The sequence below is a fragment of the Nicotiana sylvestris genome, chromosome 10 (genome assembly GCF_000393655.2).
Source record: "Nicotiana sylvestris chromosome 10, ASM39365v2, whole genome shotgun sequence".
NCBI lineage: Eukaryota > Viridiplantae > Streptophyta > Magnoliopsida > Solanales > Solanaceae > Nicotiana > Nicotiana sylvestris.
In genome coordinates this window covers 4599624-4666445 of record NC_091066.1, presented here as the reverse complement: position 1 = coordinate 4666445, position 66822 = coordinate 4599624, and the positions used below count along the sequence as shown (strand labels likewise).

At 36.9% G+C, this 66822-nt stretch overlaps 4 protein-coding genes across 11 annotated transcripts; 2 read left to right on the top strand and 2 right to left on the bottom strand.

Moving 5' to 3' along the window:
• Positions 1-22717: 22717 nt before the first annotated feature.
• Positions 22718-29380, bottom strand: LOC104222671 (serine/threonine-protein kinase BSK7-like). 8 transcript variants are annotated; one of them, XM_070160151.1, is made up of 14 exons: positions 29294-29380; positions 28729-28803; positions 28389-28482; positions 27899-28079; positions 27585-27802; positions 27195-27330; positions 25723-25886; positions 25515-25614; positions 25079-25164; positions 24542-24727; positions 24123-24275; positions 23566-23679; positions 23199-23462; positions 22718-23114 (listed from the first exon to the last, which is right to left on the bottom strand). In XM_070160151.1, exons 4-13 carry the CDS (start codon positions 27975-27977, stop codon positions 23217-23219), a joined length of 1482 nt encoding a protein of 493 aa, XP_070016252.1. In that variant the 5' UTR covers positions 27978-28079; positions 28389-28482; positions 28729-28803; positions 29294-29380; the 3' UTR covers positions 22718-23114; positions 23199-23216. The 8 variants fall into 8 exon arrangements, with proteins under 8 accessions (XP_070016252.1, XP_009772223.1, XP_009772224.1 ...); XM_009773921.2 differs by having other exon boundaries at positions 28729-28832; positions 29294-29357; XM_009773922.2 differs by lacking the exon at positions 29294-29380 and adding an exon at positions 29075-29253.
• A 4685-nt stretch (positions 29381-34065) lies between these two features.
• LOC104220880 (pentatricopeptide repeat-containing protein At5g12100, mitochondrial-like) lies at positions 34066-36779 on the bottom strand. Its single transcript, XM_009771847.2, has one exon. The coding sequence runs from the start codon at positions 36746-36748 to the stop codon at positions 34277-34279; it is 2472 nt and encodes an 823-aa protein (XP_009770149.2). The 5' UTR covers positions 36749-36779; the 3' UTR covers positions 34066-34276.
• A 5362-nt stretch (positions 36780-42141) lies between these two features.
• LOC138880341 (uncharacterized) lies at positions 42142-45385 on the top strand. Its single transcript, XM_070160274.1, has 2 exons — positions 42142-42245; positions 43338-45385. Exon 2 carries the CDS (start codon positions 44329-44331, stop codon positions 45070-45072), a length of 744 nt encoding a protein of 247 aa, XP_070016375.1. The 5' UTR covers positions 42142-42245; positions 43338-44328; the 3' UTR covers positions 45073-45385.
• On the top strand, positions 43455-44117 carry LOC104220879 (protein kri1-like). Its single transcript, XM_009771846.2, has 2 exons — positions 43455-43677; positions 43744-44117. The coding sequence occupies exons 1-2, from the start codon at positions 43455-43457 to the stop codon at positions 44115-44117; spliced, it is 597 nt and encodes a 198-aa protein (XP_009770148.2).
• Positions 45386-66822: the final 21437 nt, after the last annotated feature.

Below are 66822 nucleotides of genomic sequence, written 5' to 3'. Positions count from 1 at the left end.
CACACGAACTGATTGGGCAAAGAAGCTTGATGACGCACTTTGGGCCTATAGAATTGCGTTCAAAACACCAATAGGTATGTCACCATACAAGTTGGTATTTGGGAATGCCTGTCACCTGCCTGTGGATCTAGAACATCGAGCTTGGTGGGCACTGAAACAATTGAACATGGATCCCAAAGCAGCTGGACAAAATCGACTGACAGAGTTGCATGAGTTGGAAGAATTTAGATATCAAGCCTTTGAGAGCATGAGGCTTTACAAGGAAAGAATGAATAAGATGCATGATACGCACATTGTGGACAGAAATTTCAAACCCGGTGATAAGGTATTATTGTATAATTCAAGGCTGAGATTGTTTTCGGGTAAGTTAAAGTCCCGATGGTCAGGACCATTTAGAGTGGTGCAAATGTTCGCAAGTGGAGCTGTCGAGATTGAGTCAGAAGATGGGACAAACAAGTTCTCAGTAAATGGGCAAAGGTTGAAACATTACCTTGGAATAGCTGAAGAAAAAGGGAATACAGTGGTGATCAATTTGAAAGAACCTCAGTACGCGAATGAGGAGTGAAGGCTCAACCACTTGCGTCGTGCCGCGGCATTAAATCAGGCGCTGCGTGGGAGGCAACTCACGAATGTGTGTAAGTGTAGTATGTAACTTCGTGTAAAAAAAACAAAAAAAAATTGCCAGCCGCGACCGCGGCATCGACCGCGGAAATCACTGGACAATTCAATTTTTCACCGCGGCGACGTCCGCTGAATTATAATTTTTTTTTTATTTTCACACTTTTCTTTTTAATTTTAAAACCCTTCCCTATATCAAAATAAACAATTCCCCCCCCCCTAAAATCCCCACTTCTCTCTCTCTCGCTCTAACCCTCCCCTCAAAACCCTCCCCTCCATACTCTTTTCTTCTTCCTCCTTCACAACACCCCTCATCTTCTTCCCCCTAAGGTATGTTTCTGACCCCCTTCTCCTTTTCTTCTATTGTTTTTGTTGTTTTATGCTAGTTCATGTTGTTCTAATGTAGTATTACTAATATGATTTTGTTTTGTTTAGTTCTTCTTCTTTTTAGTGTAATTTCATTTTTAGCATATATCTGGTGAAAGGGCTGTGTTTTGAATGTTTGGAATGGTGTTGTTGGTGGGTGATGGTTAACAAAGAGTGTGGAATGTGTGGGTGTAGTAGATAGTTGAATTGGGAAAGTTTTCTTGATTCCCTTGGGGCCATGAATATGAAGATAATGCCTTGCCCACAATGTGTTTGAGAAATTGCCTCAATGGTGATATAAGGAGATGTTGTGACATGGTTGTGGTGAAGTCTGAGTAACCACCCATAGTCACACATTTTAGGCTCATCCTAATACGTGTTTCTCTGTTTTGACAGGTATTATGAGTTCAGCCCGTAAGAGACGAAACACCGGGTTCTCTGCTAGTGGCCCAGAAGGCTCTTCACGAGCTAGGGGCCAAACCAGTGCACCGCGGTTTGATAGCACTCGGTTCGTCTCTATAGAAGCAGAGGCAAGGTACAATCAGAAACTTGCCAGGAAGTTACTCCATGAGGTCCATATCGACAGGAAGGCTTTGGTGAGGGAATGCCCCAATATGTTTGATGAGCTACGGAGGTGTTAGCTGGACATCTTCTTTGAGGCGCCCGAGGAAGAAAATATTCAGCTAGTGAGGGAATTCTATGCAAACCTTCCATAACACGAGGACAAGGTTGTGACTGTGTACAACACCCCGGTTAATGCTGCTATAGAGGTCATCCGCAGAGTGTATCGCCTCCCCACATTCACGGGTGATGATCATTACATCATGGCTAGTCGCCCGATGGTTGACTGGGGCAGAATTCTGGAGGTCATTTGTATACCGGGCAGACAACCCAAATGGGTAGCACAACCGACGACTCTGCATTCCAAGTTTCTTACTTGGGAGGCCAAATGTTGGCTCACTGTCATCACCACTCGGTTACTACCATCCAGCAATACCACCGATGTAAATGGGCCACGGGCCGCTATGATCTACTGCTTCATGACTCACCAAGGGTTTGATGTCACCCGAGTCCTCTCTGAAGAAATGTTCATCCGATCGCCCGAACTAAGCAAAGGCCACTACTTCCCTTTGCTTGTCACCCGTATATGCCGCCTTGCTTATGTTCCTGAGAACTCCCGAGTTGATGGGAAATTACCTATAAAACCCCTTTCCAGGCGAGAAAAATTGGGCAAGAGGGACGAGAGCCAGTACGACGCAATGATGACTCGTCTGATGAGTCTGAGTCTGAGGATGATTCTGATGTTGCTGAAGCTGTTGAGATCACAGCCCCTCTTAGAGGGGACAAGGCAGGATCGTCACAGCCACGCCGGAGCACTCGGATGGATGCTTTGGAGCGGGAAATGACTGGACTGCGAACCTCCATCACTAACTTGGGGTCCCGCATGGATGTTGTGGCTGACCGACAGGTGAAGTCGGAAAAGAAATTCATGGGTTGGTTGAGAGCACTGGGTAGCGCCTGCAACATTAACCTAGACACAGTTTCAGATCAAGAGTGACCCTTCAGGGAAGTTTCTTTACCTCACTGCTCTTTATATTGTCAAGCCATGGGGACATGTCTTAATTTTAAGTGTGGGGTGGGGGAAACTTCATTGTATGTTGTACTTGTGAATATTATCTGTTTATTTTTGTTTTGTGTTAGTTGCTTTAGAAATAGAGTAATAATTTTTTTAGGAAGTTAAAATAGAAGCGACTTGTCCCGACGATGGATCTCTTTCGGCGGGGTTCTTGAGGGACTAAGTCGAGAAAAAAAATTGAAATATAAAGACTCTTCCTAATGACGGATTCTTTAGACAAATTTTCTTGAGGGAAGCTAGTCTATAGAAAACACCAAAAAGATTTTTTATTTCTTAGGTAGTGTAGTAACTCCCCCTTGGTTTTTCTTTGGGTCACGGTTCTTTTCCAAGGGTTTAGCTTGAACCGGGTATAGGTAGATTTTTTTGTTTTGTTTGTTTTAGGTTAGGATTAATGGGTGACGAGCTTAAGATTGAAGAAGAAAAACCCTTAGCAATCTTACACCCAAACACGATAGACGCTAGAGTGCAGTGCTTAGCTTCAAGGGTTGAATCTTGTTTAAGTGCCTTAAAAATTGTATGTTTGTACCTAACTTGAACACTCAAAAGAGAATGTTTTGATAAACTAATCCGGAGTGAGTCATGTGTCATGTGGGTGTGAGTATCATTGTATTCCATGTTGTACATTTGATGCCTAGAACTTACCCTATGTGTTTGCAAAGCGAAATAGTAGCTTCATTCGATTTTAGAAGTGATATAGGCATTTCTTTGTTGAGCCAGACATATAAAGTGAACTCACCTGAATGCATTATATCTTAGTTAATCCCACTAAGCCTATAAGCCTGTTTCTTTGGCAACCACAATGTGAACCTTAACCATTTGTTTGAATAGCCTGCTGTTTGAGCCAATTTTCCTCCCTCTCACTAAGCACTAGATTGGTATTGAGATTATGTGAAAACAAAAGTGTGGGGTGGTGGTTTGATTTTTGAAGTGGAACCATGAAAATAGAGAAAAGGTGCAGAATGTGAAGCGTAAAAAGAAAAGCACCACGAAAAAAAAGTTCATATATATTTTGTAGTGATTAATAAGTGGTAGCTTGTACAAATTGCACCTAATGCATGAGGATGTTTAAATAAATGTGGGGGAGTGTTGGCTTACAAAATGATCATTTTTAAATTCAACGTAATTGTATTAAAAGTGCTTAGGGAGGTTAGTCACTATATCCAAATGTATCCTACCTGTCCCTTAGCCTACATTACAACCAAATAAAGTCCTATTGATCTTAGACCGAGTGGGGCTCGATTAGTCGAGTACTACACTAGGTGCAAGCCTATGGTGTATCTTTGTGGCATGTGAATGTTCTTTTTGGAGAATGAGCGAATTCTGTCTATTTGAGTTCCTAATTGTTATCACTATCATTATATATATGGAACTACTCTCTTGTGTGATGTGAGGGCATGTGATTCACAAAGGAAAGGTGCATCTTGACTATTGTGTAGAGTGGTTTTAGTAAATTCAAATGTTACAGGGTACGAAAAACTTGATTCTTGAGGTAAAAGTTGTTCACTACTAGGTGTAATTCTTGTGAAATGTTCATGGCGTGAGTCGTTGAGGGAAAAGCATAGGAAATGAATTTTTATGGAGTGTGGTGAATTGCTCGAGGACTAGCAATAATTTAAGTGTGGGGTGTTGATAATAGGCTATATAGTTGTTATTTACACCATAATTGCCCATGCTTTGTTGTTGTTTTATAATGTAAGTTGTCAATAAAATGCTTTAATTAATGCTATTTGGTTTCACAGGGAATATAAGATGTGAGGAAGCAACATGAAGTGTTTAGAGGCAATAACGTGAAGAAAACACCCACTCAAGAAGTACTCAAACACAAAAGAGCAAAAAGAGAAGGAGCGCGGAGACAAAAAGGCCCAGCACACGCACCGCGGTTGCCACCGAGGTCCGTGCCGCGGTTGGAGGCAATGTTCTCCGCGGTCAGCGCTGCGGTCGACGCCGCGGCCGTAGCGGCATGTTCACATCCCAGAATTTAAGGGGCCAAAGTGTCAATTCGGGAAAACTTTTGTAAAACCCTTATAAGATGTAGGAAACTCGCCCAAGAAAAGGGAGCTTATTTTGAGATTATTTTGGCAAGAATAACAAGTGTGAGAAATCACCCAAAACATCATATTCTCTTCACCTCGTTTTAACAGCTGCATATGCTTTTTCTCCAATGTAACAGTAACATTTGATTGCCGAATAGCTCAGGATTTTGTTGGACTTAAGTCCCTCCTCAATCATACCGCCCATTTTCACCACCTCGTTGAAAGATTTTCCAACTGACATCACCAAGTGACCAAAGTAAGTTGGCTCTAGCCTGCTTGCTTGATTCATCTAGATGTTTAGGGGTATAGACCCTACAAGTTCTTGTCATACCCTGTGCTGTGACAGTTTCTCCAATCCCGACCTTGCCTTTCCTTCTCGCATCGGTCTCCAATCGGCTGCCCCTCATTGAGACGGGTCCAGACGACCTTCGTCAAGTTGAGGGTGATAGAGCAACTTGGATTGCTCAATCAAATTGTGCCTGCCACTCGGTTCCTTAACAGATTCAACATGTCAAGCGAAACAATGAAAGGAGAAATCAACCTCCCGGTTACCATGGCCGGCACGACCCAAGACACCAAATTCCATGTCATCGAAGGAGACATGAGGTATAATGCCTTATTTGGGCGGCCGTTGATACACTGCATGAGAGCAGTGCCATCCACCCTTCACCAAATGATAAAATTTTCACAAACCAGTATTTGCAACCACCAATTCATAGATTAAACCATAATTGACCTAAATAACAAACACCCATAGTCAATCTAACAATAAATGACAACACCCATTAATTACCCACAGTAGGGTTGAGCCACAACCCTAGCTAAATTAAATAATTAATTATTCAATTGGACTGAGTAATTATCTATGGGTTCCAGGCTCGGCAGTAGCTGCGGGCTGCTTCTACTTCTTCTTCGTCTTCGTCGTCCTTCATTTGAGCTTTGGTCGAGGCTCGGACAGATTTGTTTACAATCAAAGTTCGTCGTTGATTCATCTCCGGTTAGTTGTTTTTGAGTTTTATTTTTGTCCATATTTTTGTTTGATATTTTCCGGATCCAAAATCGTTAAAGAATTCAATTCTTGTTTTGTTCGTTGTTCATCGTTGAAATCATTTTTCTAGTTTGTTCATGTTCATGTGCTTTGTTAAAATTAATTTTCAGATTTCAAAATAGAAGTTTAATTAGTTGTTTTCATATTCATTTCATGTTTGTATTATTGTTTAAGTGAATATTTGTTAGTTTGATGTTTGTTAGATTCAAATTGAAATTTAATTAACTATTTCTTCAATTTGTTTCATGTGTTTATGTATTGTTAGAAATTGTTAATATTGTTAAGTTCAAGCTTAAGTTCATAATTGTTTATTCGTCGATCTTGTTATTTGTCTAAAAAGAATTTAGTTGTGTTAAAGGAAATATATTGATTTAATCGTTTTAATCCGTCATGTTTGTTGTGTTAAAATAGATTCATTCATGTTCATACTTTGTTTGGATGATCTTGAATCCGAATTTTGTATAGTTTGATTTCTTGTTTATCATTTATGATTATTTCTTGAATTTGTCTCATAATCTTGTTTAAGTTTAATATAGGAATTGTTTGTTGTAATGTTTTTAGAGTAGTTGATTTTAAGTTCAATATTATTGAATTTAGAAATCTAAATATACTTGTTTGTTGTTGTTGTTGAATCCGAAAATAGGATTGTTTGTTGCTAAAATATTGTTCAATCAAATTTTAGTTGTTCTTTGTTGTTCAATTTGTGTTCATGTGATTTGTTGTTGAAATGTTGAAGAAATCATGTTCATGTGATTTGTTGTTGAAATGTTGAAGAAATCATGTTCATGAAATTTGTTGTTTGAACATTGTTAGAAATTAATCATATTGTCTATATTTTGGTTAAGTTTGATTAATTGATGTGTTATAGCTGATGGGTAGTTTGGTAATTTATAGTACTTTCGGGGGTAAAATAGTAATTTGTAATAGGGTCGGAGGGGTAGTTTAGGAATTGTACATTTTGTAATTGTTTATATGAAGTATGGGGGACAAAATGAAATGGGGTGGGTTGTGATATGGTTATTTAATATAAAGGGGGGACAAGACAAAATTTAGTGGAGGAATCTTGTATTATTTTATGTTAGGCATGGGGGACAAAATATAATGGGGTGGTGTGATATGTTTATTTAATGTAATGGGGATGAGTGGGAAGATAATGGGTTGGGTAGAGAAAAGTATTGATTTTAATTAATTGAAAGATTTATGGGATGGGTTATATAAGTAGAAGTCTTGAAACACAAAAGAAAAAAGGAAGGATATACACAGACAGAAGAAAAAAAAAACGGGAGAGAGAAGCAAATCTGAAAATAAAAGAGAGAAAAGGGCTGAACATTTAAGAGATAGAAAATTCCGAAAAATATTTAAGCTTTCAAATAAAAAAAACTAAAAAAAATATTCTGCTTTCTTTTGTTGTTTGAAATCAGAATTAATTGTTGTTTCATCAAAGCTGGAAGCTTTTGTTTTTTTTGGGATTACTACTCCACCGGTCCGTTACTGGGTTGTAACTGTTGCTTGGGCTATTGTTGTTGTGTTGTACTGATTTTACTGCTGCTGCTGATTCTCATATTCATTTTCTTTTGCTTCCAATATCAGGTACACAACTGAAAAGCTGTTTATTGTAATCCGAAATATGAAGCGTGAATACATATGAAGAATGAAAATTTGAAGTTTTAATTTCGTTTTTTATTTATTTGTTCCTTTTGTTGATTGTATTTAAGCTATTTCATGAATTACTAAATAATAACTGGAATAAGAAAATAATATCATAAGTTAGTCTGTAATAAATCAGTTCGGCAAAATAGGTTAATTCACTAGTCATGAAGGCTTCAAGATTATAGGTTGATCATGAACAAGTAGCTAAATTTAGCTAAGACACGAATTTAAATTAAACATCGTAAATTGGGCATTAAGGCATGACTTGAGCTTAAGCAAGATTAAAAGAACGTTCAAGTCTAATAAACTTTCTACTAAGCTTTAGTAATTATGGTTAAATCTAGTTTCAAATGATTGTGAATAATTAATCTCAATAATATTTTTTTTAAAAAATAACAATGCTGAGTTTTAATCTAGCTATATTTGTTTATTTTGAATATTAGTTGTTGAATTTTTATTTTATTTATAATTTCGAAATTAAGAGTAAAATTCCTTTTTCATCAATATTTGTATTAATCAAGCAATTAGCATGTCATGTTTTCTTAAAATAATAAAAAGCTAGTAATTAATTAGGATTTTCTTTCTTTATTTTAGAGACTAATTTTTATAGAAAAATGTAGTCGTTTTAAGATTTGTCCATTTAAAATAAATGAGATGAGCCTCGCTTAATGAAATGTATAGATTGCGGGGCCCTCAATAAATGTACATTTAATCGCTTAGAATTAGGGAGGAGCCGTTTTAGCAAATTTCACGGCCCTACCCAAAATAATGATACGCTAGTCGCTCTAGGCGCGTATTTAATAATGTTATTTTCTTAAATACGGGTGCACATTTATGTGACCCAAATCCAAATCTCAACCGAGTCGAGATATGTCAACAATCACGTGTACATTGATGTAACGTGATTCGAGGTATGTTTTCACGACGTTGCAATTCCTTGTAAAAAATAATAATAATTATGAAAGCGGTTAAAAGATAAAATTGGCACATAAGTTCATATTTGTATAAAATCAGATAATCAAGCCAAATATAACAGTTGAGCGACCGTGCTAGAACCACGGAACTCGGGAATGCCTAACACCTTCTCCCGGGTTAACAGAATTCCTTATCCGGATTTCTGGTTCGCGGACTGTAATACAAAGTCATTCTTTTCCTCGATTCGGGATTAAACTGGTGACTTGGGACACCCTAAATCTCCCAAGTGGCGACTCTGAAATAAATAAACAAATCCCGTTTCGACTGTCCTTTAATTGGAAAAAACCCCTACGCACCCTCGCGGGGGCGGAAAAAGGAGGTGTGACAGCTCTGGCGACTCTGCTGGGGATTTAAACCCAGAACCACTGGTTCAGGGTTAGAAATTCGAGCTTAGAGAAATTGTTATATTTGGCTTTATCTGATTTTTACATGTTTGAGTCTAATGTGCTAAATGTTGCTTTTACCGCTTTGATATTATTTGACTGTATATATAAACTGTGCCGAACCCTTCTCTCTTCACCTCCGGGGATGTGCTTACTGGTTGAGACTCCCTATTCTATTAGTGTCATACCTTGAAATAAGAAAGAGGCTCGGATAAGTTACTAAGCCGGATGGCCTTTTGGTTCCCGGTAAGTTGCCCCCTCCTCGACTCGAGTTGTCCACTCGGGTACACAGTCTAGTACACTGACCCAGGTTTTGAATATAGAATAACGTGACTTCATGCCGGATCCCTAGTAGGAACGCTTATTTGCATCACGTTGCATTTGACTTAGGGGACTCAACACAGGGGTTGGGTCCGTCTAGGACTAGCAACCTGAAATGAAAAGACCATTCTGATGCATCCTACTTGCTCTGTACATATATTTGTTTCGAACTTGCATGTTGACCGGTTTCTGAATCTCGGGAATGTTGGAAAATTGAAAAAAAAAAGGGTGAAAAAAAAGAGAAATATCAGTTAGGGAGTTAATTGATTATCTTAGAAATAAAAAAAATCAATGACCAATTACTGGCGAAACTCTGCTGAATTTTTGAAAAAAAGGAAAATGTTTTATTTTGTTTTACTAAAAAAAACAAAGAAAATAGAAAAAGAGCCTTTTTATTTTTGAAAAGTTGGTTGTTGATAAAGAAAAGGATAAGAAAAGTTTTTGTTCTAGTTTGAAAAACATAAGTTGTTTCATTATTTGTTGAAAAAGGAAAGAAAAAAAAAGCCTTTTATTTTAGTTTGGAAAATAGGTTGTTTTATTATTTGTGAAAATAAAAAAAAAAGTCTATTATTTTTAGCTTGGAAAAATAGGCTGTTCTACTTGTTGAAAAGAAAAAAAAAGAGTCTTGTTTCTAAAAATAGTTTTTATTCGCTTATGAAATGCCAAAAATAAAAATGGAAAAGAGTCATGTTTTAAAATAGTTCGGTTAATTTACCCGAACTACGCGGGTTTGATTCTCACCGGATGTGAGATACGTAGGCAACCCTCATCGGGTCCAACCCCACCTTTTGCTAAAATAGCCAAAAACAAATAACTAATAAAAAAAAACATGTCAAAATTTTAATTCTGTCATAAAGAAGTCTGGTGACGTTGTTTTATCAAGACATAGCCGAATATTCCCAAAAGGGACGCCGGAAGGCTGACTTTGCATAAACAGCCACCTTTGGGTCATTGTTTTAGGATTTTGGTCCAGTTGACCCACACAGCCTTAAAAATATTCGTCCCCGAGGAGTTGAAAGGTCGTGTTTGCAATATTGAGTTTTCTATTTTTGAAAAATGATAAAAAGAGTCATAAATAAGTCAGGTGATGTTGTTTTGTCATAAATAGCCGAATGTTCCCGAAAGGGACGCCGGAAGGTTGACTTTGCATAAGAAGCCGCCTCAAATTCATGTGAGATTTGGAAGGGGCCACATTTGCAAAAATAACCGTTTGGTTGCATTTGTCAAACGAAGAAAGGAAGCTGGCCATTTGTTTTGGAGTTTGTAAATCTTTTAATTAGAATATGTGAGTTGTTTGATTTTCGAGTTTGTAGGTCATCTTCAAACCTTTGAAATCCATTTTGGTTTTAACATGAAAATTGAAAAAATGTTTAGTATTGTTTATCTTTTACTGGTCCGAACTACGCAAGGTCTGATTCATGCGGGGTCATGATACGTAGGCAATCTCCATAAGATTCGACCACAACAAAAAGAAAAAAAAATGAAAAAAAAGAAAAAAAAAAGAAAAGAAAAAGAAAAAAAATCGAAAAAAAGAAAGAAAGAAAAATGAAAAAAAAAGAAAAAAAAAGGGAAAAGATGTCGTTAATAATGGGGACCGACTGAGTCCATTCTAACCTGTTTTGTTTTGAATCGCAAAGAAAGAAGGTGGTTGGTTTGTGGTAAGCCGGAAATATAAGACCCAGAAGCACACTTTGCGGGGATCAGACATGATAACAGAAGCACTCAAATCCTATTGGGGACTTGTTGACTAAGGTTGATGATATCGAAGTTGGAAATGGTCTGAACAATACTGATGCAAAGCTCAGGGGCTAAAGATGCCAATTTTGATAAAGTGGGAGGACGCTCTGTTCCTTGGTTAGCAAAAGAGAAGCTGGTGGTGGCTTATTTTGTTGTCATTTCTGTTGTCCGGATTATTCTTAGGGTTGTAATCCGAATATGGTCTTGTGTCAAACCTTCTTATCTTTCCATTTTGTCATATCAGTTTGTTTAAGTTTTGTCCAGGCTATTTTAGGATTTTATTCTGGTTTGTTTTGTTTGTTTTATTATTCAAACCATTTCGCCGGTAGTCTAAAACAAAAGCCGGACTTTATTATTTTCAGTCATCTTTTTTGTTTAGTCCTTTTATCATTTTTGTTCAAGCGCTGATTCTCGTGACATGACATGCGCACGCAGTTTGGGCCTAATCTTAAAAGTTAATCATAAAACCCTCGGAAGGTGATCAAAGCATTTAAAGGAAATAAGAACGGTTTGAGATTATTTGAAGCCCGAGTCATGTGGAACTGGGGCAAGTAAAACATAAAGAAAACCGTTAAATGCAAGATTCGCCAAATTGGCATGAGGGTCGTTCATGAGAATGAGAGTGTCGCCCAGCAGTGCTTTAGAAATGACAAATGAAAAAGCAAGTGTTTAACACAATTGTCAAGTCCAGCACCATCGGAAGAGACTATAAATCTATGATCAATTGTGTTGTTTGCACTTGGCATGTTTTGAAGACTGGAATGACGAAGGCATTTTGTTCTGCTACCTAAACACTTTATCCCTCGTTACCCCTTTTGAGCCTTGTTTATTTTCTTTCATACCCCTCATTCGGAATCGGTAACAACAAGTTAGAAACATAAAACATGGAAGATAAAAAGAAAAAAAAAAAGAGAAAGAAAAGAAAACAACAAAACGAAAAAGGGAAAAGAGAAAAAAGAGAAAAAAAAAGTCAAATGAAAAAAAGGAATTGGGAACTACGTTTGACCTGATTCCTCAAAGAGGATACGTAGGCGCTTCACGGCTCGGTCATAGGGTGCATAATGGCCACAATGGTCACAGTGTGCATGGTGTAATAAAAAAAATTAAAAAAAAATAAATAAAATTTTTTTAACAATAAATAAATAATCCCCGAGCAAGAAACTGGGGCAAGGGTTGTGCTTGTTGTAAACAAATATGATTTCGAAGGTTGTAATTTTGAACCCCAAATTTATTTTGTTTTTTTTGAGCCTTTAATACCCTTTCTTTCTAGCCTATCCAAAACCCACATTACGGTCCAAAGAAAGACCTTCTGACCAGTCTGCAAAAGATGTCAAGTCATACAAATGAGAATCTCACCGGTGAACATAACAACTCTGTTCCACACCAGAAAGGACTCTAATCTTCAGCAGAGAGAGTCATACCGGCAACACTCCAAATCCCCAGCTGGAAAGTGATACAAATGAGAGAGGCTTATCGGTGAAAACCTTCACAGGCACCATAAGTCGATGAAAGCTGAGAGAAAAACCAAAATGAGAGAGGCTTGATAGTGAAAACCCTTCGGGCACTACAAGTCGAATAAGATTGAGAACCAGATGAGGAATTGCCAATTGAAGGTCTTGAAAAATGATTGACGGCGGAGGATAGGCCACATGTGCATGTCATGACCATTAGAGTCGGTATCTGCATTTGATAGGTTTTTATTTATAGTTTCTTTTGTTAAAGAGTCATCGTTTTCCTTTGTCTTTTATTCTGTTCCTTTTATCTTTTTCCTTTCATAGAAAAATTCCCCAGTAGAGCATGTTTGGTCAAAACCAGTGGGAAATGACTTCAAAATGGGCCATCAACTCCCCAATCATGCAAGATGAGATCTGACTAGTACATCCAAGTGGTATAGTCAGCAAGGAACAAGCGCGAGGCCAGTGTCAAAAAAAAAATATCCCCAGCAAAAGGGAGTTGACAAAAGGATTGACGAGTGTCAAGAGGGATATCCCAACCGAAATCAAAGGTTGTTAAACCTCAAGACCAAGGCCCGTGGACAAATCAAGGAGAGCAATGAGCATGATTTGGGAAATTCATGCGATACTAAAAGGTCGGGAAAATGACAGTTTCCGAACTATGCCACAAAAGAAGAGGGATATCCCCAACAGAAAGGGATTATCCCCAGCAAATAATATCATCCCCAACAAGTTGTGGAACACAGAGCAAGGAAGGAGAAAGGGAAAACCATCCCAGTAGGAGTATCACAACCAACCACCACGTTTTAAACTAACAAATTTCGTTTGATTTGAAACAGGTAAAGGAAATGCATTGATGACAAAAAAGCGGCCATAAGGGAGACTGTCAAACTGGGGCAGAAAATTTTCCTTTCATTTAGAAAATTTTCTGGAAGTCAGGTACCCATTCGAGGAAGAAGAAAAATAACACCAGTCTCAAGGGAAGTGGTCTTAAGAACCAGTGTTGCCCCCAACATAATAAGTTTCAGGAGGAAGTTGTTCCCCAGCAAAGGGATGAAACTTGAGCTCAGAAAAAGCAGGAGGCCAGCATCATTCCCAACAGCCTTTTGAAGAGTGAAGCCCTGGTTCTGAAAGAATCAGAATCCCCCAGCAGTGTTATCCTCGACAGTGTTATCCACAGCTGATAACATTTTATCCCCCAACAGGTAAGTAAATAATTCCCCAACAGTGTTATCCCCAACAGTCTCGAGGAGTCCAACACAAGTTTAGTGAAAATCGGTATCCTCAGCGGTTCCTTTCGGGGAAAGGCAAAATGAGTCGTAAGGGAAGTAGTCTTCGAAGGAAGAAGCTATGTAAAAAAAGAAAAAAAAAGAAAAAAAAAGAGAAAAAGAGAAAAAGGGGGAAGTAGTTTGCAGAGGAATGAAACATCCTACTCAAAAGGAAGTAATTTTGGAAGGAGTAAGATAACATATTTACTCAGTAGAGTTATCCACAGCAGTGTTATCCCCAGTGGATCATCGAGATGTAGAAGCATCCTCGACAGAGTTTCGACCAAGTTTCAAGAGGGTCGGAAAACCTAGAATGGGTAAGGAAGAAAAGGAAAATTCATCCCCAGCAAAATAATCCCCAGCAGTTTCGAGGGAAGACAACACAGGTAAGTAAATAATTCAGGAATAAGGAAATGATTTACCCATAGGAGAGGCATTTCCTCCTAAGTTTGTTTTACCCATAGGAGACGCATTTCCTCCTAAGTTTGTTTTAGTTTCACCCATAGGAGATGCATTTCCTCCTAAGTTTTGTTTCACCCATAGGAGAGGCATTTCCTCCTTAGTTTAGCTTCATTCATAGGAGATGCATTTCCTCCTAAGTTTGTTTTTACCCATAGGAGAGGCATTTCCTCCTAAGTTGTTGTTGAACCAATAGGAGAGGCATTTCCTCCTAAGTTTAGTTTCACCCATAGGAGATGCATTTCCTCCTAAGTTTAGTTTTACCCATGGGAGAGGCATTTCCTCATAAATTTAGTTTTACCCATAGGAGAGGCATTTCCTCCTAAGTTTAAAATCAGAAGCTCACCTGAAGAAAGGAAAGGCATTTTATTTTAAAAAGTTGTTAAAATCTCGCCATCCAAAGAAAGGAATGGCATTTTTGAAAAGTTGGTTGAAATCAGGAGTCCGCCTGGAGAACAGAGACATACTTTTCAAGTTTGATGTCAGGAGTCCGCCTGAAGAACAGAGACATACAGTTTAAATTTCAAAAGTCAGGAGTCCGCCTGAAGAACAGAGACATACAGTTTAAATTTCAAAAGTCAGGAGTCCGCCTGAAGAACAGAGACATATAGTTTAAATTTTAAAAGTCAGGAGTCCGCCTGGAGAATAGAGACATTCAATTTTAAATTTAGCAATCAGGAGTCCGCCTGGAGAATAGAGACATACTTTTCAAGTTTGACGTCAGGAGTCCGCCTGAAGAACGGAGACGTACTTTTCAAGTTTGATGTCAGGAGTCCGCCTGAAGAACGGAGACATACAGTTTAAATTTTAAAAGTCAGGAGTCCGCCTGGAGAATAGAGACATTCAATTTTAAATTTAGCAATCAGGAGTCCGCCTGGAGAATAGAGACATACTTTTCAAGTTTGACGTCAGGAGTCCGCCTGAAGAACGGAGACGTACTTTTCAAGTTTGATGTCAGGAGTCCGCCTGAAGAACGGAGACATACAGTTTAAATTTTCAAAAATCAGGAGTCCGCCTGGAGAATAGAGACATTCAATTTCAAATTTAGCAATCAGGAGTCCGCCTGGAGAACAGAGACATACTTTTCAAGTTTGATGTCAGGAGTCCGCCTGAAGAACAGAGACATACAGTTTAAATTTCAAAAGTCAGGAGTCCGCCTGGAGAATAGAGACATTTAATTTTAAATTTAGAAATCAGGAGTCCGCCTGAAGAACAGAGACACACAGTTCAAGTATTGGTTGAAGTCAGGAGCCCCCCTTGAATAACATAATGACGATTTATTGGTCGAAGTCAGGAGCCCGCCTGAAGAGAGGAATGACGTTTATTTTTAAAGTTGTTGTTGGAGTTGGGAGCCCGCCCATAGAACAGAGGCATACATTTCGGTCTTTTTATTTCAAGCGTTGAAGTTGGGAGCCCGCCCAAATAACAGAGGCATACATTTCAGTCTTTATATTTCAAGCATTGAAGTTGGGAGCCCGCCCAGATAACAGAGGCATACATTTCAGTCTTTACATTTCAAGCATTGAAGTTGGGAGCCCGCCCAGATAACAGAGGCATACATTTCAGTCTTTACATTTCAAGCGTTGAAGTTGGGAGCCCGCCCAGATAACAGAGGCATACATTTCAGTCTTTACATTTCAAGCATTGAAGTTGGGAGCCCGCCCAGATAACAGAGGCATACATTTCAGTCTTTACATTTCAAGCATTGAAGTTGGGAGCCCGCCCAGATAACAGAGGCATACATTTCAGTCTTTAATTTCAAGTATTGAAGTTGGGAGCCCACCCATAGAACAGAGGCATACATTTCAAGATCAAGTCAGAGGACAATAAAATATGAGGGTTACAATAGGAATCCCCAGCAGGAAACAATAAAATTCCCCGGCACCGAGAAGCAGAAGGTTGCAACAAGAGGCCCCAGCATAAACTCAAGTGCATGTGTCAAAAAGAAGAAAAACACCGGGAAAAATGCAAGCAGACAAGAAAGCAAAGCAACAAGAAAAATTGCAGTCTAGCCTAGCTTCTTGTTTTCTTTTAAGCACGGTGTAACAAGGAGATCGGTAAGCAGTGGTAATAGCATGCAACAAACAGTAACATTGCGGTCCCACGGTAGTCCCAGCTACCAAAACTTCCCGAACTACATTGACCTGATTCATGTTTAGCCCAGGATATGTAGGAAACCTTTGAAGCAAAGGTTCGGTCAAATCTTTTTAAAAAAATGCTTCAACAGAGTACTCGGATGGGCAAAAATCGCTCGCTTTATCTTTGCACGAAAACCCTTCGTGTCTTCGGGCAAAGAGGGGCAGCTGTAAGCACGTGATTTTTGCCCAAAATGAGAATTACTCCCAAAAAAATCCAAAAATAAAATGATTTTTCTTTGGTGTGCAATTTTGTGATATTTTGAATAATTATTTGTATTTGTCTGTGCATGTTTATTTGTTAAATTAATAAAAATACAAAAAATATGTCGCATTTTGCATGTAGGATTTAATTCTACAATTATTAGTAATTAAATTTGTTTTACAAAAAAATAAAAATTACAAAAATAGGCATCGTTTGCATTTTTAGCATTTAATGTCCAAATATACAATTTTATGCTTAATTATTACTTAATTGTGCGTTAATTGTTATTGGAAGTTAATTTGCGCTTTAATAACTTAATTTAGTTCTTAATAATAGTTTAAGTATTTTTATAATTTAGTTTTAGAAAAATAAAAGAAGAAAAGAGAGCAAAAATATAAGGAAAGTCGAAATTGGGCCTCTTCTTCGATTTCAAGCCACAGGCCCAAAAATGACCCAATCTTCCCTACGACCCAGTCCATTTAGAACTGGGTCGACCCAGTCCATAACCCAACACCCCCTATCTTGTAAAACAAAACAAAAGAAAAAAAAAACAAAAACCCTAAAAACTTAAGTCATCCGCCCCCCACCCCTCCTATCTTCTTCTTCTTCCTCAAGCTTCTCCACCTCCCATGGCTTCCCTTTGCCTTCAACCTCAAGAAGCCATGGCTACACACACACACACGCACGTCACCCTCGCGACCCCGGCTCAACCAAACGACCTCCGAACTCGACCGAACCAGCAACCTTCCCCAACCCCGTCGTTGCTTCGTCTTCGACAACCAACAACCAGTCCGTCGAGCTCCACCATGAAAGCCCACAGTTGAGCTTTCCACTGCTGCGTCCATTTCTCGCCATGGCCAGTTGCTTCTGCTCGAAGCTTCAACATCACCACCAAACAGACCCAAACAAACCTCGTCGTCCAGCCCGTTCCGCCATGGACGTCGTCATCCGAGCTGCTGCTTCATCTTCCTCCTTGACAAACAGCTCCTCGACGTCCCGTTCGAGCCAAACAGACCCATCAAGCTGCTCACTTCATCGTTCCAACTGCTCCAGCTCCTCCGTTGCCGCGAACACTGCCAGCCGTTGCCGCTGCTCTTCCTTCCTCCGTCGCTGCTTCTGCTTCTCGACGTCGTGCTGCTGCTGCTCGTCGCAGCAGGTGTTGGACGGAATGCTGTTGCTGCTCGTCGCGGCAGTAGCTGCGGGCTGCTTCTACTTCTTCTTCGTCTTCGTCGTCCTTCGTTCGAGCTTTGGTCGAGGCTCGGACAGATTTGTTTACAATCAAAGTTCGTCGTTGATTCATCTCCGGTTAGTTGTTTTTGAGTTTTATTTTTGTCCATATTTTTGTTTGATATTTTCCGGATCCAAAATCGTTAAAGAATTCAATTCTTGTTTTGTTCGTTGTTCATCGTTGAAATCATTTTTCTAGTTTGTTCATGTTCATGTGCTTTGTTAAAATTAATTTTCAGATTTCAAAATAGAAGTTTAATTAGTTGTTTTCATATTCATTTCATGTTTGTATTATTGTTTAAGTGAATATTTGTTAGTTTGATGTTTGTTAGATTCAAATTGAAATTTAATTAACTATTTCTTCAATTTGTTTCATGTGTTTATGTATTGTTAGAAATTGTTAATATTGTTAAGTTCAAGCTTAAGTTCATAATTGTTTATTCGTCGATCTTGTTATTTGTCTAAAAAAATTTAGTTGTGTTAAAGGAAATATATTGATTTAATCGTTTTAATCTGTCATGTTTGTTGTGTTAAAATAGATTCATTCATGTTCATACTTTGTTTGGGTGATCTTGAATCCGAATTTTGTATAGTTTGATTTCTTGTTTATCATTTATGATTATTTCTTGAATTTGTCTCATAATCTTGTTTAAGTTTAATATAGGAATTGTTTGTTGTAATGTTTTTAGAGTAGTTGATTTTAAGTTCAATATTATTGAATTTAGAAATCTAAATATACTTGTTTGTTGTTGTTGTTGAATCCGAAAATAGGATTGTTTGTTGCTAAAATATTGTTCAATCAAATTTTAGTTGTTCTTTGTTGTTCAATTTGTGTTCATGTGATTTGTTGTTGAAATGTTGAAGAAATCATGTTCATGTGATTTGTTGTTGAAATGTTGAAGAAATCATGTTCATGAAATTTGTTGTTTGAACATTGTTAGAAATTAATCATATTGTCTATATTTTGGTTAAGTTTGATTAATTGATGTGTTATAGCTGATGGGTAGTTTGGTAATTTATAGTACTTTCGGGGGTAAAATAGTAATTTGCAATAGGGTCGGAGGGGTAGTTTAGGAATTGTACATTTTGTAATTGTTTATATGAAGCATGGGGGACAAAATGAAATGGGGTGGGTTATGATATGGTTATTTAATATAAAGGGGGACAAGACAAAATTTAGTGGAGGAATCTTGTATTATTTTATGTTAGGCATGGGGGACAAAATATAATGGGGTGGTGTGATATGTTTATTTAATGTAATGGGGATGAGTGGGAAGATAATGGGTTGGGTAGAGAAAAGTATTAATTTTAATTAATTGAAAGATTTATGGGATGGGTTATATAAGTAGAAGTCTTGAAACACAAAAGAAAAAAGGAAGGATATACACAGACAGAAGAAAAAAAAACGGGAGAGAGAAGCAAATCTGAAAATAAGAGAGAGAAAAGGGCTGAACATTTAAGAGATAGAAAATTCCGAAAAATATTTAAGCTTTCAAATAAAAAAAAACTAAAAAAATATTCTGCTTTCTTTTGTTGTTTGAAATCAGAATTAATTGTTGTTTCATCAAAGCTGGAAGCTTTTGTTTTTTTTGGGATTACTACTCCACCGGTCTGTTACTGGTTTGTTACTGTTGCTGGGCTATTATTGCTGTGTTGTACTGATTTTACTGCTGCTGCTGATTCTCATATTCATTTTCTTTTGCTTCCAATATCAGGTACACAACTGAAAAGTTGTTTATTGTAATCCGAAATATGAAGCGTGAATACATATGAAGAATGAAAATTTGAAGTTTTAATTTCGTTTTTTCTTTGTTCCTTTTGTTGATTGTATTTAAGCTATTTCATGAATTACTAAATAATAACTGGAATAAGAAAATAATATCATAAGTTAGTCTGTAATAAATCAGTTCGGCAAAATAGGTTAATTCACTAGTTATGAAGGCTTCAAGATTATAGGTTGATCATGAACAAGTAGCTAAATTTAGCTAAGACACGAATTTAAATTAAACATCGTAAATTAGGCATTAAGGCATGACTTGAGCTTAAGCAAGATTAAAAGAACGTTTAAGTCTAATAAACTTTCTAATAAGCTTTAGTAATTATGGTTAAATCTAGTTTCAAATGATTGTGAATAATTAATCTCAATAATATTTTTTTTTTTTTTAAAAATAACAATGTTGAGTTTTAATCTAGCTATATTTGTTTATTTTGGATATTAGTTGTTGAATTTTTATTTTATTTATAATTTCGAAATTAAGAGTAAAATTCCTTTTTCATCAATATTTGTATTAATCAAGCAATTAGCATGTCATGTTTTCTTAAAATAATAAAAAGCTAGTAATTAATTAGGATTTTCTTTCTTTATTTTAGAGACTAATTTTTATAGAAAAATGTAGTCGCTTTAGGATTTGTCCATTTAAAATAAATAAGATGAGCCTCGCTTAATGAAATGTATAGATTGCGGGACCCTCAATAAATGTACATTTAATCGCTTAGAATCAGGGAGGAGCCGTTTTAGCAAATTTCACGGCCCTACCCAAAATAATGATACGCTAGTCGCTCTAGGCGCGTATTTAATAATGTTATTTTCTTAAATACGGGTGTGCATTTATGTAACCCAAATCTAAATCTCAACGGAGTCGAAATGTGTCGATAATCACGGGTGCATTGATTGCGACGTGATTTGAAATACGTTTTCACAATGTTGCAATTCTTCGTAAAATAATAACAATAAAAAAAAATAATAATAATTATGAAAGCGGTTAAAAGATAAAATTGGCACATAAGTTCATATTTGTATAAAATCAGATAATCAAGCCAAATATAACAGTTGAGCGACCGTGCTAGAACCACGGAACTCGGGAATGCCTAACACCTTCTCCCGGGTTAACAGAATTCCTTATCCGGATTTCTGGTTCGCGGACTGTAATACAGAGTCATTCTTTTTCTCGATTCGGGATTAAACTGGTGACTTGGGACACCCTAAATCTCCCAAGTGGCGACTCTGAAATAAATAAACAAATCTCGTTTCGACTGTCCTTTAATTGGAAAAAACTCCTTGTACCCTCGCGGGGGCGGAAAAAGGAGGTGTGACACCAAGCAACATCACTGGAGAAGAAATGGCAAACATGGTAGGGCAGGTATTGAAAAGTCACAAGATTACTTTTCATGAAGATGAGCTGCCACCAGAAGGGTTAAGTCACAACAAAGTGTTGCACACCCTCCAAAAAAACTCTTCAGGGCGTGGCTCCGCTGTCGGTTCCTCGCTGGCCGCCCGTGACGATAAAGCAGCCTCCTTTTGTGGAACGGTTTTTATAAAAAATAATAAAATGATTTTCAAAAATATTTCGTGTACTAAAATAATTAGAAATAGTCATTTAACATTTTAAAAATATAAAAGATCATTTTATGTATTAATAACATAATTATGCACTAATAGGGCTAGTATTGCAAATATATGCAAATTAACTTAAAAAATATAAATACAATTATTAAAATTTTCCTTATTAGAAGTTGGTAATATACCAGATTTGTAAAAGGAAAAAATTAACACGATAGTTTTCCTTATTACAGTACTTCACATTAGTTTTCCTGTTAGGAAACTTTGGAGTACTTTCAGCTTCTTTTAGGTTTAGGAGTTTTTTGTTTGTTATTAAATTTTAACCAATTAATTATTTATAAATAAAACTTTCAACCACTTTCAACTCAAATTATCATTTTTGGTTTAGAATTCATAATTAATATAACAATTTCGCTGGATTTTGTTAGCTATACTCATGTACTATCATGGTTGAATTCACCACTCAACCTTGATAATAGGACCAACGTAGGTTACAAAGTCTATTGTTTTTACATTCCTTAAGACATCATGACATTGTTTTGTTTTACTTTCTATATATATAAAAACTAGCCCTAGGCCCTGCCTATGCGAACTGTTGGGGATAACATTTTTCAAAAATATGTTAGCTTACTCCTTCAAAGACTACTTTCGAAGTGTGAGTTCTGGTTGAGTTCAGTTGCATTCTTGGGTCATGTTGTATCAACGGAGGGTATTCAGGTAGATTCGAAGAAGATTGAGGCAGTTAAGAACTGGCCTAGACTAGCATCAGCTACAAAGATAGAAAGGAGTAGGCCATATACTACCTGAATAAGAAGTTCACACCTTATGAAGCACGGTACTCTCTGTTGGAACGCACTTACTGTTCGTACTTCAGTAGGTGCAACTCCTTATTCGTTGGTATATGAAACTGAAGCAGTAATACCAGTAGAGGTTGAAATCACGTCCCTCCGGATTGTCGATCTTATTCTCTTCTAATTTTCTTGCAATTTTTCCATTATGAATATTTTCGTAGTTTATTCTTACGTTGTCATGAGTAGCTAAATACTCTAATCTAAGGTTTTGGTGAAACCCTTGGGGATGAACTTGGTTGTTATATTAATATAGTTTGAATTGGTTGTTAATCTCTATTTGTTCATCTACGTTTTGATTGTGGTTAGTTGAAAGGGCCCTCAATTATCCGTTCCTATTTATTATGTATCTTCTTGAGAGAGAGTGCATATTTAGGTAGTTATTTGAACAACATCACTCCCGGAGTATAGACGAGAGTCATAACCGAGGGTTTAGAGCTTGGATTAGAGATAACGATATCTCGGGTGCAATCTAAAAGAACGGTAATGTGAATCTAGCTAGTGTAGCTTGAGAGAGTGCGTCTAGTAAATTATCATAATTGCTTGAGAGAGATTTATGATAGCCGGAGAGTTCTTGATTGATAGAGACAACTAAGGCAACGCTATAAGAAACGTACAACCAAGGAAATCACCAACGGGAGAAACCATTACCTTAGACCTTATTCCAACTGTTTACACATCAAGCATAGTTAATTTTCAGCTGTTAATTATTTTTAGACTTTAGTTGTTAGAAATATCATCAATTGTGAATTACAAAGTTTGGGGAAAATTGATTCTGTGAATTTAGTAAATCAGTCAAAAGTAATTGATAGGTTAATTCTCTGTGGTTCGACTCTGGGCAAAAGTACTCAAATTATATTTGCTATGTCCGTGTGTGTCTTTGTATAAGGCATAGTTTGGCGTTATCAATAATCTATGTATGTATAACCGTGGCAATGAATGCTCCAAACCCCTTATTTCAGTTGTATCAGTTGGAAATAATTAAAATAAATAAATTTAAAATTAGCCCCACAGTAAATTACAACATGCTAATATATCACTGTACATAAATTACTGTACATATATCACTGTACATAAATTCAGTGCCCACAAGAGGGAAAGAAAAAAGAAAAACTCAGTTGAACAACCATATATCACTGTACATAAATTACAACATGCTAATCTCTCTCCATCTTTTTCCATAGATCTTGTATCTTTAGGAACCAATGTCACTGAATTATTGCAAAAGAAATCCCTCTAACTATAACACAATTTACTAACCATTGCATGCATGTAGGCGACCCTCTCTACCTTCATTAGGTAGGGGTCGTACACACTACCCTTCCCATATTCCACTTGTGGGAATATACTGCATATGTTGTTGTTGTTGCATGCATGTAGGTGACAGATCGACATCGTCTCTAGATTTCTGCTGAAAAAGAAGAAGAATACTTTTGTGATTTATGTGTCAAGTAAATAAGGGAGCAATCTATAATGTAATGATGATCATACATACAAGCTCCACTCGCCAATTTCAAGAAGCGGCGTTCTTCTCTTCTTCGAGTATGGCAGCCTCTCTAAGTGCGACTAGTGCCTCGTTTTCCCTCCCCAATGTGAAAAGAGAAGCAGCTTGCAAATACGATGTGATATGCCAAACAGGAGATATTACCTGTGCTTGTACTGCATCGTTGAGGGCTTCTTGTGGCATATCACTCATGAGATAAGACAGACTCCGATGAGCGTACACAGTTGGTGAAACCATGGTTCCAACTTCAATAAACTGCAAGACCAACCCAAAGTAATTAAATAAAGATATAAGTTCAAAAATAGATAATCCACATTATATGGTACGATGTAGCATAAACATTATGGCGGATTCCAACCTTCGTATAGCATTCAATGGCAGCTCTAAAATCTTTGTTCTTGAAAGCAGCATCACCCTTTTTCTTTGAGTTCAATGTTTCCAGCATCTGATCTGTCCACATCTGAAATGAAAGCTGCAAGCAAGAAAAAAAGTATGGGTTCGCTTTCGAAAACATATAAGCTTGGATATGATCACAATATGAATGATCAACAAGTTGAAACACACGAATCACATGCATGGCGGAGCCAGGATTTGAAGTATGGGTTCGGGATTCTAATCCCTTTAAGTTAATGGGTTCTGAATTAATAATTTATAAATATTTAGTGGATTTTTTAAGATAAATATAGTTTGAACCAAAGTGTAGCCCGACACTCTAGCTCCTCCCGTAGCCCGACACTCTAGCTCCTCCCCAAAGCTACTGGGTTCTGAATTAATAATTTATGTTATCATGCTCAAGTGCACTATATTAAGAAACGGCTTTAGTTCTATAGAATGGGAACAAGTTACATTAGTTCAGAAAACATGCATTTACAAGACCAGAACATCAGCTCCAAGAATAATAATTGATAGACAAACCTCAGTAGCTGCTCCGTCATCATCTTTGTACCCAAGCGTGTCTAAAATCTCATGGATGGCAGTCAAGTCGGTTTTCAAACAAGCTTCACCAAGTGGAGACAGAGACATAGTTTCGCCATCACGTGATATACCCATCAATACATGAGAGGGAACCTGAAAAACAATTTACTAAAACTTCAATCCAGCTAAATTTTGTCATGTAATAGTCTAATAGATGATTTAAGTCATCTTACTATCAGCCGATGTAGATAAGTGAAATCAAGTTTATGGAAATTAAATGTAATCTAGATGCTTCTCACCAAATTTTAGTTATTGCTTTCACTAATTTTGGATAACTACCGTATTATAGAAGTATTTAGGAAAAAGATATTGCTGGAAGAAAAATGCGTAGGCACAACGCATATAAGGAAGGCACAAACCTCAGCTTCTTTTTGAAGAGGATATAATGCAGCAACTAAGGACTTGAAATCCGGCCGCTCAGGCTCGTATTGAAGACATATTGAAGCAATCCGCACCAATTCAGTTCCGTCATCTGTAGAAAATTGACCTTCCAAGCAAGAATCAGTTAGCATCTCAAGATTCCGGTCTTTTATGAGATCCAGTGCCTGACATAAGCAGATACATATTAGAAGGAACAAGAGCACCGAAAATAATTGTGTTAATTCATGAATGCTTGTATTTTGATAACCATCTTTCATCCTCAGTAATTATTTGATATATTTCACCTAAACTCTTGAAAAATATAAATCACAATATCTTCGGTTTCAGTACACATCTTAAGTAAGATGGAAGCCACCCCAGCCTTTTTAAATTTGATGTCCGATTTTAACAATTTTGCCAAGATTTTGTAGCACACTTATCGTCATGTTTTCTCGTCACGATTAAGTGTGAGCAATATGGTTGTAGGGGTCACTTAATTAAGAAATAAATAAATAAATTTAGCAGGAAAACCATACATGGCTAGGAGGGATGTGTTTTCCACTGAGAAGGTCAAGCAAAAGTGTCCCGAAGCTAAATATCACACTCTCCTGGGTGATTATTCCTACAAAAGTTCAAATAACTGAGTGAACTATAACAAGTTCAATAATTCAAGAAAGGAAAAATGTAATTAACACCATGAATTCAATGAACCCTCCACACTGAATGGATCGCAACAAGGTACACGAACACCATAATGGTCAAAGTGGATCCTTTTTTTTAATAAGTGAAAGTAGCTCATACGAAACATTCCCCTTAATCTTGTAAATAGAAAAGTGTTAACAACTAAAGTGTTACAAAAGCAGAACATCAAGTAGCTCAGCTGGCTGTGGTTGTTTAGAGTGTGAATCATTAGACATGAAAGAACAACTGTGCCTTAAGATGGCCGCGTTTGTTTATTAAGGTAGCTCTTACCCATTCTCAAATATTCAGGAGATGCCAAGTTTGTGCTATAACTTTTTCCATCTCGACTGTTCTTCATCAAAGCAAAACAAGAGAGTCGGGGATCACCATCCTGTGAAATATTCAGAGGAGACCGTAATAGGCATTTGAGTACTTGAATTGTGAAATTTACCAATACTAACAAACAATGAAAAGAATGAAGATGTAACAATCAACTTACTTCATCGAATAATATTCTATAAGCATTAAGATCATGATAAAGAGCAAGCCCTTTGCCTGTAACATGATAAAGAGCACGCCCTGCGCTTGTACAAAACTCAAGAGCCTGTGCAATATACAAGGCCACCCTTAACCGCATTGCCCACTTCATTGGTTGTGTGTCCCCTGAGTTAAGCTCTCACAGATGAGTCGATTGAATTTCATTAATCATTATCGAAGAATATGTTATCTTTTGAAGGAAATTCATGACTTTTCAGTCTTCCTTAAAGCAATTAAATCAAATAGGTATCCCATCATCAAATCTCATTTTCCACTTGCCATAATTTCTCTCTACGTGAAGTTTGGATAAAGCTCATGGTCAGGTTCTACTCTTCAAATTCTTCACAATTACTAACCATGCGAAAAAGTAAAAAAATGGAGAAAAAAAAGGAAAGATACCAAGTTTAACTTTTCCAAATTGATTAACCTCATCTGTTTCTTTGATTTCATTATCATAGTCATTGCTTCCTACTCTCTCTTCTTCCCTCTCTTCTTAAACTAACCCTAGCGGAAAGAGAAAGCAACAGCAATAGCAGACTAGCAATGGCAGTGAATTGGTCTGTGAGCATTTGAATTTGCGGTTAAACAAGAAAAGTGATGATTCTTGTGGACTGTATAAGGAACTCCATGTATGGACATGCAAGCAAGCAAACAAAATCTCGCTTCAGAATCTAAGCAAATATACCTGAGAACAAAATTAGAAACCAAAGGGTAACTCTTTTATAAAGTAAAAGAAATGGGAAGTGGTGTCTGGGCCCAGCTTGTGCGCATCTCAACTATTCCACCGGGTGCCTGCTACCTCCCACCAACACAGGTGCCAAGGTACAAGATAATTGTGCCCACTAAGGCTCACCTAGTATTTTTGGCATGCGCTGGGGTTTGAACCTGAGACCTCACGTTCTCCTCCCATTCATTGACCACTAGACCACACCCTTGTGTGCAAATAGTAAGTCATTCTCTATGATGGATACTAACAGAGAAAACCATAAAAAGGAAACAGTAAGTCAGTCTCTAAAACAGAACAGTGCATGAACCGAAGGCTTTGTTTGGGAATTTCAGAACAAGGTCACATATTGGATCTGCTCTTTTTGTCTGGCTAGAATTGAAAAAGAAAGTCGAGGTGCAGTCTCATCCCGCTTGAAGTTATCAGTTAAGCCAAAAATCCCTTCAAAAATTAGTTCAGCAAATCTAGTATTCAACTATATATCAAACATATTATCAGTACACAAAATATGTTTTACCAAAGAACAAGTGGAGAAAGTAAAAAAATCAAAAGAAATGGTGATACATGTTTATGAGCATGTTTCTCCGTGAGCGAAATAAATCTGAATTTGTTTCACTCCCAGCCCCCCCCCCCAGCCCCCCCAGCCCCCCACCCGGAGTGAAACCACTCCTGATGTAGGGAAACAAAAGTATCTGTGTGGACGCACTTACAATGAAAAAGATGCTTCGCAAGTGTCTCATTGGGAATGAAGTCTGCAACTAGCAACCTCTCATCACCCTCGCAGCAACAGCCAAGAAGATTCACAAACCTATTGTTGCGGAGTTGACCGACGGCCCTTGCTTCTTCCTGAAATTTCCCATATGAAGAGAGAAAATCAAGTTCGAATCTATAGCTTAACTAAGTTAAGCATTTGTCAGTAGATGAAACACGAGTTAACTACAGGCTACATATATATTCAAAAGAGTGCGAGCACTAAAAAAGCAGAGCTTATGGCATGCATTCATTTCTCTATTTCCATTTTGTTGTTGATGCATCAGGTACATAATATAAGAAGGAACCAATAATTTTTGGAATTGGAACAATGCCAGCCAAACACTTACTAAAAACTGCCGGGTATCAGGCCACGCAGATCTGTTGAAGCGTTTAATAGCAACCGGCCTCTGGTTCTCCAGCTTTCCTTTATAAACAACATTTGGAGCTTTCTCACCATGTTCCGAAACTATATTCTCTACAGCAAATGCAGATGTAGCTATCCTGAGCTGCTCAAATGTAAACTCTCGGAATGCAGGCAAATCGCTAACTTCATCTTTTTCTTCATCTATTTGCAGCATGAAACCAGATAAAAATAGCACGTACATTAAACACTGCAGGAGGAAAGTGCTACAGAAAAGCTTATAATAAAAGATATACATACCAGGATTTTGAGCCTCGTAAATGGGGCCACTCTGTCCTGTCCAGTAATACAAGGCAAATTTAGAACATTCACAGCCCATGATGCTACCAACTGGTTTAAAGCCTTAAGGCCAATGGTAGCTTAGAGCTTGTAGCACAACCCAACTAATCACACCTTCTGCAGCTCCAAAATCTGCAGTTGGCTGCAAGAACCAGACGGTCAATTCAAGTGTATTCCACTTCTTAGAAGCATGGCGGAGCCAGGATTTTCACTAAGGGGATTAAAAATATAAAGAAGTAAATACACGAATAGGTCAAGGGGATTCAACATCTATTATATATACACAAAAATGATTTTTAACCTTATATATATAGTGTAATTTTCCAGCGAAGAGGGCTCAGATGAACCTCCTTCGGCCACTAGCTCTGCCCATGCTTAGAAGATATCCGAGTTATTGAAACTAGAAATAGAAAGATAGTCAAGTTTTAAAGAAGTGCAACAAAATTTTCACCTATTAATAATTCCTTTTGGAATCTCCAAATGCTTCCTCATATACGCAACAGAAACTGTACGACAGCACTTTTTCAAATCCAAAACTCAAAGAACTGCATAGAAATTTCATAGTCAAAGCTGTGTCCCTATGTGTTAAAAAGAAGATATGCAATACCAAACTAGAATATCAATCATTCAAATACATCTCAATAATAAACTAGTAAGAGTCGGCTATATGAATCCTCTATTTCCATTCCACTTTATTCAGGCCAATTTTATTCCAAAATCAGTACAAGACCATGTACATTTTATTAAATCAAGCAAATAGCATAAGGTTCAGAATCAACAAAAAAAGGTACCTTTAGCAGCAATAGGAAACACAAACTTCCTCTGCAAAGCAACCAATTCTGCCCCCACCAAAAAGCTTCCTTTTTCTGAATCAACCAAAAAAGTTCAACACAACCTAAAGTCATATAGGTCAACCCAAGTCAAAATCAAAGCTTAATGCATCAAAAATCCACATGAAAACACACAACCAATAAAAAACCCATATACACATATACATGTATTTATAGATAACTCAAGAAACCCAAGTCAAAAATTATGAAATAGATGAGAAAGAGCAATAAAAATGAATTCTTGATTCTTTTTTCAACCCAAGTCAAAAATTAAAGCTTGAAGCTTAATGCGCCAAACCCCACATACCAAATACTTAAAAAACAAGAACCCATATACATATAGCTGAAGAAATAGATGACAAAAGAGCAATAAAAATGAATTCTTGATTCATTTTTCAACCCAGGTCAAAAATTAAAGCTCCAGGCTTAATGCACCAAACCCCACATACAAAACACAAAACAACAACAACCCATATGCATATATACAAGTATCAATATATAAGTTAAGAAATGGAGAGAAACTAACCCAATAAAAGTTGCTTCTAACAGAGGAGAAGAAAGAGGAAAGAGTCAGCTGCTGAAGTTGAGAATAAGGAGAATAGTAAAGCATGTGATTAAGCCACGTGCAAGCTAAAATGAAGCGACAATATTAATTATTAAAATTTATAAATAAAAATATAATTAATGAAAGTAGTTTAATGAATCTTATACATAATCTAAATAGATCTTAGACAAATCTAAGCTATATATGTATATTTGTATCTATATGTATATCTATATTTATATGTATATATATTGATCCATTCATAGCTTTTTTTCTATATTAGCTAGAAATATGGAAGTGAAAAATTAATTAAACATTAAAAACTATAATAGAAAAAAATAAAAAATACAGAAATACGTAAATTGAGATAATCTATGACTATTTATATTTTGGAGTATGTTAAAATATAAAATAAAATTAAAATTTATTTATGATATTAAAAATTTATTGAGTATAAAAATTAAATAAAGTCAAGCAGCAAAATAAGATCTTACTCAATCTATCTATATTATATTAAAAGGAGAGTAATGAAGCATGAAGTTAAGCCAAGTGGCGTATTGAGAAAAAGCCACTTGGCACTTTTATGAAATCTATTTGTTGGATTCTATTTGTATAACATTGAAAAAAATATTATTCGATATTCTTTTGTATCTTATTATTAATAATCTATATTATATTAAAAGGAGAGTAGTGAAGCATGTGATTAAGCCAAGTGACAAGCTAAAATGAAGCCACTTGGCAATTTTAAGACAACATTAATTATTAAAAATTATAAATAAAAATATAATTAATGAAAGTAATTTAATGAATCTTATACATAATCTAAATAGATCTTAGACAAATCTAAGCTATACATGTATATTTGTATCTATATGTATATCTATATTTATATCTATATATTGATCCACTCATAGCTTTTTTTCTATATTAGCTAGAAGTATGGAAGTGAAAAATTAATTAAACATTAAAAAACTATAATAAAAAAATAAAAAATACAGAAATACGTAAATTGAGATAATCTATGACTATTTATATTTTGGAGTATGTTAAAATATAAAATAAAATTAAAATTTATTTATGATATTAAAAATTTATTGAGTATAAAAATTAAATAAAGTCAAGCAGCAAAATAAGATCTTACTCAATCTATCTATATTATATTAAAAGGAGAGTAATTAAGCATGAAGTTAAGCCAAGTGGCGTATTGAGAAAAAGCCACTTGGCATTTTTATGAAATCTATTTGTTGGATTCTATTTGTATAACATTGAAAAAAATATTATTTGATATTCTTTTGTATCTAATTATTAATTGGATAAAAAATCTGTTGGGAAAGAAAGATGAAATCGAGCTATCCATGAACATATATTACCATATCTAAATTATATTATATATAAGTTCATGGTTTCCGTCAAAAAATTATTATTTGATGTTCTTTTGTATCTAATTAATAATTAATTTTTTTTGGTGGGAATGAAATATGAAATAGAGTTGTCCGTGAATATATATAACCATATTTGGAGTAATATTACATATGACAAATATTCTGTTGAAATATGAAATTAATACTTTGAGTTAATATGGGTAAGAGAAAAAGGTATGAAATATTCTGCTGACATAAAAATGGAAAGAAAAAATTCTTTCCAAAAACGTGTTATAGACCAAAGTCCAAAAATAAGTAAAAGAAAAAGATCATTGTGACATGACAATATATGATTACTCACACTTGCCATACAAAATTACAGGATCGTCGATTTCTAGTACTATTAAGGATTTCTTTTATGGTAGGCATCCTTTTTCGAGAAAGAATCAATTATAATTTTATTTTGGATCTTACACATTAATTTTAAGTTGAAATAATAAATCTATATTTAGTACAAGCTTTGTATCTGACCTTATTTGCGAACAATATATATTAATATAGGTATCATATACATTACTATAAGTATCTTTAATTAAATTTTGTGTATAATTCAAATATGGTACGTATTCTTTTTCAAGAAAGAATTAATTAAATAAATATTTTGTCTTACGTCTATATTATGCTAAAAATAGACTGAAAAATTTAAGAAAGAATTAATTAAACTAAAATGTTCTCTTTTTAATGACCAAAGTAGAATCTTTTGGTCGTACACACAAAAAAAAGACACAATTTTCATTAAGCAGACCAATATACTATAATTATAGGTATCTTTAATTAAATTTTGTGTATAATTCAGTTATGGTAGGTATCTTTTTTTTAGAAAGAATCAATTAAAATTTCGTTTTGTATCTTACACATTAATTTTAAGTTGAAATAATAATTCTATATTTAGTACAAGCTTTGTATCTGACCTTATTTACGAACAATATACATTATTATAGATATTTTTAATTAAATTTTGTGTATAATTCAGTTATTGTAGGTATTCTTTTTTAAGAGAGAAATAATTAAATAAACATTTTGTATCTTACATCTATATTATATTAAAGGAAATAATATTGAAAAATGAACAAGAGGACAAAGGAAAAAGACAAGAAAAATTAAGGCTTGGTGGTTAACAAATTTTAATTAACCACAAAAAAAATGTTGAAAATTAAAATAAGCCAAAAGCTAAAAAATGAAGATCCATATCATTTTTTGCGCACTCACTCATACAAATTGATTTACACATACCTTTTTAAAAATTAGGATTTCATATACTTAAAAATTGATTTACTAGATTGTCTTTCCTTAGGAATCTTTATTTAAACAACTTTTGCTTATGTTTGGCTTCTCTACATTACTTAGGGTTTAGCTTCCACACAAACTTCTGCAAAGTATAGCTCCAAACTATAACTATATCAGTGAAATATTAATGTCCAAAATGAGTTGGAATTTAAAGGGCCGTATTGTTAGATTATGACACATTCCAGATCGCGAGAAACTAGAAAATTCTAATTTAATTGAATTAATTATTCAAGATGAAAAGGTACATACTCTTTTACATGTTATTTTTTTCGAGTTGTGATATATTTTCTTCAACTTATGCGCCTTACTAACTTAAATTTCTTTTCAAATTTTTTATTTTAGGGAGATCGAATTCATGCAACTATTGGGATTTTCGTACTTTCAATACAAGCATTAGGAAATTATGGTATTAACACTAACATATTAAACTTTATGGTGTAGATCGTTCTTTGTAATTATCCGCGCATCGCGCGGGTACTAATACTAGTACTTATTAATGATTATAGAGAAGATGGATAGAATGAGAAATGTGATTGTACAGATCCCTTTCTCTTTTTAAAATAAGAAAAGTTGTTTAGTACTATCCTAGTTGGTCAATTATGGCTCCCAACTCCATTATCTACTGAATTCTCTTTATCAAACGCAGTCCTTTCATTTTTTTCCTTATAAACTGTTGTCTCTTAGTGGGTCCTTTCATTTGTGGACAAATTATATTGGAATTATAATAATGAAATTAAATAATAACGAAATTATTTAGTAAATAGTACATTTTTATAGTTGTTTGGTTTATTAAATTAAAAATGAGATATACGGGTATAATATAAAATATGTATTTGATTTTATAAATAGGTAAACTTGGATAAAAAAATTATTTTTAATTGTAACATTATCTTTACTTTGGGGGACTGAAGAAGGGCTAATGTGTCATTTGATTGTTTATTTCGAAATTAGTAATTTTTTTATGTGTGATATAAAAATAATACCATATTATAGTATAAAGAATATCGGGTTACCATAATCAAAAGTTCAATCAAACGTGGGATAAGATAATCTTACATTTTATTTCACGATTATTATCCCTTATCTTTGTAATCAAATGACCCCTTCGATTATTATTAATATCATTGTTCAATCTCCTGTAAGTTAGATTGTGATTGTATTGATTTTAAACGCGGCTTAAACTCCAATTTAAGCATATAAATTTTTATTAGACAATTAGTCATAGTCATCCACAGTATTTAAAGATGTCAATGAATTAAGTTATGAGATTAATGTAGCAAAACATAACTCTTCGCTCCAAACCTTCAATTTTATGTAGGAGTATTCTTTGGTTTGATTCCAAATAGTTTAATCTATATAGTTTTCAGACGAAATTATCATTTTTGATTGGCAAAAATGATGAAGCACATCTAATCTAATAATCTGTAGTGGATATCAGGAGGGCTAGAAGCAGGCCTAAGAAGTCTTGGGGGAAGTTATTAGGCGGGACATGGCACAACTGGAACAAACCTCTTATCCTTTCCTAGTTCGCTAGCATTAGTGTTAGCATGATATCCTTTTATTCATAGATTGCTATTACTACCTAGAATTTAACTTACACCAGGCAAAACTCTGATTTTGGATAACTTACACCAGGCAAAACCTGTGAAATGCTAAAAGAACTGGTGGTATCACGAACCAACTGTGTCCACGATAATTTTTGTCGCCATGCAGCACCTCTGGCATAAAGATCCACAGGGCCATCAACATTGTCAGTTGAATCTTCAGCAACTTTACCCAGCTCTTCATGCTGATCTGATACTTTCTCATCTTTCTCGCCAACACATTCAGAGCCAGATTGCATATCACTTGGTTTTTAAGTCAAGATGACTGTGTCCTGCTTGGGACTTGCGCATATACAAATAAACTTTTGATTTAGTAGAACTTCTCTTCATGACAGAGATTCTCTTATTGTTATGTAAAACATCTAATATACACTTCAATTAATTTCCACAGGATCCAAAAGTAATTTCGGAAGACAATGAATGGGAGCCAAAAATAGAGATATCTCAGAAAAGACAATGATAAGGTTGAATTTGACATGAATAACTTATACAACTATGAAATTCATCTCATCCAGTATCGAGAATACATATGTTAATGAGTATCAATGAGGAAATAAATTACAAGAATACACAGATTCTTGAATATATTACAAGCTTTTCATTTGCTGCCGACGTTTTTAACTGAAGAGCTGGAGAACAATGTCTTTTTTGTCCTACGCTCTCCCAACAGCAGAAAGATCCTCATTTGTATTGCACTCTTCAATTCCTTTAGAACTCATTTCTGAGCATATAATTTGTGCCTCTTGCAATCTTCCTTCCTCTCTAAGGCCAGATACTAGCTCATTACAGATATTGGCTACCGGGAGAAGACCATTGTCAAGCATCTCTCTGTACCACATGTATGCGCCAAGAAAATCTTTAAGTTTGCAATGCCCTTCTATCAGAATATTATAAGTTTCATCATTGGGAACAATATTGTTAGCCTTCATCTGATCAATAATATTCTTTGCTTCTTCACATTCTCCCTCTTTCAAATGCACCATAACCAAGCTATTGTACGTCTTCTTGTCAGAAGGAATTCCTCGTTCCACCATCTCTATGTGCATGGCAACTGCCTTTTGAACCTCTCCATGCAGCGCATAGCAATGGATCAGCTCGTTATATACCACTCGGTCGGGAGAAAGATCCATATCGGCCATTTCTTGAACAATTTTGTCGATCAGCACCAGTTCACTCTTTTCCTTTTTGCACACTCTAATTAGAGGATGAATTGTGTTCATTGTAGGTTTTATGCCAGAGGTTTTCATCTTCTCATACATTTGGAAACACTTTCCAGTGTCCCCTGCATCTGAATATGCAGACAACAAAGAATTGTACATGATAACATCTGGATTTAAACCTTTGAGTAAAATATGCACAACCAAATCCTCGGCTTCTTTGATCATACCCTTTTTGCAAAGCCCATTTAATAGAGTGTTGTATGTAACCAGTGTTGTTTCTATATCACTTTCTACCATCTTCTCGAAACATACAAAAGCATTACTCATAGTTCCTCTCTTACAATGTCCATCTATAAGCATATTATAGACCTGTGCATTTGGTTTAACCCCTCTACTGATCATATCATTTAGGACTACATCAGCTTCAAGAAGCCTACCATCCTTGCACAAAGAATTGATTAGCGAACCATATGTAATAACATTAGGCTTCAATCCATTATCTTCCATCTCCTCAAGAATCTCAAAACACCTCGTGAATTCCCGTTTGCGCCCGTATCCATCAATTAAGATGTTATATGTATGTACATTAGGGGAAACTGGCTTCTCAAGCATTTTCCTTAACCATTCTTTTGCCTCATCCATCATACCCAATTCACAGAATTTCGTGATCAGAGTATTAAATGTGATGCAGCTTGGCTTCACCCCGGAAATTTCCATTTCGTCAATAGTTGAATAAGCCTTCTCCATGTTGCCTTCTTTGCAATAGCCACTCAAAATGGTATTAAACAACACCTCAGTAGGAGAAAGCCCATTTTCCATCAACTTCGTCAAAATCTCTGCAGCCTTATTTGTCTTCCCTTTCTTGCACAAGCCATTCAACAAAACGCTACACGTGTACTCATTCATATGTACCCCTTTCTTAACCGCTTCTTCATACAACGCCAACGAAGAACTAACATCATCACGTCGTGAATGCCCATCGAAAAGTATACTATAAGTAAACCCATCAGGTACAAATCCATAACCCTTCATTTCCTCCACAACGCAATCAGCTTCCTCCATCTTCCCCAACTTACAAAGTCCACTAAGCAATGTATTAAACGTCACAATATTCAGCTCCACATTATCATTCTTCATCTTTTCTCTCAACTTAAAAGCCTCTTCCAACTTCCCCGTTTTACAATACCCATCCATAAGAATATTATAAGTCACCTTACTTGGCGACACTCTTCTCTCAAGCATTTCATCAAACAGTTTCCGGGCTTCCCCAACTCTCCTCTCTTTACACAACCCACCCATCACTACATTATACACAAACTCATTTAAACTCAACTTATCCTTTCTCATACAATTCAACAACTCCAAAGCTTTACCTAAATCCCCCAATTTCACAGCTGATTGAATAGCTTTACCATAACTAAACCTATCAACCCTTATACCCCAACTCACTACATCATCAAACACTTCAAGGGTCACTTTGTAATGTCTCAAACTATTCAAAGATTCAAGAAAAACATTAAAAGCTGATAAAGATGGAAACTTTTTGTCTTCCCTTATCATAAAGTAAAGTTCTTTAGCTTCATTGATGAGTTTTGACTCTGAATAAAGTGATAATAGCAAGTTCGAAAAAATGGGTTTTGTAGGGGAAGGTGAAAAAAGAGTATAGAGTTGTGAAACTGAGTTTTTGTGAATAAGGGTACCCAAGATTGACTTTGCAGTTTCAGTACGATGTTGTTGTAGCAAAATTCGGAGTTTACGAAGCTGTTCTTCGAGGTTTTGGGATGAGGAATTTGTGGGATTTTCATTGGTTTTAGTAGTAGCAGTAGTGATTTGTTGTTCTTGGTATAGAAATGGAGATGAACTGAAGGATTTGATGGAAATAGCAGAAACTAGCTTTGAGGGACGACGAATGGGGAAAAGCTTAGGCATAATGCTGTCATAAACAATGATCGTCGGCTCTGTCATTAGTGGAGTACAGTTGATTAGGGGCGAGTGACAAAAGTAGCCACTTTTAGGACAGATGTTTAAACCATAGCGTAAATTTGTGGAGTGTTTAAAACTTAGTCACTTTGTCCAAGTTTTAAAAGGACTGAAGTTTAAATTTGGTTGTTCAAATTCATATTTTCGCGTTTGAAATTAAACTTTGGCAGTTCATTCAATAATTTTAAATAATATGGTCAAATATGCTCGGGATTCTACTGGGATGGTGTTGTTGTTGTATCGTCAAATATAATTAAAATTTTAAAAAAATAAATAAAATTAAAATATGTTAAACATTGCACTTAAAAACTGAAATATCAAACCAAAATAATTTTTTTTGGATATTCAAATTTTTGTATTTTGATGTTTTAGTTCCGTATTGCTTTTTTATAATTCACAAAAATATTGAGTACAATTAAGATATATTTTAAATATTACTTATAAATTTAAATGATTAAAAATTTTCGAATAAGAGGTTACAAGCATAAAAATATACTAGATTTCAAGAATAAAACATTTATATTTATTAAAGACTATTAAAGGATAATAAGCAAGACATTAATTTAATTATTAAGCTAATAAAAAATTATATGATAGTATAATAAAATTAAATATTACAATAACTATAAGAAAAGAACAAAAAAATGCATAAAAATAATGTGATAAATAAGACATATTTGACTTTAAAATAAAAAGAAAGTGATAGTAAGAATTTTATTAAAATAATATTATCTAATGTGCTCAAACAAGACAAATCACAATATGACATGTTTAGTATTCTTTAATATTGACAGCGAAACGAAATGCAAGTACTAAAATTAAGGGTTATGCTACTACAAATATATATAAAAAAATAGGTTGTCCGCTACGAGATTTGATATATATAGATTGTCCGCTACGAGATTTGAATAATAATTTTGTATCCTGCTTCATAATTAATATCTAATGTTATATAATTTTTATCTCAGAGGTTTATATTTAAGGTTATTCGCACATGATTCAAATAACCTACATCACAATTTGACATGATTTTATCCGCACATCGTGCGGGTACTAATACTAGTGTTATATAAAAATAATACTAGTGTTGATTTAGTTGTTTAAATATAAAAGGAAAAGCTAATATTTTTGCTGCTTTTAGCTGTCGTTTGGAATTAGGAATAAAGAAATATAATTCAAGATACAACGTGATATACTGATATTTTGCTATTTTGTGTTTGATTGAATTATCTCATCTAAGTGTAATTTTAGAATTAATTGTTATATAACTAACAATTTTGATTATATATTCAATATGGCATTGTTAGTAATAATAAAGATGTGCTTCTCATAAAACTGGATTATACTTTTTTTTTTGTTTCCCACCCCATATTTGATATTTATGCCTTAGGTTACGTCTCCTACAGTCATTTGTGTAATAATTAGCAAATTAAATCATTAATTACACTTGAAATATGTCATTTTCAACTTTTCATACTTCTTTCTTAGGTTAATCTTTCACACTAAACACTAAAATGATTAGGCTAATTGTTCACCTAAGAAGCGCTTATAGACACGAGCTTGATGTATTTTTAAGTAGTGCAAAATGTGTTTGATTGGGTACGCTTTGAATACAACAAGAGACTAAAGATGTACTAAATACATAAAAATGAGAGGAAGGAAACAGTGTTGCGAACGTCGTGCATCCACCTTGCTAACTCTGATGACTCCGCGTCTTGCTAACTCTGATGACTCCGGGTCTGAGCAACCAACACCCGCTACCGGGTTACGAAATACCTGAATCTGCACACGAGGTGCAAGGAGTAATGTGAGTACTCCAACCCAGTAAGTAATAAGAGTAAATAAAGACTGGGCAGTAGGAAACAATGAATCCACATTTATGTTAAACTCAATAAGCACAACATGCTTCCAACTCATAATACGAGTCAATCGTCTCATTTAAAATCCAACTTTTGATAAAAATCATTTAAAAATACCTACCAACAATTTCAGTATGGGTTCAATATCATTTGTAATAAAAGAGATGAAAACCATAATCGGCCCATCGGGCAAAATATAGTTCGTAAACAGCCCCTCGGGCAAAACATAGTTTGTAAACAGCCCCTCGGGCAAAACATGAGTCATAAACACCTCGTAACAAGAAAAATCTCAGTGGAAGTAACAAAAGCCAAATCAGTGATTTAATTCTAAATATTTCATAAACCCCAACTTAAATAAAAGTGGTTTTAAACATTTAATCAACGTTTTCGACAAAGGTTCAGTATAAAGATGAGTGAAAGCAGTAAATAAATCAACATATTCGATAGAAACTCACTTAAAGAGGAGTAAAAATCAATAAGTTCATAAACAGGCCCCTCGGGCAAAGCATCACCCGTGTGTATGTATATATCTATCGCCCCTCGGGCTAGCCTCTCAGTCACTCGTGACTCAACTCTTACCAATCAGCGCTCATACTCAGCACTCACGCTCAATAGGCACCATATATCGCTGCGGCGTGCAGCCCGATCCATATATCGTTGCGGCGTGCATCCCGATCCATATATATAGTCGACTGCGCTCACTGGGGGTGTGCAGACTCCGAAGGGGCTCCTACAGTCCAAGCGCTATATCGTTGCGGCGTGCAGCCCGATCCAATATATCGCTGCGGCGTGCAGCCCGATCCATATACATATATACATATATATTGTTGCGGCTTGCAGCCCGATCCATAAATATATAATCCTCACAACCAGGCCTCGACCTCTCTCAGTAATCAGCCTCACAATCAGACCCTCAGTCTATCTCAGTCATCAGCCTTACGATCACTCGGACCATCAGTAAAACATGGAACTTAGCCCAAACAGTTTTCACTTTTTTAAGAAATAAAGTGATAAAACCATATTTCAATAATAAACAAGTGAAACATGACTGATGATATGCTTTCAAAACAAATGGAGTGAGAAAAAATAGTGAAAGTGCCCCTAAGGGTCTCAGCAGGTTGGGACAATGCCCCAAACATGGTGTACAACCCAAAAATATAATGTCAGTCTCTAGAACATGGAATATCATAAGATTTTAAATCAAATACGCGACTTAACAGTCGTACGGGGACGGACTAAGTCACAACCCCCAATGGTGCACAACTCCATGCTCGTCATCTAACGTGTACGTCACCTCAAAGTAACACAACGATGTGTAATCCGGGGTTTCAAACCCTTAGGACAGTATTTACAATCATTACTTACCTCGATCCGATCCAAACTCTAGCCCGCGATGCCTTTTCCCTCACGAATCGACTTCCCGATGCTCCAAAGCTAGTCACAATCAGTACATGATCATTAAAATATGCAAAGGGAACGAAGCTCACTCGAAAATATCTAATTTACATCAAACATCCCGAAATTGCTCAAACCCGGCACCCGGGCACACGTTCTCGGAATCCGACAAAATTAGCATCAAAGGAAATCCTCATCCTCTCACGAGTCTATACATATCAAGAACATCAAAATCGCACATCTAATGGCCCTTCAAATCCCAATTTTACACTCTTCAAATTCAAGCCGTAATTCCTCAATTTTAGGCTTAATTTCCATGATTAATAAGGTAGAATTCACACAAGAATCAAGTATTGAGTTCAAAAATCTTACATCCAGGTGTTATATCTTGAATCTCTCTCCAAATCCCCTCAAGAAGCTCCAAAATCGCGGACAAGGGCTAAACATTCTGCCCAGGCTTTAAAAGCCTTCTTCGCGAACGCGGGATGATCATCGCGTTTGCGATGAAACCAGCCATCCAAAAATTTCTCTATGCGTTCCGGCACTAGCCTCGCGAACGCGATACACACTTGATACTAAACTACGCGAACACGGCCCAATGCTCGTGAACGCGATGAATAACTTGACCTTAAACCCAGATGACCACTTTCCTTCTATGCGAACACGGCATGAGTCACGTGAACGCGATGCACAAGACTCCAGCCCTTCGCGTATGCGTAGCCTTCATCGCGATCGCAAAGACCAATTCTTCAACCTCACCAGCTAACCCTTCTGAACGCGAAGGCCAATTTTCCTGAAATCCTTCAGTAGTTTTCTGCAACTTTTCAAAACAAGAAATGGTCCGATTGACCACCCGAAACTCACCCAAGGCCCTCGGGACCTCATCCAAACATACTAACATATCCCATAACCTCATTCAAACTTGTTCCAACCTTCGAAACGCTCAAAACAACATCAAAATACCAAATTTGCATCGGATTCAAGCTTAAGAATTCCAAAACCTTCTAAATTACGCTTTCAATCAAAAACCCGACCAAACCAAGTTCGAATGACCTGAAATTTCGCACACACATCCCAAATGACACAACGGAATTACTGCAACTTCCAGAATTTTATTCTGACCTCTATATCAAAATCTCACCTATCAACCGGAAAATGTCAAATTCTCAATTTCGCCAATTCAAGCCTAAACCTTCCACAGACCTCCAAAATACATTCCGATCACGCTCCTAAGTCCCAAATCACCTAATGGAGCTAATCAAATCATAAAAATTCCAATCCGAGATCATATACAAACAAGTCAACTCTTGGTCAAACCTTTCAAATTTCAAGCTTCAAACTGAGAACTGTTCTTCCAAATTCATTCTGATTACGCTGAAAACCAAAACCAACGATTTACATAAGTCATAATATATCACACGGGGCACGTCATGCCCGAGAACTGGCGAGCAAAGTGCAAAAGCTCAAACGACCGGCCGGGTCGTTACATCTTTATACGTGACTTGCTTATCCAGAAAAAGAAAAGTATATTTTATATCCTAAAAATTTGGAAAAGAATTCAATAATTTGATTGGAATTCAAATATGTTTAAGCAATAATTTGGGATAAAATATGTAAACAAGCCTCATCATGAACTTAGGTCTTATCGTCACATAAACTATTTAAAATAAAATTAATTTATAGTGGTTCAAGATAAAGATAAATTTCAATGGACTTAATTACTAGTTTATATCTCTGACTCCTCAAGTTCTTGTATCCCATGAATACTTGGAGAAGGAGATAAAAAAAATAATAAGAACAGAATAAAAATAGAATTAAAACCAAAAAAGAGCTACGAAGTACAAATTAAATATGTAATATTATATTATTGTGTGTCCACACCAATGCCAAAATTTGAACGTGGGTGGCATCTACTCTATATGATTAAACAATTAAAAATTTATACAAAAAAATCTGTTTTTACTTGGCAAGAGTATGGGTGCATGTGCCCCATGTTTTCTAGTATAGATACGCCCCGAGGTTATGGTTTTGGGCCGAGCAAGCACTCCTTATGCAAGCATTAGGGTAAATTATCTATGTCATATACTTTGGACCATGCATGAATGCAAGATACCTTGATCACCGGGCTGCCCTGAACCCCAGATCTAATTTAATTAAAGGTGGAGAGATACTATATGTGTGTTCTACTACCACCACAACACTGTTGACTGCGCAATTCAACTACACAGGTAAAATATACACAGTCTCTCTCTCTAAATCCTGTTTCTCTTCTTCTTTCTCTATGGATCCCTACAATGTATTTTCTCAATTTTATTCGAATATATTTGTGTTTCCATATCTTCTGCCTTCTGAAAATATTGCACTTTGCTTAATATACTTTTTTCGTTTACAATTTCCAATTTTTTTTCCGTCTTAGGGTTTATTGGAAACAGACTCTCTACACAATAAGCGTAGGATTTGCGTACACACTACCCTACCCACTCCCCACTCGTAGGATTTTACTAGGTTAGTTGTTGTTGTTGTTGTTTAATAACTTGATTATGTAAACTGAATGGAAAAAAGAGTTTGAATTTATGAAAGCTTCTATGAAAAAGAACACGCGCACACACAGAGAGAGTCATATAAAAAGGTTGAAAAGAGAGAATTGTGATTATTACTGAATAAAAATGTGATCTTTTTTTCATATGGTTCAAAGACTTGGCTTTGGTTATAAGATTAAACTGAATAAAAACGTGATTTGCTTTACTATATTATTGATTCCATTTCACATTCTTTAGTATATTTGTTGTTTTTTATGCAAAACATGACTGTCTGAAATTCTGAAACTTGCTGCAAAGAAGTATCTGAGAAGACAGTAATGTGAATCTACCCCTCCAAAACACACACACACACACTCTCACTCTAATTCAGTCTATGTTGTGCGGACTCTCCAAATATGTTGTCGCACCCGTGTCGGATCCTTCAAAAATGCACTACCTTTGGAGGATCCGATACGCACCTGTTAGTATTTTCGTAGAGTCCGAGCAACATAGAATTCAGATATATATAAAGGGTGAAAAAAGAGAAATGTGATTAAACTGAATAAAAATCTGGATTTTTTTTCCTCTTGGTGTTTGCTCTCACATGCTCTTCCCTATTATTTCTCATATGGTCCAAAGACTTGATGGTTATGAGTTTAATCTGAATAAAAATGTGAGCTTTTAAACTATATTGTTGATTCAAATTGGCATTTTTTTAGTATATTTGTTTTTCTTTATGCAACACATGATAGGTTTCATTATATGTTAATGTTAACTTTCTGTTTATATGTTGAATTGCAGGCAAAATAGTGACCTTTCAGTTTCTGTAGTTTTCTTGTGAAAGCTGTTATTTTGGTGAGAGTTGTTAGTTTGGTGAAAGGTTGTTATTTTGAAGTTCTTTGTAAACACTAATGAAATATGGGGTTGAAGCTATTCGAGGGTAATGATGATGACATCGAGAAGTTGGACAAGATCGAGATCAATGAGGAATTTGCCCGTCGATACGAGCATAATAAGAAGAGAGAGGACTTGCAAAGGCTGGAAGAGCTGAAGAAGAAAGGCCTCGTCGATGACTCTAACAAGGAAGACTCCTCTGAAGACGACGAAGAAGAAGAAGAGGAGGAGTATTTGAACCCTTCGAGTAATTTAAAGTTCATTGATGCTTTTCTTAAGATAAAGAAAGGTGATCCAATTTTGAATAATTAAGATGCTAAGTTATTCAATTCTGAATCTAAATCTGAAACAAATTCTGAGTCGAAGGAGAAGTCTAAGGACGAGAAGAAAAAGAAAAAGCCGAAGTACTTGAAGGATGTAGTTTTTAAGCATTTGATGGAGGAGGGTCCGGAGTTTGGAGATAAAGAAGACGACGAAAAAGAAGATGAGAAGAAAGTCAAGACATATTTTGAGGAGCAAGAGGATTTGAGAAAGGAATTTTTGAATGCTGATAAGGAGGATGATGAGGACTTGTTTAAGTTGAAAGTAAATGAGAAAAGAGGGGATGAGTTAGGTGATGACGCGGAGGTCCCTATGGAGTTGCTAAGAAATGGGATGAGGCTTTTGGGGAGGATGACAAGTTTTTAAAGGATTATTTGAGGAATGGGATGTGGAGGAGGTGGAGTTTTCGAAGGATGAGGAGGAGATTGAGAGGCAAGAGGATTACGAGAGAGATTTTAATTTTAGATTTGAGGAAAATGGGGGTGATCAAGTGTGGGGACATTCGAGGAAAGTGGAGGGATCGGTGAGAAAGAAGGCGAACGCAAGGAAGTTGCAGAGGGAGAGAAAGGAAGAGAGGATGGTTCAAGCGGAAGAGGAAAGAAAAGAGGAGTTGAAACGATTAAAGAACTTGAAGAAGAAAAAGATGAAGGAGAAGCTTGAGAAGATTAAGGAGACTGCCGGGATGGGAGAGGACGAGGTATGCTTGTTTGATGTCGATGATTTGGAGGAGGAATTTGATCTGGGTGATCATGACAGAAAGATGAACAAGGCTTACGACGATGCCTACTATGAGGCAAATTATATGGATCCTGAATTTGGAAGTGATAAGGATGAAGATGATGTCGAACTTGAGAAGCCAGAATTTAACAAGGAAGATGAATTACTTAGATACAATGTGGATGAACCTCGTGATGATGATGATGCGGCTGAAGAAGGTAAGCGGACGAAGAAGAAGAGAAAGCGGCCTAGTACAAGAATGAAGATAGTCAAAGAACAACTAATGGAAGAGTATTACAAGTTGGACTATGAGGATACTATTGGTGACATGAAGACAAGATTCAAGTATAGGCCGGTTAAGGCGAAGAGATTTGGGCTAACACCAGAGGAGTTGTTAACAATTGAGGATAAAGATTTAAACCAGTATGTCTCTTTGAAGAAGTTAGTACCTTATAGAGAAAAGGAATGGAAAGTGAAAAAGACACTTAAAGGAAAAATATCAGATGTGGCAAAAGCTGAAAAGAAGCCTAAGTTTGATAACAAGGAAAAATTTGCTGGTGAAACAGATGGTGCAAGCAAACAATCGAGGCGAAGTAGGTGGTGAAAGAAAAAAGCTGAGTATAAGTTATCTGCAGCAAGGCTTAAGGCATATTCAGATAACACATCAGAGTCAAAGAGTAAAAAGAAGTAGCAGGCAGTTAATGAGGAGCAGCTCTGTATAACATGTTAATAGTTATAATGAGAAGCATATTATTTGTTTCAGATTGTAATTCTGTCAATAGATTAAGGTTTAGTCTATCCTGAAGTCTGGGAACAACTTGTTTAGTAACGTTTAAATGTCAATATTGATGATTTCCATCTCATTAAAGAAGTATTAGGCATGTGCCTAATAAAAGTTCCTTTGGTTTGGTAGTCAACCTTGTTGACTTGGTTTGGTTAGGTAGCCAACCTTGTTGAATTAGTTTGGTTTGGTAGCCGACCTTGTTGAATTTCTTTGGTTTGGTAGCCAACTTTGTTGAATTATGAAAAGTGTGTGTAAATTGTCAAATATTGTAGGCTTTAGAGAGTAAAGCTTTGGCTATAAAAGGAGAGCTTCAACTCTCATTTCTTCACACCAACAAAGAGAGAAAGAAAGAGTGATGTTTCACAGACAGGGTATAAGAAAATAGTCTGTGAGGAAAATATAGAGTGAGCGATATTGTAGTGAGGTGGAAATATCAAAAGAGGAGGGTTATTTCTTTTGAGTGTTGTAGTGGTCTTTGGAGTATTTTACTCGGACCTACAAAGTGTAAAATTCCTTACTATAGTGATATCAGTTGTTCCTCTCGGGGCCGTGGTTTTTACCTTATTAAAAGGGTTTTCCATGTAAAATTCTTGATGTCGTTGTTACTCTTTTATTTTTGTTAATTACCGTATCTCGGTGCTACATTATTATTCCGCTTTTATTACCGTGAATATTATTTCTGTGGGGGTTTATTTCCAACAACTGGTATCAGAGCACAGGTTCTGCTCGTTCACTAAAATACCATTCACTATCAGTAGTACTATACTCGGTGAAAAATAAAAATGTCCGGAGTAAAGTACGAGGTAGCAAAATTCAACGGAGATAACAATTTCTCAACATGGCAAAGAAGGATGAGGGATCTGCTCATCCAACAAGGATTACACAAGGTACTAGATGCTGATGCCAAAACACCTGATTCCCTGAAAGCTGGGGATTGGGATGACTTGGATGAAAGAGCTGCTAGTGCAATCAAGTTACACTTATCAGATGATATAGTAAATAACATCATTGATGAAGACACTGCACGTGGAATTTGGACAAGGTTGGAAAGCCTATACATGTCTAAAACGCTGACAAATAAATTGTACCTGAAGAAGCAGTTATATGCCCTACACATGGGTGAAGGTATGAATTTTTTGTCACATTTAAATGTGTTTAACGGATTAATCACACAACTTTCCAACCTCGGAGTGAAAATCGAGGAAGAAGATAAAGCCATCTTGCTATTGAACTCGTTGCCATCTTCGTACGATAATTTGGCAACAACCATCCTGCACGGTAAGACTACTATTGAGTTGAAAGATGTCACATCGGCTCTTCTACTCAATGAGAAGATGAGAAAGAAGCCTGAAAATCAAGGACATGCTCTCATCACACAAGGTAGAGGCAGGAGTTATCAAAGGAGTTCGAACAACTATGGTAGATCCGGAGCTCGTGGGAAGTCAAAGAACCGATCCAAATCAAGAGCCAGAAATTGCTACAACTGTGATCAACCAGGTCACTTCAAAAGAGATTGCCCAAATCCAAGGAAGGGCAAAGGTGAAACCAGTGGCCAGAAGAATGACGACAACACAGCCGCCATGGTGCAAAATAATGATAATGTTGTCCTCTTTATAAATGAGGAAGAGGAATGCATGCACCTGTCAGGTCCAGAGTCGGAATGGGTGGTTGACACAGCGGCATCTCACCATGCCACACCGGTAAGAGATCTTTTTTGCAGATATGTAGCAGGTGATTTCGGCACAGTGAAAATGGGTAACACAAGTTACTCAAAGATTGCGGGGATTGGTGACATTTGTATCAAGACAAATGTCGGATGCACATTGGTTCTAAAGGATGTGCGGCATGTACCTGATTTACGGATGAACTTGATCTCGGGAATTGCTTTAGACCGAGATGGATACGAGAGCTATTTTGCAAATCAAAAGTGGAGACTCACTAAGGGATCATTGGTGATTGCAAAGGGAGTTGCTCGTGGCACGTTGTACAGGACAAATGCAGAAATATGCCAAGGTGAATTGAACGCGGCACAAGATGAGATTTCTGTAGATTTGTGGCACAAAAGAATGGGTCATATGAGCGAGAAGGGATTGCAGATTCTTGCCAAGAAATCACTCATTTCTTATGCCAAAGGTACAACGGTAAAACCTTGTGACTACTGTTTATTTGGTAATCAACATAGTCTCATTTCAGACATCGTCTGAAATAAATTTGAATATACTTGATTTAGTATATTCTGATGTTTGTGGCCCAATGGAAATTGAATCAATGGGCGGTAACAAATATTTTGTTACTTTTATTGATGATGCTTCACGAAAATTATGGGTTTATATTTTGAAAACCAAAGATCAGGTGTTTCAAGTTTTCCAGAAGTTTCATGCTCTAGTAGAAAGGGAGACGGGTCGAAAGCTAAAGCGTCTCCGAAGTGACAATGGAGGTGAGTACACTTCAAGGGAATTTGAAGAGTATTGTTCAAGTCATGGGATCAGACATGAAAAGACAGTTCCTGGAACCCCACAGCACAATGGCGTAGCCGAGAGGATGAACCGCACCATTGTGGAGAAGGTGAGAAGCATGCTCAGAATGGCTAAACTGCCTAAGTCATTCTGGGGTGAAGCAGTTCAGACAGCCTGTTACCTGATCAATAGGAGTCCATCAGTTCCGTTGGCGTTTGAAATCCCAGAGAGAGTTTGGACCAACAAGGAGGTGTCCTACTCGCACTTGAAGGTGTTTGGTTGCAGAGCTTTTGCACATGTACCAAATGAGCAGAGAACAAAGCTACATGATAAATCTGTTCCCTGCATATTTATCGGATATGGAGATGAAGCGTTCGGGTACAGATTATGGGATCTTGTAAAGAAGAAGGTCATCAGAAGCAGAGATGTAGTCTTCCGAGAAAGTGAAGTTGGAACTGCTGCCGATATGTTAGAAAAGGCGAAGAATGGTATAATTCCTAACTTTTTACTGTAAGCACGTGATTTTTGACCTATATGAGAAATACTCCCAAAAAATGCAAAAATAAAATGATTTTCCGTGGTGTGCAATTTTGTGAGATTTTGTGATATTTTTGGATAATTATTTGTATTTGTCTGTGTTTGCTTATTTGTTAAATTAATAAAAAATACAAAAATATGTCGCATTTTGCATGTAGGATTTAATTCTACAATTGTTAGTAATTAAATTAGTTTTACAAAAATTGAAAATTACAAAAATAGGCATCTTTTGCATTTTTAGCATTTAATGTCCAAATATACAATTTTATGCTTAATTATTACTTAATTGTGCGTTAATTGTTATTGGTAGTTAATTTGCGCTTTTATAACTTAATTTAGTTCTTAATAATAATTTAAGTATTTTTATAATTTAGTTTTAGAAAAATAAAAGAAGAAAAAATAACAAAAATACAAAGAAAAATCGGATTGGGCCACTTTTTCAAATTTCAACCCCAGGCCCAAACAATTGTCCAATCTTCCCCACGACCCAGTCCACTTCAGACCGGGTCGACCCGGTCCGCCCCATTAACCCAAATACCCAACATCCCTTCTTCATTTTGTCAAAACACAAAACAAAACAAAAAAATAAAAAAACCCAAAAACCCTAAAACACTAACTCATCTGCCCCCTCTCTTCATCCTCTCCAAACTCCAAGCACACAACCATGGCTGCCCTTCACCCTCACCGTCGATGACCCACCCCGCTGCCTTCGGCTTCACCATCACCAAGGTCGCAGCTGCTTAGTCTTCGACCATGAGCAGCCCAGGCGACCACGCGACTGTTTCTGTTTCATCTTCGTCGTCCGGCGTCAAGCTCGAGCTTGAGCTCGACGTCCATGGCTGCCTTCCTCCTCCCCGCGTAGCTGCTCTATTCTCATCTTCATCTGTGTCTGCTTCTGCCTTCTGCTTCGTCTTCCCCATCAGAACGACCTCTGTTACTGCTTCGTCTTCGACTGCGAATAGCTCGAACAACCACTGCCTTCCCGCCATTGTCGATGGCCAACAACCAGTCGCCATGGACGACCCCTCCTTCCAGGCTCTAGCTCCTCCGTCACTTCTACTGCTGAGCCAATCCTCAACCTCACGTCCAAACGACCAGACACTTCTACTGCTGCTGCCCGTCGAGCAGCTGGTTCGAAGCCCCCCTCCCCCGTCGTCGCTGCTGCGTCGCAACCAAGCAGGCCACGCTGCTGTGGCTGCTTTTATCTCCTTCGCGCGACCAAACCAAAAGCACCCCCATCTTCGTTTCTACTACGTCGCTGCTACTGCTTCATGCTGCTCCGTCATCTTCGTTTCTTCGTCGTTATTTTGAATCGGTTAGTTGGTTTATGTTTCAAATTTCGTCCATATTTTTGTTCGTTGTTTTTCGGATCAAAAATCGATAATTGATTCAATTCTTGTTTTGTTTGTCTATCGTTTGAATTAATTTTTAGTTTGTTCATGTGCTTTGTTAAATTAATTTTTCAGATTTCAAATGAAAGTTTAATTAGTTGTTTTTCATGTTTGTATCATTGTTTAGATAAATATTTGCTAGTTTAATGTTTGTTAGATTCAAATTGAACTTTAATTAATTATTTCTTCAATTTGTTTCATGTTGTTATGTATTTTCCAGAAATTATTAGTGTTGGTTGAGTCATGTGAATCCGTCATGTTTTGTTGCTTAAAAAATAGATTTAGTTCATGTTCATCTTTGTTTGAAGTTCATGTTTAAATCCAGTGATTTAATGTGAGTTTATGTTTGTTTTTGATTTGTTGATTTAATTTGAATCATATATTTTTGTTGTTTGTATTGTTGTATCCTAGCTCATACATTCATGGTCTAAATTAACCAGGATTGGTTCCCGATATGGTTGATTCGTTCCATTAATTTTGAGTTGTGTTGTTCATCGTGTTCCAATTACCTTATTGTAGTTGGTCATCTTGATTATATTTTGGTCAAGTTATGATTAATTGAGTGTTTAGAGCTGATGGGGGTAATTTGGTAAATTGCATTGCATTCGGGGGTAGAGTTGTAATTACAATAAGGTCGGAGGGGTAGTTTGGTAATTGAACATTATTTTGATTCTTTATGTTAAGCATGTGGGACAAAATATAATGGGGTGGGGTTTTGATGTACTTGTTTAATATAATGGGGGACAAGACAAAACATAATGGGGAGGAATATTGTACTTATTTAATGTAAGCATGGAGGACAAATTGTAATGGGTTGTGGTGGAAGTATTTATTTAATGTAGGCATGAGGGACAAAGTTTAAAATAAAGAAAACATTAATAAGTGGGACAAAGCATGCCTTGGGAGAATAATTTCGGGTTGGGAAATTCAAGACAAGGTCTTGCTATAAATAAGAGTTATTCTTGACATAAAAGGGGACTTGAATGGGAGAGGGGAGAGGACTTAGAGATTATTATTGGGAGAATATTTTTGAGAGTAGGAGATTCTGAAAAATTTCAAGAGTGTTAGAGAGTAAAAGAGAAAGACAACTTGAACTTCTACTTGAATAATTTCCGGTTGCTTTTCTCGAGTGTTATTCAAAATCAGGAAACTACTGCATCTTGATCTTTTCTCTCTTCTGCTTTGACTGTGATTGCACTTTGGCATTGCTGATTTTTCAATCCGTTGCTGGGTTATTCTACTGGTTGTTACTGGTTTGCGGTGTTGCTGAACCTGTTGTTGCTGTGTTATTATTGCTGCTGACTTCTCCTTCTTTTGTTCTTGTACTGCCATTTCCAGGTACATATTTGTACACTTTCGGCTTGAAGCGAAATGAAATATTAATCAGGCTTTGTTCCTGTTGAATTCCTCCTGTTTGGATTTGTGTTTGAATTAATTTTCCTCTCTTTGTATAAAAATGTAGTTGATTGATTAACGAGTAATGAGCTTGCATATGTATAATTTCTTCATATAATAAATGATTAGTTTAAATTAATCGAAGAATAGTTAATCTGTTTTGATATTATGGTGTGTCAATCTCATGTTCTAATATTATTGAATAATAGAATATAGAATGAAAGCAGTTTTTCTTTGTACAAACTCGATCGCAATTTTCCATTCGCATTAGCCTTAAACTAATAACTAATAAGTTACGTTTTTCAGCATGTAATTAATTAAGAGATTTTCTTTTATTTTTAGAGACGAACTTAATAGAAAAAATGTAGTCACTATAGGTTTATCCTTTTAAATAAAACGAGACGAGCCTCGCCAAATAAAACACACAGATTGCGGGGCCCTCACAAAATATATGTGTTAAACACTTAGAATTCGGGACAGGTCATTTAGCGAATTTTACGGCCCTCCCCAAAACAACCATGCGTTAGTTGCTTTAGGCGCGCCTTAAATAATTTATTTTCCTTAATTCGGGTGCACATTTATGTGACCCAAATCCAAATCTCAACCGAGTCGAGATATATCAATAACCACGGGTGCATTGATGTAACGTGGTTCGAGATATGTTTTCACGACGTTGCAAGTCCTATAAAAATAACAGTGAATGATAAAAGCGGTTAAAAGATAAAATTGGCACATAAGTTCACATTTGTATAAAATCAGATAATCAAGCCGAATATAACAGTTGAGCGACCGTGCTAGAACCACGGAACTCGGGAATGCCTAACACCTTCTCCCGGGTTAACAGAATTCCTTATCCGGATTTCTGGTACGCAGACTGTAATATGGAGTCATTCTTTTCCTCGATTCGGGATTAAAATTGGTGACTTGGGACACCCTAAATCTCCCAAGTGGCGACTCTGAAATAAATAAACCAATCCCGTTTCGATTGTCCTTTAATTGGAAAAAACTCCCTTGTCCCCTCGCGGGGGCGTAAAAAGGAGGTGTGACAGCTCTGGCGACTCTGCTGGGGATTTGAACCCAGAACCACTGGTTCAGGGTTAGAAATTCGAGCTTAAAATAACTGTTATAGTTGGCTTTATTTATTATCTGATTTTTACATGTTTATGCTTAATATGCTAAATGATGCTTTTACCGCTTTAATATTATCTGAATTGTGTATAAAACTGCTACGAAACTCTTCTTCTTTCTGAGTCTTCTAAATTTATGGTGTACACGTGCGCGTGACCCACCTTTCTGTTAGAAGTCATACCAAATAAGACGAAGTTGGGACAAGTAACTAGGCCGGGCAGACTTTCGTGCTCCCGGTACGTTGCCCCCATTTCGGCTCAAGCTGTCCACTTGGGTAAGCCAGGGCTAGAACAATATGCCTCAGGTTTTTTTTCACTTAGAATAACTCAGCTTCATGCCGGATCCCTAGTAGGAACGTTTGTTTGCATCACGTGCATTTGACTTTGGAGGCTCAACACAGGGGTTGGGTCTGTCTAGGACAGGTGTACCAAAAAATGAAAATGACCATCCTGATGCATCTTACTTGCTACTACTTGCGCATTTATTTGATTCGGACTTGTGTGTTGACTGACTTGTGAATATCAGGAATAATATTTTGAAATTGAAAAAAAAGAAATAGCGGTTAGGGAATTGATTGTTTATTTTTGAAAAGAAAACAAATGCCCAAATACTGTCAAAACTCTGCCGAAATCTTAAGAAAATGAAAAAAAAATATCTTATTAGTTTGTTTTATTAAAAGCTAAGAAAAGAAAAAAAAAGTCGTTGTTCTGTTTTGTTTTTCAAAAAAAAAATAGAAAAAATATATAGTTTGTCTTGCCACGAAAATGAAAATGAAAAAGAGTCTTATTTTTAAAATGTTTTTTTTATTATTTATTTGCTTATGAAAATGCAAAATAAAAAAAATAAAAAAAGAGTCTTTCATTATTTGTCGCAAATATATATATATATATATATATATATATATATATATATATATATATATATATATATATCCGAAAAGTTTTTTTTTTATTTTTCCAAAAAGATATATATATCTTTATTTGTTGCAAAGAGTATTTGTCTTGCCAAGAAAATTCAAAGTAAAATTCCAAAAAGATATGTCTTGCAAAAATAATATAAATATCTTTATTTTCCATTGTTGATAAAACAAAAATAATTAAAATGTTTTCTTTTTTTTTAAAAAAAAAAAATCCGAAAATATTTTGATTCTTCTTTCAAAATTGAAAAGAAAATTCAAAATTCAAAAAAGTATTTTTTGGAAGTATTTCTTTTATTAAAAGTAAAATTCCAAAAATATTTTCTTTTTTTTCTTTAGAATAAGAAAAAAAAACAAATGAAAATTCAGAAAAAAATATATCTTCCTTTTACTGTTGAAATTCTCAAAGTTCAAATCAAAAGAAAAGGAATTTTTTTTACAAGTCTTTCTTTCAATAAGAAATCAATCAAAAAAATATATATATATACTTCCTTTCTTCTTTTTAAGCAGTCCTTTTACAAATTCAAAAAAAAAAAAAAATTTAAAATTAGTTTATTTTACTTTATTCGTGACCTGCCCGAACTACGCGGGTTTGATTCTCACCGGATGTGAGTTACGTAGGCAACCCTCATCGGGTCCAATCCCCCTTTTGCTAAAAAAGCCAAAAACAAACAAATAAATAAATAAAAAAAAACATGTCATAAATAAGTCGGGTGATGTCCAACCTCACCTTTTGCTAAAATAGCCAAAAGCAAATAAATAAATAATAATAAAAAAAATATGTCAAAATTTTAATTTTGTCCTAAAGAAGTCGGGTGACGCTATTTTATCAAGACACAGCCGAATGTTCCCGAGAGGGACGCCGGAAGGCTGACTTTGCATAAATAGCCACTTTTGGGTTATTTTTTAAGATTTGGTCCAGTTTACCCACACAGCCTTAAAAATCCTTGTCCCCGAGACAAGGAAAGGCCGTGTTTGCAATATTGACTTTTCTAAATTCAAAAAACGATAAAAAGAGTCATAAATAAGTCAGGTGATGTTGTTTTGTCATAAATAGCCGAATGTTCCCGAAAGGGACGCCGGAAGGCTGACTTTGCATAAACAGCCACCTTTTGGGTCATGTTTAGGATTTTTGGTCTAGTTGACCCACACAGCCCTATAAATCTTCGTCCCCGAGGCGCTGAAGGGCCGTGTTTGCAACACCAGGTTTTTATTGTAATTTGAAAAAGAAAAAAAATAAAGAGTCAGCGGTCGGGTGAATACCGTTTGAATTTTGTCATAATAAGCCAAGTCAGCTTCGGCCACGTCTTAAACCGTTCTTGCCAAAATAGCCTTAGAGTATCTTTCAGTTGTCGAAAGGCTATTTTCGTAAAAGAACGGATAGGTTTGTAAAGTGTCATAAAATAATCCTCCCCGGCCTCAAAATTTATGTGAAATTTGGAAGGGGCCACATTTGCAAAAAATAACTGTTTGGTTGCATTTGGCAAACGGGGAAAGGAACTGGCCGTTTGTTTTTAAATTTGTAATTCTTTGATTAAGAGTATGCGAGTTATTTGATTTTCGAGGCCGTTTGTTGTCTCTCGTCAAAAGTCTGTTAGTATGGTTAGTTTTTAAAGTTTTGCAATCAAGTTTGTTTTAATTTGAAAGTTGGAAATTCCAAAAAAACAAAAAATGTCTATTTACTGTTTATCTTTTATTCTCACGAACTACGCTCGGTCTGATTCATGCGGGGTCATGATACGTAGGCAATCTCCATAAGATTCGACCACCACTAAAAAATAATAATAATAATAATAATAATAAAAGAATAAATAAATAAAGGAAAGTGTGGGAGATTTTCAGAGGGGCACAATTGTCTGACTGCTTAGGTGCATTGTATCTCTGATATATGATTGTCTGTCAAATGCCCTAACACTAACGTGATGGCTTCCCTTTGCTGTGTTCATATATAGAAAAGTGGTTGGTTGTGGTAACTCCTCCCTGCAAAGCAAAATCAAAGGACAATGGCTCAGAACCGCAGAACCGAGTGGGTCGGTATTGATGACCGACAACAATTGGTCGAACGGAACAACGGGTTGGTAGAGGAAGTGAAAATGCTGAGACAACATGTGGCAGATATGTATCAGGCATGGATAACTGGAAAAGCACCACCCCCTCCACCGCCAAGCCTCTTGAACTCTGTCATTTCCCAAGCACCCAACACCATAACGGAAGATCCCCCATACTCTCCATCTCAACCCACTTATGGCGGCTTTCCCAGCTACCCGAGTAGCTCCGTCACTCCTCAATGCTTCTCCGCTCCCCAACACCACTTCTTTCCCCGCCATACTTCACTTTCCAGGTACCCGGCTCCACGAAATGCCTACCCACCTACACAAGCCTACCAAAAGCCACCTGGATCAGGTTTCCGGCCCTGTCAACATGCAAGAATGAAGAGGCTATTGAAACGAGGAAAGACTCTCACCCCTATCGGAGTATCTTATGCCAGTCTGTTTGGAAGGCTAAGGCATGCTGGCTTGATTGAGCCACTCCCCGCATGTACTCCAGATCCACTTGCAAGGAACTTTGATCCGGCAGCGCGATGCGCATACCACTCCAATGTCGTAGGGCACAACATTGAGAGCTGTCGTACTTTGAAAAGGGAAGTGGAGAAAATGATCCAAGAAGGGCGGATTGTGATCAATAACAGTGACATGGAGCACTCGAACCCTATCGAGAGCTTGTCGACAGAGGTTGATGATGTTGAAGCTGGCAATAGTCTTGACAGTATTGATGCAAAGCTCAGTGGCTAAGATGCCAGTTTTTGATAAAGTGGGAGGACGCTTCGTTTCCTTGGTCAGCAAGAGAGAAGCTTGTGGTGGCTTATTTTGTTGTCATTTCTGTTGTTCGGATTATTAGGGTTATAAGCCGGATATTGTCTTGTGTCAAACTGTCTTAACTTTCCGTTTTGTCATAGCGGTTGTTTAAATTTTGTCCAGTTTGTTTCAGGATTTTGTTCTGGTTTGTTTTGTTTGTTTTGTTATTCAAACCATTTCACCGGTAGACTAACGCAAGATCCGGTCTTTTATTATTTTCAGTCATCTTTTGTTTAGTCCTTTTGTCATTTTGTTCAGCGCCGATTCTAGTGACATGACATGCGCACACAGTTTGGGCATAATCTTAAAAGTTAATCATAAAACCCCGAGAAGGTGATCAAAGCATTTAAAGAAAATAAGGACGGTTTGAGATTATTCAGAGCCCGAGTCATATGGAACTGGGGCAAGTAAAACCCAAAGAAAACCGTTAAAAGAAAGATTCGCCAAATTGACATGAGGGTCGTTCAAGATAATGAGAGTTAGAGTGTCGCCCAACGGTGTGTTAGGAGTGACGAATGAACAAACAGATGTTGAATATAATTGTCAAGTCCGGCACCATCAGAAGAGACTACAAATTTAAATTGTGTTGTTTGCACTTGGCATGTTTGAAGACTGGAATGACGAAGGCATTTTGTTCTGCTACCTAAACACTTTATCCTTCGTTAACCCCTTTTGAGCCTTATTGTATTTTCTTTCGTACCCCTCGTTCGGAATCAATAAAAACGACTAGAAAACGCAAGCATGGCATAAAACAAAAACAAAAAAAAAGAAAAAGAAACAAAGAAAAGAAAACAACAAAACGAAAAAGAGAAGAAAAAAAAAAGAAAAAGAAAATGATAACAAAGAAAAAAAAGAAAGTCAAATGAAAAAGAGGAATTGGGAACTACGTTTGACCTGATTCCTCAAAGAGGATACGTAGGCGCTTCACGGCTCGGTCATAGTTTTGAAAAAATGAAAAAAAATCAATTAAAATATCCCCAAGCAAGAAACTGGGGCAGAGGTTGCGCTCATTGTAAATAAATCTGGTTCCGAAGGTTGTAATTAATAACCCAGAATCAATGCACTTTTGAGCCTTTAATACCCTTTCTTTCTAGCCCTATCCAAAACCCACATTACGGTCCAAAGAAAGACCTTCTGATCAGTCTTCAAAAGATGCCAAGTCAGACAAATGAGAGTCTTACCGGCGAACATAACATTCTGTTCCACAGCAGAAAGGACTCTAATCTCCAACAGAAAGAGTCATACCGACAACACTCCAAATCCCCAGCTGGAGAGAGATATAAAACGAGAGAGTCTTATTGGTGAAAACCTTCACAAGCGCCATAAGGCGATGGAAGTTGAGAGAAAAACCAAAATGAGAGAGGCTTGATAGCGAAAACCCTTCGGGCACTACAAGTCGAATAAGATTGAGAATCAGATGGGGAATTGCCAATTGAAGATCTTGAAAGATGATTGACAGCGGAGGATAGGCCACATACGCATGTCATGACCATTAGAGTCGGTATCTGCATTTGATAGGTTTTTATTTATAGTTTCTTTTGTTAAAGAGTCATTTTTTTCCTTTGTCTTTTTATTCTGTTCCCTTTTATCCTTTTTCTTTCATAGAAAAACTCCCCAATAGAGTCTGTCTGGTCAGAACAAGTGAATTGACTTCAAAATATGCCATCAGCTTTCCAATTATGCAAAATAAGATCTGACTAGTACATCCAAGTGGTATAGTCAGCGAGGAACAAATGTGAGGCCAGTGTCAAAAAAGATATCCCCAGCAAAAGGGAATTGACAAAAGGATTGACAAGTGTCAAGAGGGATACCCTTGCCGAAATCAAAGGTTATAAACCTCAAGGCTAAGGCCCGTTGAACAAAGAAAGGTGAGCAGTGAGCATGATTTGGGGAAATTCATACTAGACTAAAAGGTCGGGGAAATGCCAGTTTCCGAGCTATGCCACAAAAGAAGAGGGATATCCCCAGCAAAAAGGGATTATCCCCAGCAAATAATATCATCCCAACAAGTTTTGGAACGCAGAGCAGGGAAGGAAAAAGGGAAAAGCCATCCCAGTAGGAGTATCACAACCAACCACCATGTTTTAAACTAACAAATTTTGTTTGATTTGAAACAGGTAAAGGAAATGGCATTGATGACAAAAATGCGTGCCGCAAGGGATATTATCAAACTGGGGCAGAAAATTTTCCTTCCATTTAGAAAATTTTCTGGAAGTCAGGTACCCATGCGGGGGAAAAATAAAGATAACACCAGTCTCAAGGGAAGTGGTCTTAGAACCAGTGTTGACCCAACATAATAAGTTTCAAATGGAGGAAGTTGTCCCCCAGCAAAGAGATGAAACTTGAGCTCAGTGAAGCACTAGTTCTGAAGGAATCAGAATCCCCCAGCAGTGTTATCCACGACAGCGTTATCCCCAGCTGATAACATTTTACCCCCCAACAGGTAAGTAAATAATTCCCCAACAGTGTTATCCCTAGCAGTTTCGAGGAGTCCAACACAAGTTTGGTGAAAATCGGTATCCTCAGCGGTTCCTTTCGGGGAAAGGCAAAACGAGTCTCAAAGGAGTTAGTCTTCAAAGGAAGAAGCTAATAATAATAATAATAATAATAAAATAATAATGAAAAATAAAAAAATAAAAAGGGGAAGTAGTTTGCAGGAGAATGAAGCATCCTACTCAAAAGGAAGTAGTTCTGGAAGGAGTAAGATAACATATTTACTCAGCAGAGTTATCTTCAAGCAAAGTTATCCCCAGCGGATCATCGAGATGTAGAAGCATCTTCGACTGATTTTCGACCAAATTTCAAGAGGGTCGGACAACCCATAATGGGGAAGGTAGAAAGGGAAAATTCATCCCAAGCAAAATAATCCCCAGCAAGTATTTGAGGTAAGACATTTTCAAGTCTTAAGGATATTTCGGGTTCATCCGCCCTCGAATAGGATATTTCGGGTTCATCCGCCCTCGAATAGGATATGTCGGGTTCATCCGCCCTCGAATAGGATATGTCGGGTTCATCCGCCCTCGAATAGGATATGTCGGGTTCATCCGCCCTCGAATAGGATATGCCGGGTTCATCCGCCCTCGAATAGGATATGTCGGGTTCATCCGCCCTCAAACAGGATATTTCGGGTTCATTCGCCCTCGAATAGGATATGTCGGATTCATCCGCCCTCGAATAGGATATGTCGGGTTCATCCGCCCTCGAATAGGATATGTCGGGTTCATCCGCCCTCGAACAGGATATGTCGGGTTCATCCGCCCTCGAACAGGATATGTCGGGTTCATCCGCCCTCGAACAGGATATGTCGGGTTCATCCGCCCTCGAACAGGATATGTCGGGTTCATCCGCCCTCGAACAGGATATGTCGGGTTCATCCGCCCTCGAACAGGATATGTCGGGTTCATCCGCCCTCGAACAGGATATGTCGGGTTCATCCGCCCTCGAACAGGATATGTCGGGTTCATCCGCCCTCGAACAGGATATGTCGGGTTCATCCGCCCTCGAACAGGATATGTCGGGTTCATCCGCCCTCGAACAGGATATGTCGGGTTCATCCGCCCTCGAACAGGATATGTCGGGTTCATCCGATAGGAGACGCACTTCCTAAGTCTAGTTTTGCCAATGGGAGACGCACTTCCTAAGTCTAGTTTTGCCCATAGGAGACGCACTTCCTAAGTTGGTTTCACCCATAGGAGACGCATTTCCTCCTAAAGTTTATTTTACCCATAGGAGACGCATTTCCCCCTAAAGTTTATTTTACCCATAGGAGAGACATTTCCTCCTAAGTTTGTTTTAGTTTTACCCATAGGAGATGCATTTCCTCCTAAGTTGTTGTTGAAATCAGGAGCCCGCCTGAAGAGAGGAAAGGCGTTTTATTTTAAAAAATTGTTGAAATCTCGCCGACCTAAAGAAAGGAATGGCATTTTATTTTAAAAGTTGTTTACTTAAAGTCAGGCGCCCACCTACATAACGAGAGGAATACTTTTCAGTCTTTAAATTTCTTGACAGGCGCCCACCTACATAACGAGTGGAATACTTTTCAGTCTTTAAATTTCTTGTCAGGCGCCCACCTACATAACGAGTGGAATACTTTTCAGTCTTTAAATTTCTTGTCAGGCGCCCACCTACATAACGAGTGGAATACTTTTCAGTCTTTAAATTTCATGTCAGGCGCCCACCTACATAACGAGTGGAATACTTTTCAGTCTTTAAATTTCATGTCAGGCGCCCACCTACATAACGAGTGGAATACTTTTCAGTCTTTAAATTTCATGTCAGGCGCCCACCTACATAACGAGTGGAATACTTTTCAGTCTTTAAATTTCATGTCAGGCGCCCACCTACATAACGAGAGAAATACTTTTCAGTCTTTAAATTTCATGTCAGGCGCCCACCTACATAACGAGTGGAATACTTTTTAGTCTTTAAATTTCTTGTCAGGCGCCCACCTACATAACGAGTGGAATACATTCAGTCTTTACTTTTCATGTTAGGCGCCCACCTACATAACTAGTGGCATACATTCAGTCTTTACTTTTCAAGCGTTGAAGTTGGGAGCCCGCCCATATAACAGAGGCATACATTCAGTCTTTTCATTTCAAGCGTTGAAGTTGGGAGCCCGCCCATAATAACAGAGGAATACATTCAGTCTTTACTCTTCAAGTGTTGAAGTTGGGAGCCCACCCATAATAACAGAGGAATACATTACAATCTTTACATTTCAAGTGTTGAAGTTGGGAGCCCTCCCATAATAACAGAGGAATACATTTCAGTCTTTACTTTTCAAGCGTTGAAGTTGGGAGCCCGCCCATAATAACAGAGGAATATTCAGTCTTTACTTTTCAAGTGTTGAAGTTGGGAGCCCGCCCAGATAACAGAGGCATACATTCAGTCTTTTCATTTCAAGCGTTGAAGTTGGGAGCCCGCCCATAATAACAGAGGAATACATTTCAGTCTTTACTTTTCAAGCGTTGAAGTTGGGAGCCCGCCCATAATAACAGAGGAATACATTCCAGTCTTTACATTTCGTTGAAGTTGGGAGCCCGCCCATAATAACAGAGGAATACATTCAGTCTTTACTTTCAAGCGTTGAAGTTGGGAGCCCGCCCATAATAACAGAGGAATACATTCAGTCTTTACTTTTCAAGTGTTGAAGTTGGGAGCCCGCCCAGATAACAGAGGCATACATTCAGTCTTTACATTTCAAGCGTTGAAGTTGGGAGCCCGCCCATAATAACAGAGGAATACATTCAGTCTTTACTTTCAAATGTTGAAGTTGGGAGCCTGCCCATATAACACAGGCATACATTCAGTCTTTACTTTCAAGTGTTGAAGTTAGGAGCCCGCCCAGATAACAGAGGCATACATTCAGTCTTTTTATTTTCAAGTATTGAAGTTGGGAGCCCGCCCATACAACATAGGCATACATTTCAAGATCAAGTCAGAAGATAATAAAACAGAGGGTTACAACAGGAATCCCCAATAGGAAACAATAAAAATCCCCAGCACCGGGAAACAGACGGTTGCAACAAGAGGTCCCAGCACAAATTCAAACGCCTGAGTCAAAAAGAAGAAAGGACGCGTTTTGAAAGAAGCAGCTGGTGAACATTAAATCATGCCCAGCATAACAAGTATGATGAAGAAGAGCCGTACCCACCAGAGGAACCGCCGAAAAGCTTGATGAAGAAAGCCATGTCCCTAGCGGACCAAGCAAAATGATGAAAACTGGTATTCAGAAAAGCAAAAGGCCAGTGTTATTCCCAAGTCCACGGAAGAAAAGCACCGGAGGAAACACAAGCCGACAAGAAAGCAAGGCCACAAGAACAAATTTCAGTCTAGCCTAGTTTCTTGTTTTCTTTTAAGCACGGTGTAACAAGGAGATCGGTAAGCAGTGATAACAGCAGGCAACAACAGTAACATTGCAGTCCCATGGTAGTCCCAGCTACCAAAACTTCCCGAACTACATTAACCTGATTCCCCTTTAGCCAGGGATATGTAGGAAACCTTTGAAGCAAAGGTTCGGTTAAATCTTTTTCAAAAAATGTTTCACACGGAGTACTCAGATGGGCAAAAATCGCTTGCTTTATCTTTGCGCGAAAACCCTTCGTGTCTTCGGGCAAAGAGGGGCAGTTGTAAGCACGTGATTTTTTCCCTATATGAGAAATACTCCCAAAAAATGCAAAAATAAAATGATTTTCCTTGGTGTGCAATTTTGTGAGATTTTGTGATATTTTTGGATAATTATTTGTATTTGTCTGTGTTTGTTTATTTGTTAAATTAATAAAAAATACAAAAATATGTCGCATTTGCATGTAGGATTTAATTCTATAATTGTTACTAATTAAATTTGTTTACAAAAAATGAAAATTACAAAAATAGGCATCTTTTGCATTTTTAGCATTTAATGTCCAAATATACAATTTTATGCTTAATTATTACTTAATTGTGCGTTAATTGTTATTGGTAGTTAATTTGCGCTTTTATAACTTAATTTAGTTCTTAATAATCATTTAAGTATTTTTATAATTTAGTTTTAGAAAAATAAAAGAAGAAAAAATAACAAAAATACAAAGAAAAATCGGATTGGGCCACTTTTTCAAATTTCAACCCCAGGCCCAAACAATTGTCCAATCTTCCCCACGACCCAGTCCACTTCAGATCGGGTCGACCCGGTCCGCCCCATTAACCCAAATACCCAACACCCGTTCTTCATTTTGTCAAAACACAAAACAAAACAAAAAAATAAAAAAACCCAAAAACCCTAAAACACTAACTCATCCGCCCCCTCTCTTCATCCTCTCCAAACTCCAAGCACACAACCATGGCTGCCCTTCACCCTCACCGTCGATGACCCACCCCGCTGCCTTCGGCTTCACCATCACCAAGGTCGCAGCTGCTTAGTCTTCGACCATGAGCAGCCCAGGCGACCACGCGACTGTTTCTGTTTCATCTTCGTCGTCCGGCGTCAAGCTCGAGCTTGAGCTCTATGTCCATGGCTGCCTTCCTCCTCCCCGCGTAGCTGCTCCATTCTCATCTTCATCCATGTCTGCTTCTGCCTTCTGCTTCATCTTCCCCATCAGAACGACCTCCGTTACTGCTTCGTCTTCGACTGCGAATAGCTCGAACAACCACTGCCTTCCCGCCATTGCCGATGGCCAACAACCAGCCGCTATGGACGACCCCTCCTTCCAGGCTCTAGCTCCTCCGTCGCTTCTACTGCTGAGCCAATACTCAACCTCACGTCCAAACGACCAGACACTTCTACTGCTGCTGCCCGTCGAGCAGCTAGTTCGAAGCCCCCCTCCCCCGTCGCCGCTGCTGCGTCGCAACCAAGCAGGCCACGCTGCTGTGGCTGCTTTTATCTCCTTCGCGCGACCAAACCAAAAGCACCCCCATCTTCGTTTCTACTACGTCGCTGCTACTGCTTCATGCTGCTCCGTCATCTTCGTTTCTTCGTCGTTGTTTTGAATCGGTTAGTTGGTTTATGTTTCAAATTTCGTCCATATTTTTGTTCGTTGTTTTTCGGATCAAAAATCGATAATTGATTCAATTCTTGTTTTGTTTGTCTATCGTTTGAATTAATTTTTAGTTTGTTCATGTGCTTTGTTAAATTAATTTTTCAGATTTCAAATGAAAGTTTAATTAGTTGTTTTTCATGTTTGTATCATTGTTTAGATAAATATTTGCTAGTTTAATGTTTGTTAGATTCAAATTGAAATTTAATTAATTATTTCTTCAATTTGTTTCATGTTGTTATGTATTTTCCAGAAATTATTAGTGTTGGTTGAGTCATGTGAATCCGTCATATTTTGTTGCTTAAAAAATTGATTTAGTTCATGTTCATCTTTGTTTGAAGTTCATGTTTAAATCCAGTGATTTAATGTGAGTTTATGTTTGTTTTTGATTTGTTGATTTAATTTGAATCATATATTTTTGTTGTTTGTATTGTTGTATCCTAACTCATACATTCATAGTCTAAATTAACCAGGATTGGTTCCCGATATGGTTGATTCGTTCCATTAATTTTGAGTTGTGTTGTTCATCGTGTTCATGTGATTTGTTGTCGAAGATTGTTGAAAAATTGGTCATCTTGATTATATTTTGGTCAAGTTATGATTAATTGAGTGTTTAGAGCTGATGGGGGTAATTTGGTAAATTGCATTGCATTCGGGGGTAGAGTTGTAATTACAATAAGGTCGGAGGGGTAGTTTAGTAATTGAACATTATTTTGATTCTTTATGTTAAGCATGAGGGACAAAATATAATGGGGTGGGGTTTTGATGTACTTGTTTAATATAATGGGGGACAAGACAAAACATAATGGGGAGAAATATTGTACTTATTTAATGTAAGCATGGGGGACAAATTGTAATGGGTTGTGGTGGAAGTTTTTATTTAATGTAGGCATGGGGGACAAAGTTTAAAATAAAGAAAACATTAATAAGTGGGACAAAGCATGCCTTGGGAGAATAATTTCGGGTTGGGCAATTCAAGACAAGGTCTTGCTATAAATAAGAGTTATTCTTGACATAAAAGGGGACTTGAATGGGAGAGGGGAGAGGACTTAGAGATTATTATTGGGAGAATATTTTTGAGAGTAAGAGATTCTGAAAAATTTCAAGAGTGTTAGAGAGTAAAAGAGAAAGACAACTTGAACTTCTACTTGAATAATTTCCGGTTGCTTTTCTCGAGTGTTATTCAAAATCAGGAAACTACTGCATCTTGTATCTTTTCTCTCTTCTGCTTTGACTGTGATTGCACTTTGGCATTGCTGCTTTTTCAATCCGTTGCTGGGTTATTCTACTGGTTGTTACTGGTTTGCGGTGTTGCTGAACCTGCTGGTGCTGTGTTATTATTGCTGCTGACTTCTCCTTCTTTTGTTCTTGTACTGCCATTTCCAGGTACACATTTGTACACTTTCGGCTTGAAGCGAAATGAAATATTAATCAGGCTTTGTTCTTGTTGATTCCTCCTGTTTGAATTTGTGTTTGAATTAATTTTCCTCTCTTTGTATAAAAATGTAGTTGATTGATTAACGAGTAATGAGCTTGCATATGTATAATTTCTTCATATAATAAATGATTAGTTTAAATTAATCGAAGAATAGTTAATCTGTTTTGATATTATGGTGTGTCAATCTCATGTTCTAATATTATTGAATAATAGAATATAGAATGAAAGCAGTTTTTCTTTGTACAAACTCGATCGCAATTTTCCATTCGCATTAGCCGTAAACTAATAACTAATAAGTTACGTTTTTCAGCATGTAATTAATTAAGAGATTTTCTTTTATTTTTAGAGACGAACTTAATAGAAAAAATGTAGTCACTATAGGTTTATCCTTTTAAATAAAACGAGACGAGCCTCGCCAAATAAAACACACAGATTGCGGGGCCCTCACAAAATATATGTGTTAATTACTTAGAATTCAGGAGGGCCGTTTAGCGAATTTCACGGCCTTCTCAAAATAATAACGTGATAGTCCCTTTAGGCGCGTGTTTAATAATGTTATCTCCCTAAACTTGGGTGCACATTTATGTGATCCAAATCTAAATCTCAACCGAGTCGAGATATGTCAACAACCACGGGTGCATTGATGTAACGTGGTTCGAGATATGTTTTCACGACGTTGCAATTCTTGTAAAATAATAATAACGACAAAAGCGGTTAAAAGTTAAAATTTGCATATAAGTTCACATTTGTATAAAATCAGATAATCAAGCCGAATATAACAGTTGAGCGACCGTGCTAGAACCACGGAACTCGGGAATGCCTAACACCTTCTCCCGGGTTAACAAAATTCCTTATCCGGATTTCTGGTACGCAGACTGTAATATGGAGTCATTCTTTTCCTCGATTCGGGATTAAAATTGGTGACTTGGGACACCCTAAATCTCCCAAGTGGCGACTCTGAAAATAAATAAACAAATCCCGTTTCGATTGTCCTTTAATTGGAAAAAACTCACTTGTCCCCTCGCGGGAGCGTAAAAAGGAGGAATGACATTTACTATTCCTTCTACTTCTAACAATCCCACAAGTGCAGAAAGTACGACCGACGAGGTTGTCGAGCAGGGGGAGCAACCTGGTGAAGTTATTGAGCAGGGGGAGCAACTTGATGAAGGTGTCGAGGAAGTGGAGCACCCCACTAAGGGAGAAGAACAACCTCAACCTCTGAGGAGATCAGCCAAGGGTAGAGTCATGCAGGTACCCTTCCACAGAGTATGTCCTCATCAGTGATGAGGGGGAGCCAGAAAGTCTTAAGGAGGTGTTGTCCCATCAAGAAAAGAACCAGTGGATGAAAGCTATGCAAGAAGAGATGGAATCTCTACAGAAAAATGACACTTACAAGCTGGTTGAACTTCCAAAGGGTAAAAAACCACTCAAATGCAAATGGGTCTTTAAACTCAAGAAAGATGGATTTGGCAAGCTGGTCAGATACAAAGTTCGATTGGTGGTTAAAGGCTTCGAACAGAAGAAAGGTATTGATTTTGACAAAATTTTCTCACCTGTTGTCAAAATGACTTCTATTTGAACAATTTTGAGCTTAACAGCTAGCTTAGATCTTGAAGTGGGGCAGTTGAATGTGAAAACTGCATTTCTTCATGGAGATTTGGAAGAGGAGATTTATATGGAGCAGCCAGAAGGATTTGAAGTAGCTGGAAAGAAACACATGGTGTGCAAATTGAATAAGAGTCTTTATGGATTGAAGCAGGCACCAAGGCAGTGGTACATGAAGTTTGACTCATTCATGAAAAGTCAAACATACCTAAAGACCTATTCTGATCCATGTGTATACTTCAAAAGATTTTCTGAGAATAACTTTATTATATTGTTGTTGTATGTGGATGACATGTTAATTGTAGGAAAAGACAAGGGGTTGATAGCAAAGTTGA

Bases quoted from the DNA above. Each gene is read 5' to 3' on its own strand.
- LOC104222671 (XM_070160151.1), bottom strand. From the start codon at position 27,977: ATGGGCTGTGAATGTTCTAAATTTGCCTTGTATTACTGGACAGGACAG. The intron at 25,887-27,194 runs GTAAGTGCGTCC...AGCTTAACTCAG, and splicing joins TGCGAAGCATCTTTTTCATT to GGGACACACAACCAATGAAG. The intron at 24,728-25,078 runs GTATGGTTTTCC...TGCTTATGTCAG, and splicing joins AACACATCCCTCCTAGCCAT to GCACTGGATCTCATAAAAGA.
- LOC104220880 (XM_009771847.2), bottom strand. From the start codon at position 36,748: ATGACAGAGCCGACGATCATTGTTTATGACAGCATTATGCCTAAGCTT.
- LOC104220879 (XM_009771846.2), top strand. From the start codon at position 43,455: ATGGGGTTGAAGCTATTCGAGGGTAATGATGATGACATCGAGAAGTTG. The intron at 43,678-43,743 runs GTAATTTAAAGT...TGAATAATTAAG, and splicing joins GGAGTATTTGAACCCTTCGA to ATGCTAAGTTATTCAATTCT.
- LOC138880341 (XM_070160274.1), top strand. From the start codon at position 44,329: ATGGTTCAAGCGGAAGAGGAAAGAAAAGAGGAGTTGAAACGATTAAAG.